At 32.7% G+C, this 72,089-nt stretch overlaps 2 protein-coding genes across 2 annotated transcripts; both read left to right on the top strand.

The window, feature by feature from the left end:
• Positions 1-1,412: 1,412 nt before the first annotated feature.
• Positions 1,413-44,480, top strand: LOC132731615 (uncharacterized). The gene is made up of 6 exons (XM_060717827.1): positions 1,413-1,569; positions 1,924-2,143; positions 35,334-37,131; positions 37,309-37,701; positions 43,386-43,500; positions 44,451-44,480. Exons 1-6 carry the CDS (start codon positions 1,423-1,425, stop codon positions 44,478-44,480), a joined length of 2,703 nt encoding a protein of 900 aa, XP_060573810.1. The 5' UTR covers positions 1,413-1,422.
• Positions 44,481-51,309: 6,829 nt separating this feature from the next.
• LOC132731616 (uncharacterized) lies at positions 51,310-65,739 on the top strand. Its single transcript, XM_060717828.1, has 6 exons — positions 51,310-51,418; positions 58,273-58,356; positions 61,304-61,434; positions 63,750-63,990; positions 64,582-64,848; positions 65,627-65,739. The coding sequence occupies exons 2-6, from the start codon at positions 58,329-58,331 to the stop codon at positions 65,659-65,661; spliced, it is 702 nt and encodes a 233-aa protein (XP_060573811.1). The 5' UTR covers positions 51,310-51,418; positions 58,273-58,328; the 3' UTR covers positions 65,662-65,739.
• Positions 65,740-72,089: the final 6,350 nt, after the last annotated feature.

Here is a 72,089-nt window from a genome sequence, read left to right on the forward strand (position 1 = left end):
TATCTCCCCAACAGCTGTAAATTAAAGATATGGATATGTCATAAGAATGCATTGGTCAGTTTCAAATATGGTCATGGTTTGATGATAGCTGATGTCACGGTTCAGAACTGTTCACTATTTAAGGGAGATGATGTGTAAGCGGCCGGATAGCTTAGTCGGTAGAGCCGCGGTACGGTATTCCGAGGGTCCTGGGTTCGAGTCCCGGTCAGGCTGCACATTTTTCTCACCCTGTGACATTTGGCGCCCAACGGGGGACCGTGACTGATATAGCTCAGAGTTTAATTTACATTGCTCTGTAACTCTGTGAAATTCGAGGACGAATTTCAATAAAGCAGGGGAGTATGTCACGGTTCAGAACTGTTAACTATTTAGGGGAGATGATGTGTAAGCGGCCGGATAGCTCAGTCGGTAGAGCCGCGGTACGGTATTCCGAGGGTCCCGGGTTCGAGTCCCGGTCAGGCTGCACATTTTTCTCACCCTGTGACACTGACAAAGTCATCCCTCTTGAACTTTGAAAAAAATCAGACATTTTAATTTTCCTTTCATTATCTTCCCAATGGTTGTACACATTAAACTCAAATTTGACATATAGATACGTCTTACGAATAAGCAGTTCAAGGTTGAATTAGGTCGTGGTTCAATGATTTTGGACAAAGTTATCTTTCTTGAATGTTGGAAAAATTTTGAATTTTCAGTTTCAGCACTCATACTTATGTGGACATGTATGTAGCCATTATTTTGGCTACAAATATGCATTCTATGCAATTTACAAAAGATTAACACTCAATAATATAAGTTTCAGTGTCTTGATCTTTGTATAAAAATGGTTTCTGTTAACATTGAAAAGTTTTAAGGGCTTTGAACTTAAACATGAAAAGAAATAATCTGTGCAAACAAATTTGGAACTAAATATTATAACATCTGAAATTTTGGCTGCATGCGGGGGCATCCGTGGCGTGAAGACACATTTCTAGTTTAAATATATTAAAACAGGATTTATTTCATCGAAATAAATATTTCATGAGCCATAAGTGATATATGATATTTTTCATACCACATTTTGTTCTCTCTTTTTAAACATTAAAATTTGATTGACCTTCCCTTACATATTGTGTATTGGCTAAATTTAGCCGAAAGTTGTTCGGCAAGACATCAGTGAAAATATTGAAAATATGTTTTGATGATTGGCGATGAAATAAAAAACAATGTTTTACAATGAAAATACGAAAAGTGACAATATGCATTTTCTTTCAACGATATTTCTCAATATTTTATTTATTATAAGTATAATATGTATTTGCATCGCTTAAGAAATCAACTATCTTTAATACACTAAACATGTTGTCAAGCAAACCATACTGTGTTAATTGTAGATTGTTTAATAAATGGTAAATTATAATTCTATATTTAAGAAAGCTGGAGATGGCAGAGTCTTGTGAAAATGAGATTTTCCGTAAAGCCATAGTGAAGAATTTTGTGGCAGTCAAGAAGTATTTGCATCCTGATCCTATTATTGATTGTGAAACAGGCTTTGAATTACTCACCGTTACAGACAGAAAGAATATCCAGGTACGATATGAAATATTTTAAAGGCCAGTACAGTTTAGACGACTTCAATGTCAGTATTTTATGAATGTGTTGCAATGGTGAATTTTTATGATAATTGTTAATTGTAAAGTAAAAGCTGAGGCATTCGAGAATTAATCTTAGTTAATGCTTGGACCTCACATTGATGGTATTCTTAAAAATTATATTATCATTTCTGCATAAGCTATTTCAAAAAGTGATTTAAAACAAAATAGTTATTCTTACTGTAGAAACACAAATTAAACGCTTACCGAACGTATTGGAATTGTTATCAACATTAAATTTATATAAAAATAAAACAACTGTGAATCTTATTGATAAAATACATTGTTACAGGGTAAAGACCCAACTGATAAGAATCAGACGATATTGAGAAAAGTAAAATCCAAAGGTGCTAATGGTTACACAGATTTTAAAGAGCGTCTGAGAAAGACCTGGCAGACTGACTTATTAAAGCTTATAGTTTGTGCGGAAAATGGACAGGACACGACAGAGATATTGAGTCGGCTTGAGAAAACCGCAGTGTTAAGTCCAGAGTATATCAAACACAGAGGTGGTAAGTCAATTGTTTTACGCGCATAGTGTTCAGATGTGAGCTTTTGTGACTGCAAGCATGTCGGTTGTTAGTTGTCTATTCGTTATTGTCGTGGATATATGTGTTTAAACAACATCTCTACCTAAAATTATCGATTAATATCAACTTTTACAGATATGATTAAAAGAAGGTTTCACCAATAGTTTGGCTTGTCGTTAATTGCCTGTTAACATGTATTCTGAGAGAGATATATACATAACTTAGCTGGAAATGTCGGTCGCTAATGATTTCCTGGTAGTAAACTCAAAATCATCACTGCCATCATAATAGTTATTATCTATTTAAAAAGTTTTTAATACACAAACTACATAGATCATTACGATTATTCGAATACCTTGATTAATATCAGTTAATATAAATCTGGATTATCATAAAAACAACAATAACAAAAATGGCAGATTTCGCACTTCAGGCAAGATCAAGTAAATTTGAAAAGGACGTTGAGAGGTTTTCTGACCCGGACTCCTAGCCAAAAGTCTTGCTTAATTATGTCACGAACACTCTATACCATGGTGTATGAAATGTTACACAAAGGATGGAGTTATCATAATACTTGATACCTCGTGTAACAGTACCCCCGTAGGGGCCTTTGCGACACACATAACTCGAAAGGACAAAACCACGGAAAAAAAACGATGGTAAAAAGTTGATATAACGACACCACGGTGGTACATGCACGACTTAATTTCGTGTTTTCACCATCGTTCTGTCGACCTTTCATCATCGTTGTTTCGTTGTTTCATGTAGCCAAAAATTAACATTGAAACCGGTGGCAAAGTGGGTTCTGTATTGTTATTAAAATGATTTCGTTTAAAACGTTACTCACAATCTGTAAATATGAGTATATATATAAAACTCAAATTTTGCTAAGGATCACCTTTTTGACATTGCATATTTCAGTCCTATTATCATCATTTCGCTAACGATACACCTGAACGGGGACCTCGTAATTGTGTACTTAAGTTATCGATTTGTCATGTACACCTTGCATGATAAGCAAGTGGAAAAGCATACCCATAGAAATGTGTTGTTTTATGGCCATGTGCTTTCACATAACGTATACAAGCAGCAACACTTCTCTCGTTTTATTGTAAAACTGTGTTCAAACTATGGCAAATCAACAGGTTAGACGTCTTCTTAGTGAAGATGAGATAAACAGGGGTATTGGAATGTTGGAGGATGGCCGTTCACAAAGGCACGTTGCCCATGTCAAAGAAAGCGTTGTTTCAAGGGTGTGGAACCGATTCCAAATGACTGGAAATGTCTTGCAGGGCCACGCCGGAGGTCGGGAACGTTCAACGCCTCAAGCCCTGGACCGACTTATTGTCCTTCAGGCCAGACGCCAACGTTTCTCGAACGCATTCCTCTGACACAACGCCATATTCAAGAGCGTTTTCAATGGGCGCAGACTCATGTCACATGGACAGTAAATGATTGGACACCTTTCCTCTTCACTGATGAGTCAATGTTTTGACTTCGCGGACAGACGGCTAGGGTTTAAAGAAGTCCAAATGAACGCTAAGCTGCAGCATGCGTTGCAGAACACGACCGTTTGTGTGTGTGGGGGTTGGGGGGCTCAGTCATGATGTGGGCGGGAATAAGCGCCCAGAGAAAGACGGACCTACACATCAGTGAAAACGGCACACTGATGGCAGTAAGGTACGTCAATGAAATCTTAGACGTCCATGTATGCACGTACGCTGTCACAGTCGGCCCAGATTTCATTCTTATGGATAAGAACGCCCTTGCACACAGATCCCACATCACAAACCGATATCTTGAGGAGGCAACTATAGTCCGCATTGACTGGCCAGCGAGGTCCCCGGATTTAATTCCAATTGAGCATGCCTGGGATATGCTGCAGACAGCCATTTCTCCACGCCACGTCAAAACAACAACAGTTCAGAAGCTAAGACATGCAATCTTAACGAAATGGTCCCAGACTCCTCATCACAAGGTCTGCAGGCTCATCAGCAGCATGCGGCGGCAATGCCAGGCCGTAATTAAGGTAGAACGCAACACTTTACGAACTTTCAAGTACCGTCTTGGAAATTGGCATGCAGAAAGTTGACCATATTTCTGATTACATTCCGTTGTTTTATTCAAATACTTTCGGCCATTTTTTGTACACACGACATCAAAGTTGACCATCAATGCCCGTTTTGAACATGACGTTGTTGCGTATCCTTGGCAACTGTTACGGGTATCACAACGCCATTGGCGGTAAACATACCTAAAAATCTACAGCATTCGACGGAAATTATCTTTTCCTTTAAGCTGATATAAAATTTATCGATTTACGCCGTAAAATGTTTTGTCAATTTTGTGTAAAAGTTTACGTTCAGTTTAGCCGCATTTTTTTGCTTTAAAGCGGCTTATCTAAAAATTCCTGTAATATTTGTTTTATTTTTATCTTTAAATGTCCTTTAAAATGTATACTTAGTCGAAATGACTAAAAATATTGGTCACCGATTCAATTTATTCTGTACATGTGATTTTATTGTCCCCACCCCTTGAGTAATTTTGTAACTAAATTCGACGTATGCAGATACGTTTGAGACTTTTAAATGCGCAATTATGTTCAGCTTATCAGGAGAATTGTTCTAGAGTTTTACTTATACATATAAAATAACAACCACAATGCTCCGTTGCAAATGCTTAAAATTCAAAATGAGACATTACGATGAAAAAGCATATTTATATTTAAAATCTTAGCCTGGGATTAAGGCGTTGATATTTTGCTTATTCATAACATACGCGCTATTTCATACGATCACGTCAATATTTCTGATTGATATATAGTCGATTTTCCTGACCGAAACAAAGACTTGAACCCAGCCTAGTAAAAACTGAATACAGGTACGTTTCAATACAACATTTAACATGTTAATTGAGCAAAAAGAAACTATCAGCAGTGTAACAACAACTGTCAAGTTAACTATCATGGACTTAGTCGAAGTGCAATTTCATTGAATTTATTGCCTTTTGTGACATTTATGTTAGCTGATGAAAATTGTACGAAAATCAAACAAACGTTTTTCCTTGTTTTTAAGCATGATTAATTACCTCATAAAGTATTGAAAAAAAGACGCATGTAAAGAAAATGACATCAGGCTTTCAACGGCAGCGCAAACAGCTAAGAGTTATTATTGCGGTCTTATTTTTTGATATTGTAATACAATAAATTAATGAACGTGAATCGTGAAATATGCCATGAGGAACAAAAAGCAACTATATATTTCTATGTCAATTTAGAAATTTGCGGAAATTCAATCATAAATTAATACATAGGCTACAAGAAGTTCTGCAGAGCTGCTATACATTTTGTAATTCCTACACTATGAGTGATATACTGGCAGTCATAAGTATTTATTTCACCTATTATAACACAGGATTTCACTTGTAAGCAAGCACTATTGCAGCAATTTGACAGAGTCTATGCTAAATAACTGCGCGAAATATTGACAAATTAAAATATACGGTTCATACATACGGTAAAATATGTGATAAACCTAGGCCCGCGGAATCATAATCGGTATTAAACAACCTACGCCAACCATTTCCTGACTTGCAAGATGTTTGCTACTATGTGATCTCCAGAATGTTGATTTTCGTCTAGCACACACTTCCTGCAACAGGCACACATCAAGGAACACTTCCATTGTCATTATTTTCATGAAAAATAATTCCTAACTAATATACATGTATTTAATTCCTTTTAATCAATTTTCACATTTATTACAAATACACAAAAGTTGCGCACTGTAGAAAAAGTGACCCTTAGCAAATTTTGAGTAGTACAAAAATAACATAGAAATTTGTTTATTTTTTGTAAACGCAAGTTATATACCTTAAACTATTATATGCACTAACAAAGCAAGTGTTTTTATTTGATTGTTTAACTTAATGATAATTGCTAAACATGATTAGGTGTATCATATAACAAGGATATTAATTGTATTTTTACAATGTTTATTTGTCTTGTTTTTAATTTACTCTTCGTTCATTTCCTATTTATATAATAAACAACATACAAACCAGAAGACTAAGACTTTAGGTATGTTTTAATGAGCTATTTGAAGCCCAACCCATTGCAACTATTATTGCGATTCTGACACTATATCAACCTACCTGATCAATCTCCCACGCAGTGATCTCCCTTTACAGGATTAGATCTTAGCCAGTCAAGATTTTTGACGATGCGATGTTTTTTTTCAATTTTGATATTTCTTTTAAAAAGTTATTACAGTCTTGCCTATTGGTTAAGACCGTAAGTGCTAGATGTGAACTAAAACAAACACTTATTTCGGAAATATAATGTTAAACTTTTCATGTCCAAAACAATAACCGCTTTCGATAGAGAAGTCATTCAAGTAATTAATAATTTCGATTCTTCACTTAACGAAATTCATTATTTTCAATCATATCGACTGACACAAGATATACTAACTGTTGTACAGCGTCCACCGGATATAGCCCCTCAGAACTCCGAAAACAAAAATAAAAAGGCTTACCTCGACTTCACCCAAGGTAATTTTTCAACTTATTTCTCCATCATAACCTCATCAATTTTTCCAATCTAAACAATCTTTTGAAGCTAAATATGTCAGGGTTTAGAGCAGTATTTTCTCCCTTAAGCATATTGAATACTTTTTGTAAAGTTGACGATAAATTGTACCGTTTTCGTTGACATTTGCGGACGATGTTGATATTTTACCTGTAAATCAAGGCCAAAAGGCATTTGTTGTATCAAAATACGTATTCAATATAACAAAAAGACTTCCTTCGACTTGTATTTGAGTGGTCATCCATCAGCTCGAGCTGCTTTTAGCACAATTTGCGAAAACCGTCTTTCCTTGTCTACAGAGTCTAGCTAGAAAAACAAATTTTAGTGTATGGGGTGAAGAACTTTAATGCCCAGGGTTAAGTAGAATGTTACTGTGTCTAGCAGTCATATTTTTTAATTTTTGTAGTCTTTTATGAGCTGCCAGTCTTTCTGATTCAAGGATTGACACAAGATATTGATTGTTTACTTCAATAATTATTTAAATTCATACTATAGCATAATAATGTGTAATTCCAGGTAGCCACTTGCTTCCTTACAAGACACAGACATTGTTTGGATCAAAACAAATATAGTAAATTCATATATTATTTTATAATATGTTTTTGTTCTATTTTATATTGTTGAGGTGGCTAGCAAATAACTTTAGATTAGACCCACTATCACCTGCTTACATATTTAGCGCATGATTGTAATGCATATAATTGCCTCATCGGCCTCCCGTGCATTATCTCAATTAAAATATAAAAATGATTGCATATTATTTGGTACTATTCAATCAATTACTGAACTCAAATCAAATAAGTCACCTAACATTTAAGGGCATGGCTGGGGACATATCCGGGGTCCGTACTCTCAGAGCCTGAAAGGGCGGATTGGCCTTCATTAAGCATATAAAGGAATAAGACAGGTCGATAACTGATCAGGCACTTGAAAAATTAGCACGTGTCTTCCATAAAACCATTTTAGACACATTGAATAAGCAATGTGTCGACATAGAATTGAGACACTTGAGAGTTGCGTTAAACGATTTTAATTTGACAGACCATTCAGAGACATAGCTAATAAGAATAAGTCCCAAAAATACAATAAAAACAGTGGGTAGGATTGATAGTGTGTTCAAGTCGTATGGTCGGATGAAGTGTGTTTTAGGCATATGCATGATGCACCGTCTTCAGTTTGCATCTAATCAAATTCATAGTTCAAAATTATTGCTTTGATAATTTTCCTTGAAACTTATTTGCTATATTTAATCTGAACTTGTTTTTGGCCTTTGAAGCTAAGCCCCCGGGCCCTTTTTTATGGGCCTACAAGTTTAAAAAAAGCTGACAACGCCCCTGCCATTTAAATTTATATTCAACGTTTTCGATAAAAGTATTTCGCGATGTTGCGTTAAAAGTATTTCACGATGTTGTGTGACCTTACGCTATAGTTAAATGAGGTCAGCTATTATCTGACAGAGAAGGGCCCATGATAATGTTGCAAAAACATTTGGTCCAACCCTTTTGTATATTGTGTAATAATGTTGATGTAAAACGCTTGATGAATTATATTATATATGCAAAAAATTTCATTAAACTTATTAAACTAATCTCTACTTCACAATGCATAGCTTGAACATGATTTGATATTGTTTAAGACAAATTATAGAATTCTAATGTAAAGTTCTACTAATCTATAATGATTCAGTCTGAGTTCTACATGTTTCATCAAAGTCACGCATAAAATGTGATCTAGTGCAGGACGGAAACGGTGTACTATCATTGATATTCATTCTTCGTATGATGTTTCTTATTTTATTTATCATTTTTACTGTTTCACTTAACAAACCTTTCTCCCGGAATCGATCGTTATTTATGCATCAAGGTACGCGTATGCTCTGGTTCTTTATCTAGTTTATTTTTGCAGACAATATAGCATTCGTTTACCTACAACACACTGTACACTTGGTAAAAGTTTTCCATCTACACCCGTGCATATCTGTGCTAGACTCTGTTCAGAAAAGCAATGTCGTTTTTCGCAAATTTTGCTAAAAGCAGTTCAATTTGATTGATGACCACTCACATACAAGTAAAAGGAAGTCTATAGTCAATTTTGATACAATAAATGCCTTTTGGGCCTGATTTACAGGTAAATATGAACATCGTCCGCAAATGTCAACAGAATCGGTACAATTTATTGCCAATTTAACAAAAAAAGTATTCAATATGCAGAAAAAAGCAAATACTGCTCTTAACCCTGACATATTAAGTTTCACAAAATTGTTTAGTTTGGAGAATTCGATGAAGTTTTGATAGAGAAACAGGTTGAAACATTACCTTGCATTGATGGATTCAGGCTCGGGCTTCAGGGCTGCAGCCACCCCCACCCAGCTCGGTCTAGAGATACGTTTATATTATTGTTAGTTTCAAACTTTATAAGATGTAGTGTACTCCCTTATCAAAACATTTAATCTCCTGCCTGGGGTGTGTGTGTATTTGAGTTTATTTATACTCACAACCGGTTGCCCATTTGGGCGAGTCCTCCATAGGAGTTTTAGTCATTTAGATTCTAGAGGATAGTGCAATTTACAGATACAAAAGATGCCCCGATTCCAGAAGCTTCTCCTGGTTCTTTAGTGTGCCAAGTGTTAAAGCACTCATACACAGGACCTCGATTTAAAGATTCATCCGGATTACTGATTAGAAATTTTAGTTGGCCAGCCCGGGAATCGAACCCACAATGTCGAGATTACAAGTCTCGCGCTCTAACCGGTTGAGCTATGCGGACTGACCCTGCCTTTGGATCTTTATCTATCAACATGCTTGAATGACTTCAATGTTGATTGGTTTATTACTTTCCTAAGGTATAATGAAGCAGTCAGTGACAAATATATGTGTTACATTGTACACCATATTTTACTATCTTTGTTTTTCCATTTTTTTTGCGAAAGCCCTATAATTAAGAAATTGAAAATTAGTTTTTGTAAAATAAAAAGATGGCGTGGGTTCGATCCCCAGGAGATGCTTTGGTAGTTTAGCGCTGAGGAAGGTAGTCTAGTACTGGTGTAACTCTCTAGGAACGATGGTTAGGAAACTACCCGCCTATATGACTGGAATACTGTTGGAAAAGGCGTAAAATGAAACAAACAATACAAAATTTACTGATTTGAAATATTGCTCAAAAACATCAATTGAAATATCTTTACTCTTAATCCCTGCACAATCCTTTAATATTTTCCAATATAATTTTGCATTTTTGTATTTGGCTTCTTCTAGTCTGTATGTTTCTTTTTTATCATAAACATATGTCGCTTACCTTAGTCAGTGATTTTTTTACCTCTGCATCCTGAGTACAAAGCTCATTGAATTTGCTGTGGATGCAAAGTTTCAAATAATGTGCATCTTTTGGATGCATACTTCTTCTGAGTAGGGAGTCCTGTCCGACAGGAATTTGGTAATAAATACCAAACTGTGTTCAAGTTATGTCAATCATATCTTAGGTCTGCAAATCTTCTACATATAAGAAATAATAATGTGATATACTATAGATAAGCATAAAAATATTAAGGAAAATTAAGTTTTGATTAACCTCAAACTAAATTAATTGAAATAAACTTATTAAAATTATTTGACAACTTTGAATAATTTCAGTATCAGAAGCATTGTAATTAATGTAGAAATCAAATACATTTTTTCTTCATTCCATTGTAAAAATACCTTTCATATCACTAAAGCAATATTAAGCCTTGTAACTTGGATTTGTCGGCTAAATTTTGGGACTCATAGATTTATAGCCAAGCAAGTCCTAGGACCCACACTGATGAGTTTGTAAAAAAGAATCACTGCTTAGTGTAGATTTATAGGGCGATCTTGCAGTAACCATATTTTTTCTATTAACATCTGATTTCTCAAACCTGTATTGGTTTAAAGACTGATAAAATTATCTTCTTTTCGTATCACGCTCTATATTATACCACTTTTTATACATATCTTTAACGCTCTATATTATACCACTTTTTATACATATCTTTATTTTCAATTTCTCCAGAATGAGTAGCTTCACCCGAAGTACATTTAAATAAAGGGGAAACAACTTCTTCAACAAAATCTGAAAAATTGCTAACTCATGAATCAATATCGGTACTACATGTAGAATGTTTGCATTATAATTTTCTAATTTAGTTACTATTTCACTTTGTGAAAATCTGTTACCCTTGTAAGTATTCAATTTATATCTTACATTTACATGTTCATCATGTACATTACAATGAGCATTGTGTATTTCTAAAACAGGTTCATCAAACAAAAAAGTAAACAATTTACATACTAAAACAAGTTTTTTTTGAAAATATAACATAATTAACGACACTGCGTCCTCTTTTGCTAACACAGGTATAACAACCTTTATTTTTATCTTCACCTACCCTACCGTTAAAATACGTAAACCAGTCTGCTTTGTAGGAGCAAATTTGTCTCGGAGCACATTTTTATCACGAGGTGTGACCGATGTGCTCGTAAACATTCGTATTTGCAAAAAAATGGAAATGAGACGGATGTGTTCGACACACAATAGAAACGACACTCGAAGCACATTTGTCCCACAGTCTTCCATAAAATTCTAAAAAGGTAATACAATTATGCCCGTCCGTATCCTTGCAACCAGTCATTGTTCTGTGTGGTCTGTATTTATAATACCGTTTTAGGTCACTTCCCCTCTGTCTATTTTTGTCTACCTCTGCATAGGAGTCCTATATTAACTAAAAGAATATCCCTATTCTACGTGTCACAATGCTGTATCCAGAACCCAAACACATATGCAGCGAGATTTTTATCGTTATCAATTGTGACACGTTTCTTTCCGATGCTGAAAGTTTTATAAAATCTTATTTGATCTTATCAAAATACGCTTGGAAAAAAATCAAGCATGGCAGATATTTGTTTAAATTATTTATAAGTGTATTGCTACATTTAATGTTCATTTCCTATTATTACCTTTTGTGCGAGAAGTGCCGCAGTGCCGTCGTTGCAAGTGTCACATTTTTCCACTTCTGAAAAATCATAGTCAGTATCTCTCGAAATATCTGTTTTGTGACTTGATAAGTGTTCTCCCAAAAATAATCCGAGTAGAGGGAATTCAGATCCTATGCATAACAAAAAAAAATAAATAAAAAAATTGGCATGAGACAGGGTACGAACTCGATTTGTTTGATTGTGAGGCCACAACATAATCCACTGAGCTATACTCTCAGCAATATTTTAGCGTGCTAATTAATCAATAAAAGACAATATTAAATCTAAAAAACTTTTTTATTCCATGATGACGTAACATATTTTGGACATAATATATTATTTTATTGCTTACATGTTCTAAATGAATTATAGAAACATATTGTAAATGAATTATGAAAAAGAGTATTAATTTAACTTGCGACTGATTAGATTATTCTTAAATTAACCTAAATTTAGATCTGCCTATAAAATATGAGATCGATTGGTAAAACCCTACAATAGACTTTGATTTAATTAAGATCAAAACAACGTAAATTTATTCTATATAAAGGCACCGATGTATGTTGCCGATTAATTTATTCTTCTGTATTTCAAAGCATACTTAAAGTACAGTACTGTAGTGTAGATTTTATACAGTACAGTACTGTAAACGTCAGTGTTAAATTACCAACAGTAAATATTTATCAATTCGATGCTCTGATAAATAAACATGCATGATATATTTTTGTTGTTGTTTTTCATAAATTATACATTATAGACACTTACTTCTAACTCCTCCTCCATCATATAAACTTTCCTCTGAATTCTAACGAAAGTACACTTAAAAAACAATAACACACGATAAAAAACATTTCCGTGTTTACATGTGTATACGCAATAAGAGTGACGTCATTTAAATCGCTGTAGTGCACATTCATTGTAGTGTCATTAAGACCGGTTTTCTCGCGTCGTGCGTCAAATGATTTAGGAATTATTCTAAGCAACAAGAAGGTGGAATCTACGATGGCATGAAAGGGACTTTATTTATTCTTTGCGCATGCATAAGCTTTTACGTGGCCACTCGATACTTTTACGTGCGAACACGATAGCTATTACTATCAAAAGGAATAGTTATTTCATGCGCAAGCGATAACTATTGCATGCGCACGCGGATAGGTATTTTGCATTTGGACCCTGGACTGGCTTCCACGCATGAATAGTTCGACGCTCCGAGTGAGTGTCACACCTACAGCTGTTAGGGGCAAATAGTTTTTTTTTAATCACCCGGTCAAGGAGTCCCTTAAGTGATCTAAGGAAGAAAATGAGATGACCATCCCACACGTATTTTGTTTTCATCACAAACATAAAAAATCGCCATATTTAGAGAATTTGCTGCTTTCAGATCCGCCATTGAAAAGCACTTACGACGTGCTTGAGTTCCTAAAAGAATCCGGGTAATGCAATATAATTATGGAATACCGGACAGCGCAGAATCGGGCGAGACGCGACATTCCGACTAGACCAGAAGCGAGGCACGATACTGTAACACGAGATCCCGCAATGTTGAAGTATCCCGTACCACGAAATTTCACGGCTCACTCCATGTTTTGCCGGAATGTCGCTTTTCCTGTCTCTAGCGCATCGCTTTGTACATGTGCTTCTCAAAATTCCTGCCATCTGGGCTTGTTGACAGGTTATTTTTACACTGCATGGCTTTAGACGTCAACATTTAAGCTATTTTCTGTTTAAATTTCATCATGGAAGGTTTTTGAAATTTCGATTTGGTTAAGTGAGTTTCAATTTTAGTTATTGGTGTTCTTCATTCACGTCTTAACAGACAGTATAATTCTTAAAGGGTTTTGCAGTAACAAATATGACGCTAAAATTTTCTTTAATTTTCTTTCATCATTTTATATCAGTTTCATCATTACTCTTTAAAATGAGATAAGGATTTGTTTTATATAGAATACAAAGGGAATACTATTTAGCGGTATATTGCCTCTTTCGCGTCGACGTGTGGAGATTCGAAGCGAGACACGAGATTCCAGCGAGATGCGAAACGAGTCACGATAATTTATTGTATCGTTCAAATATCGCACGATTACAGTGATCCGTAACATTTTCACGCCCGGCAAACTGTCGCTCCACTTCAAAATTGTGGTGTACGGTAAAACGAGCGAACGGCATTTCCGAGATGGAGCGGAAGGCCGATTTAAACGCCTAATTGTAAGTATTGTTAATGTTTTTGTCTTGTTATTCATTTAAGTTGTATTTTTTCGAAAAAAGGAAAATGTAGTTCCGTGTAGGATTGATTTAGGCTTCCAATGATCTAAGCTGTTACAAAAAGAAAATTAAATTAAGCCCGGGAGAACTTTTCTCCCTGACGAAGCAAACGACGATTTGTAGAATATTGAACTTCCCAACCATAGAAATGCCATACCCTTCGGATTTCTTGAAAAAGTGTATTAGAAAATTATCAACCCGTAATAAGAACTTGTCCTTCGTGCAAAACAAATTACACCCGAAGGATTTCTTAAATTTGTAAATCGATATTTTTCGAAAGTAATGGAGCGAAAGAGCAAGAGATGGAGCAAAAGGTTCGATGTTGAGCGCAAGGCGATATTTTGACGTATTGAGAGGAGCGTAGTCTATGATTTTTTATATATAAAAGCTATAGAAGTTAAAATAAACATGATCAAGTGTTAAGACCGAGATAAATATACATTTTAAAGACAACTAATAAAGTGTAATATCCTTTCAACGACTATAGCGTAGTAAATGTAATCGTGAAGGTGTCACCTATGGCTGCCGTGTAGATTCCATTATTTATGTTCGAAATTTGGATGAGGCCCGACAATTGAATCATACACATGTATGCATGGCATAATACAGGATGCCACTTTTTCGAGGTCAATCATGATTTTTCGCACGGTTATGTACATTTAAAAAAGTGTGTCCGTGCAAATACGACAAAATCGAATATTTTCAGTTCTACCGAGAACAAATGTTTCCGAGCAGGTACGTGTAACGCGATTGTTCCCGCCAAAATGTTATTTTTTTTCGAAAAGTAAGATATTCAAGGTGCAGAACAGAAACAATATTATGCAATGAATGGAACACATTACATTAAATGAATCACTACCGACTTCAGTTCACAATGACTTTCTGTATTTAATAGCTCTAACGTACCTGTTCAGAGCAAACACAAATAAGCCACGTTTTCATGAATTTGTAAGGTGGGGAATCGTGTCAGTCGTTATAAGGATGTAACACGTGTTCCAGTTATGTTTCAAAATACTTCCTCCCTTATTTAGCATTGTTGTTTAGTTTTTGCAGAGTTTGATTATAAAAGTAAAAAAAAAATATTTACACTTTGAGAGGAAAATAATTAACTAAACAACAATGCTAAATAAGGGAGGAAGTATCTTTAAACATAACAGGAACACGTGTTACATCGATATAACGACTGACACTTGTCAACCATTTTCATAGCGTTTCCCCACCTTACAAATTCATGAAAACGTGGCTTATGTGTGTTTGCTCTGATCAACGTGGCTTATTTGTGTTTGCTCTGAGCAGGTACGTTAGAGCTATTAATTACAGAAAGTCATTGTGAACTGAACTCGGTAGTAGTGATTCATTTAATTTAATGTGTTCCATGCATTGCATAATATTGTTTCTGTTCTGCACCTTGAATATCTTACTTTTCGAAAAACATAACATTTTGGCGGGAACAATCGCGTTACACGTACCTGCTCGGAAACATTTGTTCGCGGTAGAACTGAAAATATTCGATTTTGTCGAATTTGCACGGACACACGTTTTTAAATGTACATTACCATGTGAAAAATCATGATTGACCTCGAATAAGTGGCATCCTGTATTATGCCATGCATACATGTGTATGATTCAATGGTCGGGCCTCATCCAAATTTCGAACATAAACAATGGAATCTACACGGCAGCCATAGGTGACACCTTCGCAATTACATTTATTACGCTATAGTCGTTGAAAGGATATCACACTTTATTAGTTGTCTTTAAAAGGTATATATATCTCGGTCTCAACACTTGATCATGTTTATTTTAACTTCTATAGCTTTTTTATATAAAAAATCACAGACTACGCTAATCTCAATACATAAAATTAATATCGCCTTGCGCTCAACATCGAACCTTTTGCTCCATCTCTTGCTCTTTCGCTCCACTACTTTAGAAAAATATCGATTTACAAATTTTAGAAATCCTTCAGGAGTAATTTATTTTGCACGAAGGTCAAGTTCTTATTACGGGTTGATAATTTACTAATACACTTTTTCAAGAAATCCGAAGGGTATGGCATTTTTATGGTTGGGAAGTTCAATACTCTACAAATCGTCGTTCGCTTCGTCAGGGAGAAAAGTTCTCCCGGGCTTAATATACTTTTCTTTTTGTAACAGCTTAGATCATTGGAAGCCTAAATCAATCCTACACGGAACTACATTTTCCTTTTTTTCGAAAAAATACAACTTAAATGAATAACAAGACAAAAACATTTACAATACTTACAATTAGGCGTTTAAATCGGCCTTCCGCTCTATCTCGGAAATGCCGTTCGCTCGTTTTACCGTACACCACAATTTTGAAGTGGAGCGACAGTTTGCCGGGCGTGATTTTTGTCTCCCTGAAACCGTTATGCACGATCGTACAATGGTGATTTCAAGCGCGAAGGTATGATGTTGAAAATACGAAAGCATGATGGTGAAACAACCATCGCATGATGGTGAAATCACAATAATGCTATGACACGATGATGAAAATAAAATTGCGTTTTCAACATCATGCAATTGCAGGTTCATCATTGTACCATCGCATTTTCACCATCGTACTATCACATTTTCATAATCGTGTCAGACATTGGGTAGACATTTGAGGTCCCATTTGTCACACGAATAAGTTTTTTTGGGGTAGACATATGAGGTCCCATTTGTCACACGAATAAGTTTTTTGGGTAGACATATGTGGTCCCATTTGTCACACGAATAAGTTTATTGGGTAGACATGTGAGGTCCCATTTTTCACACGAATAAGTTTTTTTGGGTAGACATATGAGGTCCCATTTGTCACACGAATAAGTTTTTTTTGGTAGACATATGAGGTCCCATTTGTCACACGAATAAGTTTTTTTGGGTAGACATTTGAGGTCCCATTTGTCACACGAATAAGTTTTTTTGGGTAGACATTTGAGGTCCCATTTTTCACACAATTAAGTTTATTGGGTAGACATATGAGGTCCCATTTTTCACACGAATAAGTTTTTTTGGGTAGACATATGAGGTCCCATTTGTCACACGAATAAGTTTTTTTTGGGTAGACATTTGAGGTCCCATTTTTCACACGAATAAGTTTTTTTGGGGTAGACATTTGAGGTCCAATTTTTTACACGAATAAGATTTTTTTGGGAAGACATATGAGGTCCCATTTCTCACACGAATAAGTTTTTTTTTGGTAGACATATGAGGTCCCATTTGTCACACGAATAAGTTTTTTTGGGGTAGACATTTGAGGTCCCATTTGTCACACGAATAAGTTGGGTTTTTTTTGGTAGACATTTGAGGTTCCATTTGTCACACGAATAAGTTTTTTGGGTAGACATATGTGGTCCCATTTGTCACACGAATAAGTTTTTTGGGTAGACATTTAAGGTCCCATTTGTCACACGAATAAGTTTTTTTTGGTAGACATTTGTGGTCCCATTTGTAACACGAATAAGTTTTTTTGGTACACATTTGAGGTCCCATTTGTCACACGAATAAGTTTTTTTGGTAGACATTTGAAGTCCCATTTGTCACACGAATAAGTTTTTGGGTAGACATTTGAGGTCCCATTTGTCACACGAATAAGTGTTTCGGGTAGACATATGAGGTCCCATTTCTCACACGAATAAGTTTTTTTGGGGTAGACATTTGAGGTCCAATTTGTCAAACGAATAAGATTTTTTTGGGTAGACATATGAGGTCCCATTTCTCACACTAATAAGTTTTTTTTTGGTAGACATATGAGGTCCCATTTGTCACACGAATAAGTTTTTTTTGGGTAGACATTTGAGGTCCCATTTGTCACACGAATAAGTTGGGTTTTTTTTTTGGTAGACATTTGAGGTTCCATTTGTCACACGAATAAGTTTTTTGGGTAGACATATGTGGTCCCATTTGTCACACGAATAAGTTTTTTTTGGTAGACATTTGTGGTCCCATTTGTAACACGAATAAGTTTTTTTGGTACACATTTGAGGTCCCATTTGTCACACGAATAAGTTTTTTTGGTAGACATTTGAGGTCCAATTTGTAACATGAATAAGTTTTTTGGGTAGACATTTGAGGTCCCATTTGTAACACTAGCAAGTTTTTGGGTAGACATTTGAGGTCACATTTGTAACACGAATAAGTTTTTTTGGTAGACATTTGAAGTCCCATTTGTCACACGAATAAGTTTTTGGGTAGACATTTGAGGTCCCATTTGTCACACGAATAAGTGTTTTGGGTAGACATTTGAGGTCCCATTTGTCACACGAATAAGATTTTTTCGGGTAGACATATGAGGTCCCATTTCTCACACGAATAAGTTTTTTTGGGGTAGACATATGAGGTCCCATTTGTCACACGAATAAGTTTTTTTTTGGTAGACATTTGAGGTCCCATTTGTCACACGAATAAGTTGGGTTTTTTTTGGTAGACATTTGAGGTTCCATTTGTCACACGAATAAGTTTTTTGGTAGACATTTGTGGTCCCATTTGTCACACGAATAAGTTTTTTGGGTAGACATTTAAGGTCCCATTTGTCACACGAATAAGTTTTTTTTGTAGACATTTGTGGTCCCATTTGTAACACGAATAAGTTTTTTGGTACACATTTGAGGTCCCATTTGTCACACGAATAAGTTTTTTTGGTAGACATTTGAGGTCCCATTTGTAACATGAATAAGTTTTTTGGGTAGACATTTGAGGTCCCATTTGTAACACTTACAAGTTTTTGTGTAGACATTTGAGGTCACATTTGTAACACGAATAAGTTTTTTTGGTAGACATTTGAAGTCCCATTTGTCACACGAATAAGTTTTTGGGTAGACATTTGAGGTCCCATTTGTAACACGAATAAGTTTTTTTGGGTTGACATTTTAGGTCCCATTTGTCACACGAATAAAAAATTTTGGGGTCGACATTTGAGGTCCCATTTGTCACACGAATAAGTGTTTTGGGTAGACATTTGAGGTCCCATTTGTCACACGAATAAGTTTTTTGGTAGACATATGAGGTCCCATTTGTCACACGAATAAAATGTTTTGGGGTAGACATTTGAGGTCCCATTTGTCACACGAATAAGTTTTTTTGGTAGACATTTGAGGTCCCATTTGTCTCTCGTAGGACAAATTCGACCGCATCGGCCTTTCGTAAGACAATTGTGCTCCGAGACAAATGTGTTCCTACAATGCTTACATAAATCCAATAACAATAAACCGTTACTATTTAAAGTATCCTTATCTTGGGAAGAACGATTAATATTTTTATCAATAGAATAATCATCTGGTAAAACGCCAAGATAAGGAAAATTATCATCAGCTTCACAATCAGGGTTATTTGAAGTACGCAAGTTTAAATCCCCGCATAAAACATAATTTAAACCATTTCCTTATTATAACGGTATATAACTTGTGTCGTTATGTTAATTATTACGGTAAGTATTTTTTGATATGACAATGGCTATATTTGGGTTCATTACAATACCAAAATTAAAATCGATTTTGTTAAATTTAATTTAAAATATTTATTTTTTTACTTTGATAACAGTGATGTTTACAAATATAAATCAAGGGAAATAACGGCTATGGTTCCTTACATGTTATCTTTGCATGGTATAGTTTGCCGTTGAAAGAAATATAGCACTTCATGAAAAGTGCACATATGATGTTGTATATTTGTATGTATGTTCTTTTTTTATTTGTTTTCCTTTTGTTTTATTTTCGATGAAGCTTCAAAAATGATATTTTCAAGGATAGGGAAAACAGAGACATAAGAGGGTTGTTCAATCACTAAGCTTTTCACTCAGAGGTATAAATATGTTCATATAAGAAAGTAAAGGTATTGTTTATTATAGTGCCACCCCTACTGTAAGGGCCAGTCATTTTTGACTTATGAGACACTTTTTGCTTGCATACCATGTACCTCCCAACTCCTACCACTATGCCAGGCGCCAGGCGGATAGAAATCGGTAACCATTCATTTGACCACCTTGCGGCTCACGGAGCGGCCATTTCGGAACAAATTCCATGAGAAACATTCATTCATTAATTAACGCACCCCGTAGGACTCGAACCTACGACCTCCCTATCCATAGGCGGACGCCTTAATCACTAATTGAAATCAGTGTTGCATTGACACAAGACAAGAGGACATAACTAGTACGACGAAATTTAATAATTTTTTAATGAGTTATCTCGCTTAATGTGAACGAGCCATTTACGTTACAAATGAAATTCATGATATAAAATGAATTTATTGACCTGTCAATTATGAATAAATCATAGTACTCAACTCGATTCAAAGTTAGTCCGACCCGCATCAAAAGAAGTGTCATAAATCGGCTGTTCTCTCTCGGACCCCTACGATTCACGCTAAATAATTGCATAATACACAAATATCGCACCAGAGAGGGTCACAAGTTGTGGTAACATACTCTAACAACATTTTATGACCCAGTGACATCTGACCAATTACAAAGCTGCTGATTAATATCAGTTTATAGCCGAAATTTCTTCAATTCTTAACGTGATTTACGATCTGTCTGGTATTTGTCGCACATGTCACGTGACTATCGGTAAAATTTGAGGCACTCAGTGGGGGGAAATGGAACGCATTTGCGCACCGCTAGCGGGGTATTAATGAAATTGTTTCCTTTTTGAAGTTTATTATTATTATCATCAGCATTATTATTGTATTATACCAGTGTCACTCTGCCTGTGTATTCGTGTATGAAATTCCGTTAAAATATAAAATAAAATAACAAAAAAACTGAGCTTCTGACAGTCTATTAAAGTCCATGGTAAATGTACAAATAAGAACGGGATATTATATATTTTTCCACCAAATTGATGATGCTTCACATATTTTAATAGAAATAAAAGGTATTTCTCGATCATTATGATCTGGCCTTCTTGACTTCTATTTTGAATATCATCTATGCACGGTATAGAGATCCAGTTTCTACCGGGATAGACAATAAATTTCATACTTTGTCCCAGATTTATTAGTACTGTGTCCGATTTACTGGCGAACAATTTATTTTCACTGAGAATATATTTTAACATCTTTTTTTTATAGAGAAATAATCATCCTTAGACAATCTAAAATGGTTTAGAAATTTGTCAGGGACACCTTACCACAAGTCATATATAGGCGTTCACATAAAAATGTTGTCTGTTTTTGTTGTTGTTTTATTTCACATTGTTAGAAAACGAGGTTGAATGTAAAGTAAGCCCTTGAATCTGTACAAAAGTCTATCAACTCAATGTAATATATATCAGATTAACGGGACAGACAAATTATTTTCACACATTATGGATATTTTAGCAACTACATTTTTAATCGACCCCGTGGTCGTGCGATTTTCCGCTATGCTTAATTATTTATGTTCAAAACATTGTTACGTACATTGGCCGACACTTTCTTAATTTATAAAAAAGGCTAAATGTATAGATATTCATAAAAGATGTACGGTAGTTGTACGATACATGCATTACGAGAAGTATGGACCCGTATGGACCTGTAATTCACGGATATATGGAACTAACGATTTCCCTCATTGATGCTTCAACAGGGGGCGGAGCGTTATCGATTATCGACAGGTTAGGCGAATAGCAGATACAAATAGTATAGGTACCGTTTTAAAACGTTTAAAAACACATTTTTTGGACTAACTGCTTCCAAAATTAAATCACGAATGTGTTCAGAAAAGGTTAATAAATCTTCTTAGCAAAAAAATCTCATTTTAGGTATTTTCAGTGATAATTGACTCCGTTGTCACCTTAAATATTGGGTTTGTCCGTTTATTGTACGAGAATTAATAAGGAGTATATAACTAACATTTGTAGATCTCCCACAGGCTTAATTCATGTTCTCTTATTATCTGCAATAGCTCAGTCGGTTAAGTGATTACCTAATGTATGAGAGGTCCAAGGTTGGATCCCTTCTTTTTAGGCTTATTCTTTCTTTATATTTAAGTTTATTTTTGTGAAAATTGTCAAGCGTTTGCAAAATTGTCTACACGGATATAAAAAACCTATTAAACATTGTATTGTCACATTTTGTATTGTATTTTACGGCAATGAAATGACAATTTATTGATTTTAATCCGAATGAATTTTGAATATTAATTCTTAAAAAAGTATAGTATTTACCAAAACTTGCAAAACATATCAAAAACAGAAAGAACAATCATAACTTCAAAAATGTTGAAAATAGTTATGAACAAGAAAAAAATGTACATACGCTGTCTCGATCTTACAACACGTAAGGCATTTAGATATTATAAACCAGTAGTTTACCTTATTTCGCTATAACGGCCAGTGTAACAAGATTAATTTAATCACTTTCTCACGGAATTTACCGAACATTTATCAGAACAGAACAGAACAGATACTTTATTAAGATTTGTACATTGTACATCATCTATAATACAATAATATTTACAAGCATAACGTCAATATAATGGTAATAGCAAGTATGACATTTTCAAAATTCTTAATCTTAATTTATCTAGTTACAAGAAAATGAAATAATAAATATGTATACTACAAATTAAAAAAGTAAAGACATACAAACAGGAGAATGAGCAATAATGATGTTTAACGCTCAACATTTAACAATGTGTTTCTCAAAGCAAGTGCTTCTTTATCAAATTTGGATAACTGAATTAATTCATATTTACTATTTGAGTTCAATAATTGTAAAAATTTATAAACTGATGGATTTCTGTTATATTTAATTTTCAAATATTTTTTTCTTAACTCTGCATAACAACGACATATACAAACAAAATGAAATTCATCTTCAATGTCTGAGGCATTTCAACATAAACAATACCTTTCCTCTCTAACAATTCTATTTCTAGAATATCTGCCAGTTTGTATTCTCAAAGACAAAGTACTCATTCTTAATCTACAGAAATAAAATCTAAAACATCTTGGCAAGATATACAAATAAAGTTCATACTTAAAACTACATTTAACATTTTGTACATATACAATACAGAACTATTATCTAAGGTAGCATACCATTCCTGTTTAAAAGAATCAATAACGCGACTTCTAAATTCAAATAAAATATTTTTTTTGTCAATAATATTAACATTATCAAAAAACATATGAAAATCCATAATCATTCAAAAGCTTTTTTACATTTGAAACCCAGTTTTTATGACCATTGTTGCTATCATACAAAGCTTGATTATATACTGTCTTAAGGATTATGTTATCAGTTTCTACAATTTTTAACCAGTATTTTATTATCCTTACAAACCTATGAATATATAAGGGATATATTCCCAGCTCGCCGTATACACTAGCATTACAGGTGTTAGGTTGAACTCTTAATAACCTTTTACAAAATTTTAAATGTATTCTTTCTAGCTCTTTAGACTTAGTATATCCCCAGATTTCACATGAATAATTTAATATCGATGAAACAAATGAGTCAAATAACTGACATAATGTTCTGGGAGAAAGGTCAAATTCTTTCAATTTACAAAGAAGTACATTCATTGCCTTCAAAGCTTTACCACTCAGATATTCCTGATTTAATGTAAAATTGCCCGTTTAATTAAAAACTGTCCCAAGATAATTAAAATCATTAACTACTTCAATATTTCGGCCATTATAGTTCCATTGCTCAGTTGGTAAAATACGACCTCTTTTTCTAAATACCATTATTTTAGTTTTTGTTGTATTTACTTTAAGGCCACAATTGCTACAATATAAATACAAAAGATCTAATAGTTCCTGTATTTCCTCAGGGCTTTTGCCTATAATTGCCATATCATCTGCAAAAAGTAAAAGTATTAAAACAATATCATCGAGTATTAAACCTGAGTCGGGTTTGTTTTGAAGATACAATTCGATGTCTTCTACAAAAATTGAAAATAGTAGAGGGGTCATTACCTCCCATTGACGAAGACCAACAGCAGATTGGAAATATTCAGAATAACTTGAACAAAGTTTAACACAAGACTTAATTTTCTGGTACATATCACGAACAATTCTCAATAATTTACCCTGTATTCCAAAATTATACATTTTTAACCATAAACAATTTCTATCAATGGAATCAAAACACTTCATCATATCAACAAATATAACATATAATCTTTTATTTTCATTTTAATATTTTTCAACTAATGACATAAGTACAAATATAGCATCTACAGAAGACCTTCCTTTACGGAATCCGAATTGAGCATCCGAAATAGTGTTATGTTCGTTACAAAATTTCTCAATTCGATTATTAATAACAGTAGTAAAAAATTTTGACATACAACTAACAAGAGTAATACCTCTGTAATTATTTACGTCATTCGTGACAACCTTTTTTTATGTAAAGGGATATTAATACCCTCTGTCCATTTCTCGGGGAAATAACCCGAATCTAAAATACCATTAAATAAATCACAAATAAGAGCTGATAAAATATCTATACTTTCAATAAAATACTCGTTTAATAAGCAGTCGCTACCATACGCTTTGTTACGCTTTAGTGATTTTACAGCAGTTAAAATTTCACAAACTGTAATTGGTTGGTCTGATTCTGGAAAAATTTCATTTGACTTCATAAAATCATTATTATGACAAAAATGATTAGCCTCCTCATTGCAACAAGCAAATAAGTCTTTACTTATATTAGAAAAATATTCTTTAAATTGTTCAATTGTATTATTTTTTTCCAAAAATTGTTCGATTTTCTTTTTAAAATATTTCAAAAAATCTCTAGGTTTACCTTTCTTTAAATTTTCTATCTCAGACATTTTTCTTTCGGTAATGTAAGCTTTTCTTTTTCTAACAATACTTTTTATAAAATGGACTTATTTTCACACAACCTTTATTCTAAAATAATCTGTCTTTGAGATATTAAACAACCTTAAAGATTCTAAATACTTATTACGTGCATTCCTACATTCTACATCAAACCAATCAGCAATGCTTAATACAACTTTCTTCTTCAAAACAATGAACATTTTTAAACTGACATGTTTTTGAAAATAATGGGTCACTAACATTTCGCAATACATCTGTAAAACTATTAAGTGCATTATTGACAGACTGTCGACTGTTATTGTCTAAATCATTAACAGTATTATTAAATAATGGTAAATTAGCAATGACTCCTGATCTAAACTGTTGTTTATATACATCATTCCATTTGTATTTCATTTCTGTAAATATAATATCTTTATCAGGTGTATTGTTGCATGATATTTTCAATTGTAAGGGGGCATGATCGCTCCATTCATTGAATGACAATATACTAAAATTATTGATCAGTGAAAAATTGCGTTCATTACATAATAAATAGTCTATAACAGATGCCCCGTTATGTGAAATAAAGGTATGATGATTAGTGTCCCCGATACGACCGTTAACTATTCGTGAACATGATGATTTACAAAGATCTAATAATCTTATACCATGGCTGTTATGTTTACAGTCTATTGAGGCCCTGCATGAACTATTATCGGGGTCATAATCTATATCATCAAGAACATTATTCAAAGTATCATGTATAATAAATACTAATATATTCTGTGCACTGACCGTATAATCAGTATGAACTAATCAAACAATATTATATTTTGACAATGTAAACAGCAATTGAGTTACAAGTTAGTTCTATTTCAGATTGTTTCATTCATACGGGCCTGAATATTAATCAGTCAGAAACCGAAATTATAGTGTTCAGAAGCGGCGGTCCGTTTCAAACGTATAAACTTTTGTTATAACTATACACAAGGTTAGCTTTTAAAAAAGCTTCTAGCGACTCGCTTCGTAATTTCTTTCCAGGGGCGTGTTTAAATGTAAAAATGACAGTTCTGTTAGCTGAAAAGACTTCAGCGAACATCAAAATAAAAGTGATATATAAAGTTAAGGAAGCCAGTTCTCTCAGTTTAACAAAGAAGAATATGAGTATATATGAAGATGTAAACAGATAGAATGAAGTCCCTATGTCTATGCACATTTACTATATGGCCTGTTGACCTTGACCAGAAAAAAAATAGATAAGTAGAATTCATAAAAATGTCTCTTTATACGAAGTTAAGTTGTAATAATGTTATTTAGTATTCGGAATAAGTGACAGATACAAGTCCTAAAGTAAACACAAGTTGTCTATCAATTCAGCCAGAAAAGCCGGGATCCAAATTAAAAAAAATAGGATCCCGGAAATTGACCAGTTCAAGAATATAGTTTTCCAGAAAAGCCGGAATCATATTAAAAAATTAAGAGATCCAAGGAATTGGACAGTTTTCAAGAATATTGTTTTCAGAAAAGCTGGGATCGTATATAGGGATCCCGGGATTTTGACCAATTCAAGAATATAGTCTTTGATTTTTCCAATTAATTAGGCATATAATTATAAGTATTGTGATTTTGTTAATAAATAGCTCTAAATATATCTATATCCTAAGTTAAATCAATTTAACTTTCATTACATACAATAAAAAAACTTAACGTTTAATGGCCTTTCATTACGACAATAATCAACACAAATATAGTTTATTAGTTTTTTCCCTTATTATCGTATACGATCCCGGATCCCGGGCGTCCCGGATCCCGGCCAGTAAATACATACACTAAATACCGGAAAGGATAAAATGACCGGAAAAAAGGAAAAAGAAAAAAATGCACAGAACCAGATGTCGTTTATGTTAATTAACCAAACGAAAACTTACTACAGAGTAAACAGGACTGTTTATCAAAAGTCAGTGTAAATATGATTTACTGAAAAGAATCCATTAAAAAAAAACAACATTTTAATCATCAATATATCTTTGCGCTCAAAACAATACTTGCTGCTTTTTAAAAATGGCGTGAAAATTGAAGGTTTTTTGACGCTATATAAGATCAAATTTGATTGGCTAAATAATTTTGGATCCTAGCCCTGATAGATAAATTTTGTAGAAAGCTGGAAGCTAAGCTTCGGTTAAATTTTTGGATTGATTCGGAGTTTTAGGTTGTTTCTCAGTAAAATCCTATCGTAATACCGGCTCGCCGTGGCGAGCCGGCATAACACTTCTGACTCACTTACTTATATATCTATCTATAAATTATGAAGTACTGCATGTACTGTACAAAAATAATTTGATTAAAGCAAAACTGTCACGTAATCATTTTTTAACAAGTTGCGTAATAATTCAAAAACACAATTCAATTTAACTCAGTCTTTTTGTTTTTTGAAAGTCACGTTTTGCGCTCTTTCGTCGAGCTGCCATTTGCTGTAATGTTTAAACTTATTATTTTCATGCCTAAGATCTTATCTTGGCAAAAATTTCTTATCATTTAAATCCTACAGAAACATTTAGACTGATGTATACATATATAATGCCTGGAGTTGTCCTTCTCAATCACAATACAATCTGAAATTAACATGGAATCAGAGTATTCTTGAGCTAATTGTTTCACTTCATACCTTTTAAATGGAAGAGCTGATTTCCTTATAAAATCATAATAATTTGTATTTTGTATAACTTACATATAACTTTCCCTTTTCTTTGTTCTCCTTTTTACACCCAAGCTAAAAGTTGTGAAAGTTTTTTTTGTTGGTGTAATCTGATTGGTTATTTATCTCGTGGCAACGACTAAACTATCTCGTGGCCACGACTTAGTATCTCGTGGCCACGACATAGTATATCGTGGCCACGACTTAGCTATCTCGTGGCCACGACTTAGCTATCTCGTGGCCACGGCTTAGTAACTCGTGGTCACGATATAGTAACTCTTGGCCACGACCTAGCTATCTCGTGGCCACGACTTAGTAAGGCGTGGCCACGACATAGTATCTCGTGGACACCACTTAGCTATCTTGTGACCACGATTTAGTAACTCGTGACCACGACTTAGTTACTGCCACGAGATAAATAAAAACACACACATGACACCTTTGTGCCACCGTACAAAATAATGTTGGAAAACCTGAAAGCCAGGATGAAAAAAAGAAGCTAAAGAACGTAGTGAAAGGCTTATGGCAGGCATTTAGAACTGAAAAAAAAAACAAAAACATTTCAATAGCTTTAATTTTTTTTTAAAGTAGCATCCGTTTTTTTTTTATGTCAATGAATTTGTTTTGCAATACACAATGTTTCCCTTTTTTAATCATCTTATGACATTTTTAAGGCCGCCAATTATGCCTCAGAAATTCTATCAATTTTATTTCTCAAAATTTCAACCTTTTGCAAAGGGTATAATTATATTGCATTATCATTTTATATTGAAGTCAAAATACTACATTGTTTACATTTTTATACCATCACTACACATTACTGCACGTTCAGTGTAACTTTAAATAGTTTTTAATTATTTTTTTAAAGAATTAAAATAGAAAGGAGCGTAACGTCCTTTTAACAAGACTGTTGTTGGTATTTGCAAATATATAATTCTAAATCCTTTTAATTTCTTGAATCAAAATCAATGATCTTGTACATAATTCCCCCCCCCCCAAAAAAAAAAAAGAAAAATAACAAAAACAAACAAAACTACCCTATTGGATTATTGGATTGCGATGCTGGAATGGAATACCTAACGACTGAAGTGGTAAATTATTATTCAGCTGTTATTAAAGTTACAGTAATGTAACACCATACTCGTTTAACATAAATCATGCTAAACATTGTTTTGCTACGTGGATTTTGATTATTGTTTTTTTTTAATTAAGATACCCAGACGTCAACGCTAAATTTATGCCATGGTTATTCATGACGCCATGAAGATTTTTTTTCTGTCATTTTCCTTTGAAATACCTTCAAAAAAAATATATAGATTGGGAATTCTATGTCAATCCCAAAATTCAAACAGTGTGATATAACTTGTATCTAACTGTTATACACATAATATATACCTATATTTAGAAGCATACGACAAATTATCCAGACTAATCGATGGTAACATTGACAAACACATGAACTGTTTACAGTCATTTTCAGGGATAAAAAGAAATTCAAGAACTTTCCAATTTGAAATCATATCAATTCATTTCTTTTTGGCATAAGTACTGGTATCGCGCGGAGCTAAATACACTCTAAATAGTTTATACTAGTTGTATCACACTGGGTACACCCTTTTGAAAAACAAATTAATGGGATCATCTCTATTCCTAAGTATCTGTTCTTCAACATTTATTTTCTAAAATACTGTCAGTTCGCGTATTTGATGCACTTAAATGTATATGGGACGAAATAAATTCAAAATCAATATTAAAAACTAAGTGATATTATTTTATTGAGGACACCTCAAGGTAGCCCCCTCCTAATCTCACAGATTCTGAACTTTCATGAGTTCACATGACACTTACTTTATAACCTGAATACGGTGAGGACTGTCTTTTAAAACCGTTAGGCAATTATAATTATGGGATTTACTCATTGAGTGTGAGTGTAAGTATCGAATCTTAATACGGGCCTCTATCAGCAAGTTACTTACAGTAGTCTAAATAGCTTTGTAATAAAGCGAATGAGAGTTATTGGAAGGTTTCAGTGTAACATCGACACAAGACAAGGGGACGTAACTAGCACGATGAAACTAAATGAATATATTAATGAGTTATCTCGATTTCTGCGAACAAAACATCGAAGCATTTTCGTGACAAATGAAATTCATGATAATATGTTGTTGTATGCATTATTATCTTTTGGCCACAACTTATTATCATGCGGTCTCAAGTTATTATCTATTATATCATGCTTTTCGGTGGTTTATAGAAATATATCACTGATATAAAACTGATTATTTCATTGTTTTAAACAGTGAAATTATCAATTTGTTTCAGTGAAATACCAGCGTGCACAGTACTGGGAACCATCTTAATGACGTGATGTCGTAAATGACGTCACGTTGTATTATTATTTGGCGAGATTTTCATTTAGTATTAGGTTAAATGTCTTTTCTAAACGTTTCTTTGCATATAATTAAAAGAAAATTTGTTTAGTTTAGTGTAAGATCGAAATATATTTGACCTTGTGAACACCAAAAGTTCATATTTCAGTCGTAGCTGCGCCACTCGTGAAACATACCTTTTGGTGCTCACTCGGTGGAATATATTCCGATCTTAAACTGAACTAAACAAATATCCACTATATATTCAAAAATGCAGAAACATTAGGGAAGGCTGTCCTTGTGGTAAAAATGTCTCCAACATATAAACCATGGTATCAGAGCTAATGCTGTTCCTTCTTTTATTGGACACAAGTAGGCCTACCGGGTTGTTGACCCGAAAGTGGTTTTCTGCTCCTATTCAAATTGACGTCACAGTGCATTAAGTGTGTAAGTCCATAAACAAGTGCCAGCAAGCTTTGGGCTATTCATGAAAGAATATTTGAACACACTAAGAAAAAGTATCTCCGACAAATAAATGTGAAACAATGATCACATTACAGTATTCATCATTTCTATAAAGTTCATTATATGCTCATGTTATAGTTTTATTACATATACATAATGATTTTAAAGGGTAAGTAACAGTTACGACCTTATAAAGCGCATAGCTCGGACCATAATAAAAAGAGCGCAAATCGGTTGTAATAAAAAAACATCTTAAATAATACAATTATATAAAATCATAAAAATTAATTATTTCTAAAAAAAATCTTAACTCCCTTTGTCCTATAATATGCCGAGGTAAAAAAGCCGATTACTGAAAAACTCGATCTCCTCTCTTTTATATATGTATACAGGCTTGATAATTACTGAATTGCTTATGGTATGCGACTTTGCATCTTTCTTAAATGAAAGACAGTATCGAGTTTCCAAAGTATTTTCTCTTGTGGTATTTCCTTGTTGTTCCTGTCTATGTATTTTTCATGTACAGCGCGTGTGGTTCAAGTCTTAAACAAGGCCGTCCAGGGGAAGGTGTGCTCACAAATGCCTAACCGGAAAAATGACCTAATCAGATTTTAAACAAATCCAAGCCAGTTGGTTGGTAATAACAGCAGCGCCGTTATGTACTAGTAAAAGAAATAAGAAATATGTTTACGAAATTATTACAAAAGATTATTGAACTAAGTTTAAAGTATTAAAGACAAAATATAGTTCGGGAATATTTTTTTTTGCATGAATATAGACATGAATGTGTGATTATCACGTGTTGCCCGTGTTTGACCGGTCCTCACAGCTTTGGGTTCGAATTTTGCAAATGACTGGATTCTTTCATGCATTTTGGCAGCATTCTATGGGACGTCTGTGTGTGGTTCTATTCAGGTATCCATTTGTACCTGAAACAAAAGGACACATTCCTTTAAAGGGACTCCACTGGGTTTTTGACATTCGTGCACTTCGTTTTTCCAGAATAATTATTCACATTCTTAGAAAATGACCGGAAATGAAAAGCGTTTTAACGCTTTTCACTCAAATCTGGCTAAGAAAAGCATAAAAATACAATTTTCAATCTATTTCAAAGTATATTTCTTAATCATCTTTGCATATATTTCTGTTTAAAGAGCCCCAGCTCATTTATGTAAGAAATTCAAATGTTATGTTTGAGGCTTTTAAATCTCAGTGGAGTACCTTTAACAGTATAGCTGGACAGTCAACATAATGACATTGAATAAAAAAAAACCGAAAAGAAGGGAGTAATATTGAAGATGGAGGCACATAAATGCACAATTATTGTTATAATTTGAATGTGTGTGGATAAGTATTTTTTCATTTTCAAAGACTGTTTAATAATAATAATAATAAAATATGTTATTTAATAAAAGTATTTGTACAATGCTTTAGTTTGTAAACCAATGTACGTAATAACTTATGCTGTGCATCTACCCCTTTGAATATAACTAATTTTAATGGCATGCAACATATAAATAATGCTTAGGAAGTAAATTTAAGCACTGTAAACTGACATGAAACGGCATAATGAAAACATCTTCAAGTGATGAAAATCCTGCACCTTGTGAAGGTTTCATCCAGCCCCCCTCCCTCCCCCACACCCGGACCCTACTACGGCTCTGTTTCAAGATATGTTTTGGGTTCCTAAACTGAGAATTTCAACATCAGCAAAATGAGATTGTGTGATGTGTGCGTGTGTGTGTGCGCGCGCGCTCACGTGGTGTGTGCGCGCATGCGTGTGAGTGTTCGTGAAATAAAATTGTCTGCCGCAACTGAAACAGATTTTGTCACAGATGCTTTGGGGTCAGATCCTGCCCCTAACGTGATACGCCCCTGTAAACACTCTACCAAAACTATTTTAATATTTAAACACGAATTGGACATCTATAACAACGATAAACATGGTTTTCAAACAATTTTTACATATATGAAAAAAATACCGGATACGATCAAGTCTCAAGACTTGGTATACCATGGAAAACCATTTTTATCCCAAGCGTCTGTGGATTTTGTGTGTAAAAAAACCCGGACCCTTTCCTCGAGAATGCACCATTTTCACCACTGTGTTCCTGCGCACCGTCTTACCTTAAAATTATGGATCCTTCCTTTGTTGGCACTGTCAAGAAAAAATCAATTTCTATTTATAGATATGTATGTTTGTTTCAGTAGTCTGCATAAATTCACCAGTGATGGCACATTTAAAATTGTTTTTCTTTTTTTGCTTTTTCTGCTTTACATTCAAATCATTTAATATCAGTGGTAACCACGGTAAGATTTTTGTTTATTGAAATTTGAATTGTTCACTTTAAATTGTTTCAAAAAAGTCTTTACAGTCTTTATTTTTCTACTGGAAGTGATAGCAGACGACAATTCATTTTTTCTTCAGTTTTAGTACATTTTTCAATATACTGCATTTGAATTCATTTAGCTTGTTTACGCTATTATATAGAGGGTATTTAAAGTTTTTCTATGAATACAGATTTTATTTTCATTGGGTGGTATGAAAATAAATATTTCATGAGTGGCGGTAGCCACGAGTAAAAATATAACTTTCATACCACAAGATTAAAAAATCTAGTTATAGAACAAAAACTTGAATTTTCTGTTGATTTTTGTGTTTTTTTTGTATACTTTTTTCTTTATTTTTTTTGACATTACAATTTTAAGACTCATCCTTAAAGTTGGTGTATTGGATGAATTTAAAAGAAAGTGAAAATACGGGAAATATGTTTCACTGCAGTGAAAATACATTTTTACAGTGAAAATACTGACAATGAAAATACGCATTTTTTTGGTCAATATTTAACAACATTTTATTTAATAGTATATAATAATTTAAAACATCTCTTATCTGTATTTGTATTTGAAAGGCGTTTTCTGAAAAGAAGTAAAAATCTAATTTTTGCTTTAGTAGAAGGTAGAAGGAAAGTAATTTGAATACGAGAGGGGGGTTACTTTGTACTTTGTAAAAGCTAGAGGTGGTGGTTTTTGGTAGTTTTCACTCCTGGTCACGACAGTAAGCCACACTGAATTCACCAGAGCACTATTCAACCACCACATCGTTCCTTGGTAGGCTGTCAAGCACTTTACCAGTACTAGTTGCCTTCACTTTCGCAAGGAATTGAAACTTCTGTAAGTGCCAGAGCCGAGGTACAGTGCGAATGACCGTAGAAGGATTTCATGATCAATCATAACGAAAGTGGCTGCGCCGTCCGGGAATCGAACCCGGGTCGCCCGATTTATTGTTCAACGCTCTAATCTATTGAACTAATCGGACGGCTTTAAAAAGCTAGAATTTCCGTATGCCAAATTTATAGCTAACTGACATACTGTCAGCCTCGGGGCCTTCAGTATCGTACAGATCTTACTTGTTAACGATAATGTGTTTCTTCTTGTCCCATATAATAATAAACAGCTGTGGTTTCGTCAAGAATGATAGATGATGTGTTTTAAAATATGGAAATATTCAATAACCAATTTTAATAACAACTCAATCAAAGAGTACAACATGTGTTTTACATCTAAAACAAATTGGTAGATATACTTTAATAGTTAGATTTTATTTACCTGTTGTCAAAAAGGAACACATTATTACACTAATTCAAATATTCGATCCAACTTCGGTTATATGCGTGTAGTTTAAGGTTAATAATATGGAATCTATAAATATTGTTTTGAAAAGTTACACTAGCTTAATAAGAATATATATTGTTATCACATCCGGTGAAGTGATTGCCTTTTATACGAGTCTTTAATAGTCAGAGGATAACTGTTGTCATATTTTTCTCTTTCTTTATTTTTGTAGTATTCTTTACAAACAAGCTAGTAGTTGTCCCTATTGCGTTAAGACGCTCAGTTTAAATATTTTACAGAAACAAATAAATTTAAACACATTTTATAGGGAACACCTTACGAGCGTTGCCGAAAATCTATTAAAGATCTATATTATGTGTGCATTTACTGTATAATCAGTACGCAGCTTACAATTTAATAAAATCAAACAATCTGAGGTTATTATGAATAATAGCCGAGGAATTCATGATGGAGAAATCAGGAGAAATTACTTCCTGTTTCGAGTAATAATTTGCCCCTTCTTATTTCCCCGTCCATGATAACGATTTGTTTACATATTTTTTAATGTAAAATTTATGATTTTAAAACTGTTAAAACAGGTGAAACATAAATCGTTCTTGGTGTCTGTTCATGCAATGAACTATAGGAGAAATCTGTTCTTATTCAGCTTGTCCACTCCCACCCCTTAAACTCTTAGGGTCCAGACCAGAATAAATAATAGTTTTGTATCAAAACTTAAATTATCAAATATGTGATCGACACATACAATTTTATTTGACCTGCATATAAAATATTTTAAATCAGTCTTTTTTTCACTAGCATTTAATAAACTAGTCAGTATGTCAAGTATATATTAGGTTTGACTATTAGATTATCAACTTTCCGAAAAAATAGATCACACTACTGAGACATTAACTTTAAAGTCCCAAAACTGTAACTTCCCCCACCTTCCTGCCCCCACCCTTCCCCAGAATTTGTGAAAATGTGTCCATTCCCAAACTATGGTGCCTCAGATATACAGTTGTTATGTGCATAATACGGATAATCATTGCCATTTTGATGTTATACATTTACATTATCAAATATATTTCGTATGTTTTTATTACATTCATGAAGAAGGAAAATGTTTATTTTCAAGCATACAATTTATTAAATATAACGATGGAAAAAATCGTTTTGTATATGAATTTATGCAATTATTAAAACAAATTTTAGCTGCAGTTATGCATTTTTAAAGTTAAACATATCATCTGAATATAGTGTTACATATATCTATATAAAGCATGTAATAAATATATATCTACTTCTTATTCGCCGTATGCATTATCTGATCCAAACCATGCAAAATTAAATTTATTAAACACCTCAGCATTTTATATCTTATATAGAAAGATTGTCACTGATTAACGTTTTTTTCTGCTCTCTTTTCAGAATTTCAAGGCGACCTGATTAAATTCTACAGAAAAAGGTGTAGTTCAATACCTCTCTCACCGCTTCTTGAAGAAATAGAGACACCTCTAATTGGGTTCTATGTGATGCCAGATATAGTCGCCGTAAAACAGAAGTCCCTAACTTGTCATGAAGAGGAAAGAACTCCGATCAAGTCTTTGAAAGACCTGTTTTCAACCGGAAGTGCTGATCAACAAGCAATTTATCTATCAGCTGATGCAGGCTTTGGAAAAACTGCTTTCTCAAAATATCTTGCAATCACGTGGTGCCAAGCTCATTGTCGTGATGAAAACTACCCTTGTTTTAAGGACGACGAGTTAAAGACGTTATTTGACTTTAAGTTCTTATTTTTGGTTTTATTAAGAGACTGTACCTCTGTTTGTAACATTGACGATATGATCGAACAACAAATTACCAAGAAACTTCGTTCCTCTGCATCACTAGATGAAGTTTTACGTAGAGAAAAATGTTTGATTATATTGGACGGTCTTGACGAATGGACACACCCTGATAATAGTTGTGGCGAAGTAACAGAAAAAATCCCACATCGGTACGTACCTGATAATTGTGTTATCCTTACGACAACCCGACCGTGGAAGCTCGGAGTTTCAAATCTCAAAACAAGTCAAATAAACAAAAAAGTAGAATTGGTTCAATTAAGTGCAGATTCTACGCGGCAACTAGAAGAAAATGCTATAAGGAAAATGACCGGTGTCCATAACGATATGTTATTGAAGAGTAAAACACAGGACTTTAATAAAGTGATACGTGACCGTCACCTAGAACACATGCAAGTGATTCCACTCCTCCTAATGTATATAGTTTGCCTATGGTGTAACAACATTCCAATAGGAAATTCAAAACATGAAATTTACACCAATATCATTGAATTTCTATTATCGAGAACTTCAAAGAAACACCCGGAAGTTCAACCATCTCGTGAATCGTCTGCCACTGAAATTCCAGAATACTTCAAAAGTCATGAATTTTGTACACATTTTTACAGTCTTATAACATCATTAGCAGAACTAGCTTACCAAACATTATTTAAGGAAAATAGAGAAAACACGCTTGTATTTGATAGAACAGTTGCTGAAAAATATCTCAAAGCAGACGACATGAAATTAAGTCTTCTCTCAGGAATACTGTCAGAAAGTAGAAGTAAAACTTTAATCAAAGAAATTATCAAAGTATCATTTTCCCACAAAACAGTGCAAGAATTCTTTGCCGCCATATTTATAAGTTCTCAAAGTGAAACGCAGAAAACTGTTGCAGAAAAATGTAAAAATGTTCAAGACATTCTGGACATGTCAAAAATTTGTGAATTTATAAGTACAATGAATGCTGACCGGATGTGTGCAATATCAAATGATTTGATGTCTGTTATAAATGAAGACGAGAAAACACGCGACATTAGAACTAGGACAGATAGCAAATTTTACAATAATCCATTGTATAACATACAGAAAATGTTCATGTCGTGTTTACAAGAAATGCATGAAAGTGAAAATATTCAATTTTGTTTACAAGATTTCTTCATTGAAGGGGACAACGAGGTGCACAGTAAGCAGTTACAACGTTTATTAAAACAAAATAAAACCAACATAAAATCACTTTATATAAACATCAACATTACTTCCAGCAGTTTACGTGAAATTATAGATTTATTCTCTCTCACAGATCTCAGTCATATACAGAAACTTTACTATTGTGGTGACAGGAAGAAGGAGGCTAAAATAAGTCGGATATTGTTTCCCAGTTTACAGTACGTTACTTTGTGGTATGATAATTGGACAAATGATGAAGAAACTCTTAGTGAAAATATGGCGCGATGTCAAAACTTACAATATTTATGTATTATCAGCTTCACTATATCTCACAAAATACTGGAAACAATTTTCAATTTTATCTCCGGTCAAAAATCAATGAAAAAGTTAACATTGTACAAGATAAACAGTAAAGAACAATGCGGCCATGATTGTAAGAGATGGAACTTGGACTTGTCCCAACATTCAACTCTATCAAAGTTAGACTTGCGGGAGTTACCTGGGAGGCTACAATTAAATATATCAACACCGTCATTAGTTAATGTTACGTTGTGGGACATCAATCTAGATGAAAGTTCATTGTTACTGTCACGTGACATGATGAATATTGAACGTGTGGTGTTGGTGCGTATAGAAATGTCTGCAAGAAGTTTACAGAACTTTATTACCGTGCTGGAAAATCTGCCACAGGCAGTTACAGTAGAGATGACAGACATTGAACCGGAAACAGAATATGACCGTGTTAGAGAAAATATTCGGAGATCACCAACTTTTCATGTGATACAAGAAGAGCGCCAAGAAAAGTACTTGTTGCTGCCATTTGAGTTCAAAACAATAAAAACAAGCAAAGAATAGACAAGGAAAAACATTGTGAAATAAATTGAAGACATTACTTAAATGATTTTAATTAATAAAAACAATTTAATTATGGACACTTAGAAACAAAATGGCGGCTCTTCAAACTTTAACTAGGACACATGTACTTTCGTTTTCAATTAATAATTTAAGTGACAATTGTTTATAAATAAAAACATTTAATTAATAGAAATATTCAAGGAATTTTTTACGGAATTAATGGATATAAAAGTTGGATTAGGATATGGAAATATTTCAAAGGTGAGTGATGATTTTATATTGAATGTTTTTTGTTTTTTTAAATTTTTATTTTCATATGTAAGAATTAACAGTAAACAATAATCTTATAGATCTATTTACTTTTACTTAAAAATATATTTGATATAAATAAATCAACTTTTTAATTAATATTTTTACCATGAATATTTTTGTTCCCGAAATAGATTTTTTTTAATCAAAATAAAGTACTTTTTAAACATAGGCTATATATACATAGGTGAACACAGGTTATTAATTAACCCTGTATTATCTCCTATACATTTTATTAATTTAAAAAAATTAAGATTGTTTTTCTTTTATGTTTTTTTGGGAAATATTGTTCTAGTTAGATTTTTGTCTTTTTGTAACATTTATTGCATTAAGACTCTTTAAATTATTGATTAATTAAGTGTCCCCTTTACTAACATTAGATGCTGACCTGTCAACCAGTTCCCTTTAAACCATAAATTAAAGGTTTAAATTTGATATTCGGCATGAGTGAAGCTACCAAGTTTATACCCGAGTATAGACTTGGGGGTCTTAATTGACCAGGTATGGGGGTGGGGCATTAGCATTTCCATACTGTATAATGTATACTGAGTATATAAAAATTATCTGATTCTCTAAACGCGTAAAGTCTAAAGCTAAGTCCTAGTGGCAAGGGGGGGGGGCAATTTTTTTTCATGATTAAAAAGTCATCTTTCTTAAATCAATCAAGACTAAGGCTAAGGTACTTTGCATTAAACATAGTCTAGTTCTGGCTTCCAAAACTTTATAAGCCGCTTTTTAATATTTCTTGTTTTTCATCTGATGCGGCAACGGTACGCTGAAGACCTTGAAAAGCTAAACATAGTCTAGTTTACCTCTACCAAGTATGTTTAAATAATAGTCCTGGGGACAATGTTTGCCCAACAGGGGGAGAGTATGTAGTGCAGGGACTACCTTGGACTGAAAATTTAGGGAGAAGTGACTTCTCCCTTCAGGAAAAATAATGAGAAATTTAGGGAGAAGTAATCATCGTGATACGGACAAAAGCCCCCCCCCCATGAATTTTCCACATAGGACAAAAGCCCCCCCCCCCCATAAAAAGTAAAGGTAGGACATTAAAGCCCCCCCCCCATCAAATTTACATATAGTGTAAATGAAATAATAAAAATGAAAAGAATTTGTTTTAATGATTATTAATAATGTATATATTGAAGTGATAACAAAGTAATACTATGATAACAGATGAAATAATGCATGCATGTGATACTGAATTCATAGCTTTTCATATACACAACAAGTGTCAGAAGAGTAGTCACTTTAATCATTAGCACTATGTCACCTACATTTCTACATTTGATGTCCATACCTATTTTTGAACACATAAAAACACAACTTTACTACAAACATGTAACTTTAAAAATATTACAAACATGAAGATATAGAGGACATGTATGAAATAAAGCGCACTTTATTGATAAATTGTTCTCTAGTAATCAAGCTCGTAATTAGAATACCCTAACAATAGCTGGGAATTACTAGTATCAGTTTTGATCTTTAATCAATTTCAAAAGACTTCTATGTAAAAGTTGTAAATAAGGGTTTCATTTTGAACAAAATAAACAATTTTATTGAAAAAACATACATGTACAAATATATGTTTTCTATTTGTTAATTAGATATATATAACAAAATAACCAAATTAATTGAAAAAAGGCAGATATTAATTCATTTACTCTAAATGTAAATGTGATGGACCATGGGGGGATTTTGTCCTACCTTTTATTTTTAGGGGGGGGGGGGCTTTTGTCCTATGTGGAAAATTCATGGGGGGGGGCTTTTGTCCACCTTGTCATTTTTAGATGGGGGGGGGGGCTTTTGTCCGGGCGGGGGGGGGCTTTTGTCCTACACTCTTGATCATCAAATCGAGTTTATATCATTGGATTTTTTTTCTAATTTTATTTCACACAATACATAATAACATGTACACCTTTATATGTACATGCATATAAAATATACATGTATATGGCATGGAAAATAAACAAATGTGTATTGAGGATATTTAATGAAGTACTAGTTGCATTTGATTTACATCAACACAACATTTTTTTATTATTTTTTTAGGTTCAACAGTTTCTGACTCTAACTTTTAAATGCAATTTATTAATTAAAATGAAAAGTTCTTTAATTCATAATAATTATCCAAATTCTATCAATTTACATCAGTTTTAATGATGAATATTACTATCATAAATGTAATGGTGATAACAAACGTATATGGGATATTGTAAATCAAACAGGACATATAGGGGAAATAGTAAATCAAACAGGACATATAGGGGAAATAGTAAATCAAACAGGATATATAGGAGAACTAGTAAATCAAACAGAACGTTTAGGGAATATTGTGAAGCAAACAAAACGTACAGGGGATATTGTAAATAAGACACAATTATACGTTTGAGGTAACTTGATTATCAATTAGCTTGCTTTTTATCATCTGCTTCATCCATATCAGGGTCTTTTAGCGATGTGGATTTCCAAGTGTGAATTCCAAATGTCGCTATGACCACGCTTCAGAGGTGTGCTAATTACGTCAGATTACACAATTAAATCTGCCTCCAGCAGTTTTATCGAGTGGAGAAATATACATGTCAGACATTTCATAGAGATTTTAGGGGGGATACTAATCGACGGTCTCCGCAAAATCGACGGTCTTTGACCGTCTCCAAAGACCGTCGAAGACAGTCTATTGTAAGAGACCGTCGATTAGTAGGTTATCACACAAATCGACGGTCTCGCGATGAATTGATAAGAATGATTTAGAAATAATTAATAATAGGTCAATTAACATTTTTCTTTTACGACGATACTTTATTTATGTCAATATTTAAGGGTATTAATGGGGAAAGAAATGATTAGATAAAAAAGGGAAAAATATAAAAAATATGGGGAAATAAGATATTGTTATGCAGCAAATTAGATAAACAAATTAACAATGAAATATATTGAAATATAAAAATGTTATTGAATTTATTAATAAATATCAAGGTCTTATATTTTTATTTAGATCTATATAATTATTTTTAGTAGTAGTTAGTAGTAGTAGTAGTAGTAGTAGTAGTAGTAGTAGTAGTAGTAGTATAAATATAAATTTGTGAGTTTATGCATATTTGCATATATTCTAAAGACCGTCGAAGACCGTCAATGGGAAGAGACCGTCGATTTGTAGTTTATAGATAAAGACGGTCTCATGGTATATTTTTATGTCTACAAAGGCCGTCGATTGTAGTAGACGGTTGATTAGCAGGTTACTATACAAATCGACTGTCTCGTGATTATACATTAATTAGATGGTTATTACATAGTTATTAATTAATTTAGCCGGTCAATAAGCAAATTCTCTAAGATAATGATTTATTGATTTCAGTATTTTTTAAAATTTGTAAAATAACAAATACGATTTAAAAATGAATAAGAAAAAAACATAATTAACATGCCATTATTTTATTTTATTATTTTTTTTATTTATTTTTTTTAAGACAATGAAATATATTGGAATATAAAAATGCTATTAAATTTATTAGAAAATATCAATGTCTAATATTTTTATTTATATCATAAGGAATAGTAGTAATTAGTAGCAGTAATATAATTTCGATGTTTTAGCTTAAAAAATACATACATAAATTTGTGAGTTTATGCACATTTGTATATATTCTAAAGACCGTCGAAGACCGTCAATGGTATGAGACCGTCGTTTTGTAGTTTATAGACCGTTGATTGTAGGAGACCGTCGATTAGTAGGTTACTATACGAATCGACGGTCTCGTGTTAATCTATGTTGCCAGCCAATAAGCATTTTTTCTAAGACGATAGTTTTTTTGTGTCAAACTTTTTTGATGATTTGTAAAAAAAGAAAGTAAGATATTCCTAAAAAAAGGATATAATACAATTAATATGATTTTTTGATGACTGTCAATTAATCGATAGATCATTGTTATTTTTCCAGATTTCTCCTTTTTGTATTTATGAGTGGTTTTTATTTGTATTTTTTTTAATATCAACTTCATCGATAATATTATCATTTGTATAAGTAATAATAGTATAGTCAGAATAATTTAAACAGAAAAAATATTAATTTGTAAGTGTGCACACAATTGTCTAAGACCGTCGAAGACCGTCAACAGGGAGAGACCGTCAATTATAGTCTACAGTAGTTTGATAAATATTGACGGCCTCGTGGAGGCTTACTACACAAATCGACGGTCTCGTGATTATACATGAATTTAATGGATATTATATAGTTATTAATTAATTTAGCCGGTCAGTAAGCAAAACTATCTTTTTTTTCTCTCTTTTTTTTCTTTTCATTTTTTTTAAATTTTTTTTTTATTTTCTTGTTTAAGGTCTCAGATTTTATGTTACATGAACTCCTTCTATATTATTAGTAGTAGTAGTAGTATAATCTCGATATTTTTAATTTAAAAATCTATAAAAATGTGTTAGTTTACGCACAATTGTATATATTCTAAAGACCCCTGAAAACCGTCAATTGAGAGAGACCGTCGATTAGTAGTATTATAAATATAGACGGTCTCGTGGTATGGTTATGTCTCCAAAGACCGTTGATTGTAGGAGACCGTCGATTAGTATGTAATTATACGAATCGACGGTCTCGTGTTATTAATTTATGTAGCCAGCCAATAAGCATTTTCTCTAAGACGATAGTTTATTTGTTTCAATTTTTTTGGTGATTTGTAAAAAAAAGCAAATACGATATTCCTTTAAAAAAGGATATAATATAATTAATATGATTTTTTTAATGACTGTCAATTAATTGATAGATCATTGTTATTTTTCCAGATTTCACCTTTTTGTATTTATGAGTGTTTTTTAATTGTATTTTTTTAATATTAACTTCATCGATAATATTATCATTTGTATAAGTAATAATAGTATAGTCAGAATAATTTAAACAGAAAAAATGTTAATTTGTAAGTTTGCACACAATTGTCTAAGACCGTCGAAGACCGTCAACAGGGAGACCGTCGATTATAGTCTACAGTAGTTTGATAAATATCGACGGCCTCGTGGAGACCGTCGATTAGTAGGTTACTACACAAATCGACGGTCTCGTGATTATACACGAATTTAATGGATATTATATAGTTATTAATTAAGTTAGCCGGTCAATAAGCAAAACTATCTTTTTTTCTCTCTTTATTCTTTTCCGTTTTCTTTTTTTTTTCTTGTTTAAGGTCTAAGATTTTATGTTACATGAACTCTCTCTATATTATTATTATAAGTAGTAGTATAATGTCGATTTTTTTAATTTAAAAATCTATAAAAATGTGTTAGTTTACGCACAATTGTATATATTCTAAAGACTGTCAAAGACCGTCAATGGAGAGAGACCGTGGATTAGTAGTTTCATAAATATCGACGGTCTCGTGGTATGGTTATGTCTCCAAAGACCGTTGATTGTAGGAGACCGTCTTTTAGTAGGTTACTATACGAATCGACGGTTTCGTGTTATTAATTTATGTTATTAAGTATCAAAATATTAATACCGTCGTTAAAATTGCCTATGCATGGTGAATTGATTTTCCCACATATTAAACAAGCAAGACTGCTCTATGTAGTCTTAATAGTAAATACCACACATTGACTTGATTGCAGTAACAAACTTTGTACTAATGTTTTCATTCAATAACTTTCTCCATAATAAAACCCAATGTCACGTTACTTTAGTCATTATTCTAGAATGTTATTTCAAATTAACAAAAATTTATATTATATAGTGTTGAGGATAAACTGTTTTAAACATAATTAAATACACATGTTTACATAGCAGACATATCATCAGAAAAAAAATCTACACATAAACAGATGTAATGTGCATTGGAGTTTTAAGGCTTCAAAATTCAACACCTACTTGATATCATGCGCTTACAGTCGGGGATTGGGGGGGGGGGGGCGGTAGCCAGACCTAGTTCTGTTTGACATATGACATTAAAAGAGGGAAATTGACCAACAACAAAAAGAACATTTAAAATGAACTATGGTTCAGTTTATAAGTAAATAACAGGATATGTTTTCAGTGGATAGAAAGATGTTTGATGATACCGAAAACGGTTTTAAACGTAAAAAAGTTTTGTTATATAGTTTAACAGATAAGAACCAATTCTGTCTTTTGAGAAGACAGATTTATTAAACATTGTTTCACACTTTAAGACAACTTCTTTTCTTTTACAAATCAACAAAAAATTAACAAGGTTTTATTACAGAAATTAAGGTCGTTACCCTTTATATAATTTAATGAAGTCTCCTCCTCGCATGTACAAATACAAAAATGTATAATACACAAAATCCATGTCCAATACAACCCAAATACAAACCACTTTATTTTAAATTGTCATAGATTACATAATATACATTTAACATGTTTCAGGCAATAACACGTGAAAGGAAAGCAACATAGATATTTAGTATGGGTAACATCTTGATCATAAATAGTCATAATAATCATAATTAATTATATGTATTTTTGTTTTAGTGTTTATGTATTCGAGGTGGAAAGCAGATTGTATTTATTTAAAAGTGGTAAAAAATAATCGTTTGAATCAGGGTCTTTCAAATAGAATTCTATTTGAAAAACCCTGTTTGAATCAATCTGTTGGAGCGGATTGTTAATTTGTAATAATGGCAAATAATCGAAAACTGATAAGAGATTTGTAACTTGAATATATTGTAGCCATCTATTTATTACACTAATTGTCGCAATCTCTGTGGGCGGAGTATTAGTTAATTATCGAGAATTAGCCAATCAATTATCATGTGTGCGTTACCAAATTATATTACCCGTAACATTTTATTGGTCATTTGAAAGCTTTTTAGTAATATAGTAATATTTTAATTAATCTATTGCAAGACTGCTAGTCCTGCTTAAATTAATATTTACATTTAACGATCATTAAATTATTTCCTGGCTTAGAAAGGGCAGAGTTTAATTTATGGCTTAAGTCAGGTTTGGTAATACTCTATTTAAACAGATCATAGGAATTCCTTTGGGTACTAATTGTGCACCCCTGGTCGCCGATTTGTTTTTGTACTGCCATGAAAGAGACTTTATGTTGAGTCTCTCTGAAGAGAAACAACAAGATGTTATAGCCGCATTTAATAATACTTCCAGATACCTTGATGATATTTTTAATTTAGATAATCCTTATTTTGATCAAATGGTGTCTGACATTTATCCGCATGAACTACAACTTAATAAAACGAACTCTTGAAATTTTAGTACATCATTTTTGGATCTTCATATTACTATCAATAACAATTCTATACACGAAAATTTATGATAAAAGAGATGACTTTGACTTTTGTATAGTTAATTATCCACATTTGGATGGAGACGTACCCCATGCAACATCCTACGGGGTTTATGTTTCTCAGTTAATTAGATTCGCTAGAGCTTGTAACAACGTAAAGGATTTCAACGAGCGGAATATTTTTATTACCAGCAAGCTTCTAAAACAGGGCTACCGCTATCATAAATTACGGAAATATTTTACTAAATTTTACAATCGTAACTTTGATTTAATTTCTAAATTTAATAGTGATTTAAAAACTCTTCTGCGACAAGGGATTAGCCAGCCTGGTTTTTATGGCGATGTGGTTTACAAACTTCGTAAGATTTTGGGTCATGGTAATTTTTCTGCTGTTTTTACTAAATCATTAAACGTTTTATTAAAAGAGGTTATGACCCTACTATTTTAAGACATACTGCATGTTTAGTGTTCAACCCTTTTACAGTTGGACACTACGCTTTCCTCTTTTGATTGCATCTGACGGACCAAGTGGGAGACTCTATGATGGATAGTTCGTAAAGCCCTTTGGGACTGAATTGTCTTAATGTTCGTCTTCTGCCTTGCTTCGTCGGGCCCTTGTAGGTGATTTTCTTGTTGCTCTGTCTTCCTTTAGGACATTGAGTACTTTTGTTATGGTCATTGGGTTTACTTTTATATGTTTCTACATGATCATTTTAGTGTTTTACTTATTTAACCTTTTGTAACCATGACAACTGTTAGAATTTCACTTTATTCATTTTATTTACACTGTCTCGTTTATAGGAACATGGTGGGGCTAAGAGCGAGGTTTGGTGCACCATTAACCGGTTTAAACTCCCCAGCAGTCATTATTATGCTGCTGACCGTTCCAAGGCGGCGCCCCACTGTGTTCCTCAGATGTATGTCTATGTTGTTTCATACTGTTTTGGTGACACTTTTGCTTGTGTCCCTTGTTGTTTTCTCGTCTGCGGTAAGTATCTTCCCCATTGCCTCTAGTTTTTATTTCTTTGATTAACCCCCCCCCCTTCCCCCGGTCTCCTGTCCCCTTCCCCTTTGAGGGCCTATTATTATTTTCTTTGAGTTCCTAATCAGTTACAAATTATTTATCATTTAATGATTAACGTGTCGTTGCCCTGTCCTTTTTATGTTTGGGGTCCACTTGGGCTCCTTGCCATTGGTTCTTGTTGCTGGGTCATATGGGGGTTGCGTTCATTGAACGCCGCCTTTCCTTGTTGAACTTGTTTTTCATATTTTAAGTTTATGTCACATGAAATAAGTAACGTTGAATGTTTACTTAATAAAATATATAAATATTCACAATTCAGCTGAAATTCAAAATATGCACTTTGCTTTTTTCATCGACAGTAAACTAGTGGAAGAACACATATCCAAACAACATCGCGTGAGTAATTACAATTCCGCACGATCAAACACATACGGAAATAGCCGAAGGTTGTGGTAATAATAAATATAACAAATATAAACTTACCACTTTTTAACAAATATATTAAATAATAATGCTTATAATACAAATGTCTGAGAGCGTATGGCCACTTTGAGGACTAATGTTTGAAATGTTCATGCTATGTATATGATTGAGGAAATAGCAGAGGTAACATATGTTACCAACTGCCCAACAAACATATGCATGGCGATTGGCAGGCACGCTGGTATGGCACAAAACCGTGTTAGCTTTTGCACACTATACTTCACAATGAAAAAAAATACTTCTTTAGAAAGGTCAAACATTAGTTTATCGTTTAAATAGTAGTTCTAGAGCATGCACAATGTTTGTAATCTGAAGAAAATAGCGCTAAATGTAAAATGTTATAAAAGTAGCAAAATGTAAAAAAGTTATATTTTGAATTCCATACAAAATACGAAATACTAAGACACTATAAATTCACTAACTGCCAAAAAAGAGCCGATGAAGACGACAGGTCAGGTAATTGGCGAAAGAGTAACATGTTGGAAACTATAAAAGTACGGCAAAAATGTCATGATTCTGGAAAATATAAATGAAAACATTTCTGGTGCATAATGGGCTTTTAAGCTTGTTTATTTTCAGCATTGATAATCAAATTACATTTGAATCAAATGTGTCACAAGAATTAGTACTTGCATCTTTATTTATAACATTCAACAATTATATCATTAAACCAAAAAAACATTTAATTGAATATGTACTGTATATTTGTGTATATGTTTATTACGAAAATCAAAATGTTCTTCTTCTTCTTTATTATTTTTATATGTAATATTGTAATAATGTGATATTTATGTATATGTTTATTACAATTCTTAAATAACTAATCTTTTGAAGTATTTAACTAATCCGGAGAGACAACATATGGATCATGTGTTATTTATAAAATACTTTTTTGTGCAAATTGACTAATAAACATAAGACCTTTCAGGAAATACATGTAGTATTGATATTTTTCCATGCAATATTTGATCTGTATACATAATTCTTTGCTATAAACATTATTCCATAATTGATTGCATAAATGTCTACAATGTTCATGTTGTATTTTCACTTATGTACTTTGCCAGAGAAAGGGTCGATCCTTTGATCCACTGATTTACGTGACTTGGTCAGTTAGAACATTAGACAAAATACGGTTCCGATGTTTTCGCAAAACTGTTATGCCACTAATGTTACTTATATATTTTGTATACATGTAAATAAAATTTTGATGCTTTTAGTGGATTTACTGAATAGTATTTTTCAATGTATTAGTGTATTATGGTATTTTAAAAATTTAAAAAAATATCTGCATTCATGTATTAATGACGCATTTTGCAAAGATCGTGTTATTTTTTTGTTGACTTCGATGAACATCTTAGTGTTTGAAATTATTTTTTGTCCGATAGTATTTTAAATGAATCATAACACATTTGCTTTGGTAAATCGACCAACTGTTAATCAGTCTAGTAAATCGACTGTTTATAAAAATAATTTAAAACACTAATCCGGTTAAAATTTATTAGTACATATTTACAAAATTAAATTGGTCGCGCGGCTGTGCCACACTAGACAAATTTAATTTTGTAAATACGTACTTATAAACTTTAACCTATACATAAACTGACAAAATATCATCATATCTAAAAATTCAAATAGAGATTATATGTAGAAAATTAATATGAAAATTATATGATTATGTTAGGATCCTTAGATTTTGAAATTGAGTAGCGAAACAAAAACAGAAAATTATGTTAGTGACAATGAAATCTTAAATCATTCTTCGGGTTTTATGTGCGAAATTCAGATTTTTTGTTTGTTTGTTTGATTTGGTTCCTTAAGCTAGCTGGATAGCTTCCTCACGTGAAAGAATCCGAAGTCCCTGTCGGGATTCGAACCCACAGCGGTGAGAGGCAAGTGGTAATTCATTTTTATAATATATAAATTTGTTCATGAATTGTTAAGACTGATTGAGAAAATTGCATGCCATTGCACAACGTTGTATTATATGTCATTATGTATTGTTTACATACGTGTATTTGATATGATTCACGACAAAACTTAACGTTATTCTTTTTAAAATAACCTTCACATACATCAGACATGATGTTATTGGTATTAGTTTCGTAGTAAGCAGATCTATTTGAATATTTATTCTTAATTTTTATTTGAACTTTTATAGAAATATTCAGGTATGATAGTTTCACCCATTTGTTTATTTATTTACTCATTAAATTTACATTTTTTACGGCTGCGTTTTTATTGACGCTAAAAATTATAAACGAAAAAATGTCATATGTTCTGGATATTCTGGGACCTTATAATATTTAATGTGATTATGAACAGATAGACCGGTAATGAAAATAAGTGGATTTGTTTTAACCTTTTTCCCTTTTCAAAGCATTGTGTTATAGCCAGGATAAATGTTTCGTACCTGCAACAGAACTTATTATTTCCATTTGTAGATAATTATTGACTTTTGTTTATAAACTAACTTACTCGATCTATCATTATATTTGATACCTGAATAAATATACCGATTTATAGCTTTAAATTGACAGCAAATTAAAATACTTTCAATTCATGCACCATTGTCTTAGAAAGGAAAATGGTGGACTTCGCAGGCATCTTGGCGTGAAACTGATAACGATCGCTGATTAGCTTAATTATCTCTGTGACCCCTGCCAGCTTGATTGACAGGCGGCGTAATGTTTATTTTCTTCACATTAGCTGGTTTTATTTTACATTGCATTTAAGTGCATTTTTTTGTTGTTTATATTTGCATTTTGTATATTACCAAAACCATTATTTTTGCCTTTTTTATTTGTTAATTTAACAGGTTTTATTATTTTAAACTCGTTTTTTTGCATTCATTAAAAAGTAGGCCATTTTATTAACAGCTATTTTAGTTTTAAAATTTTATTCCAGACAGATTTTTAAAACCAAAATTGTGCTATTAAGAAATCGATTCTCATAAATTTCTGAAATATTTTTTTTTGTAACTTGTCTAACTTTTCTGGTGCAAAGTTGCCAAATTTATTATAAAATATTCTCTCTTTTTTCATTATTCCATAAATTGATTTCATAAATGTTTATTATGTTCATGTTTATTTTTCACTTATGTACTTCGTACTTTGACATTTATTAGCTGGTTTAATTTTATTTACATTGCCTTTAATTGTGTGTTTTTGTTTGTTTATATTTGCGTTTTGTATATTTCGTAAACCATTATTTTTGCCTTTTCCATTTGTCAGTTCAACAGGTCATTTGTCAATTCAACAGATTTGATTATTTTAAACATCGTTTTTCTTTGCATTAAGGAAAAAATAGGCTTTTTATGTTTTAAAAATTTTATTTCCAGACAGAAGTTGACGATTTTTCCCCCATTCTAATAAATTTCTTTAATTATATTTTTGTTACTTTTCTAACTTTTCATGTGCAATTATTTTTGAAATAAATTATCTCACATTTTTTATTTTAATAAAGTTAGGTTGGGCCACGAGAGAGTTCCTCCTCGTGGTGTGGCCTGGATATTACATTTCGCAAACAGTCAAATCCGTTATTTATTTTATTTACATCTACCTTTGGCGAAATGTAATAACTGAACGCTCTCAACAAATTATATTTCCACGGAGAAAAACAAAAACATTTTTATGTTAACGATTATTTTATTTTTAGAACAAAAATGCTTATTGACCACATTTTACCTATTTCGCAATTCCAATTATGTAATAAATCTCGTATAATAACCTAATAATCGACGGTTCTACCGTCGACAGTCTTTTGTTGTGAATATTTTTACATATATTAAGTCAAAAATGTATTTATTTCATTAAGACAATTAACTGATCATTGTTGAATTACAACTGAACAAACACAACATCTAAATTCTATAAATATATTAATAACCATTGAAAATTTCAATTTTTTTATTATTACTCTATTTTTTTCATCAAAAAATATCCGTTAATCACTCTAAACGATTTCGAGACGTTTCGGCCCCAAGACGTATCGGCCCCAAACTACCCCAGACGTTTCGGCCCCAGACGTTTCGGCCCTTTACCAAATCGGCCCAGAATAAGTACTGTATTTTAAACCGATAAATTAATAGCATTTCAATAAATAAATGAATCAATTAATATATATATTTAATCATTTTGTATAAAAACTAGATTATAATAGTAGTAGGGTTCCAAAAGTAATCAATACAAACAGAACAGCTAGAACATTAACTTTATTTGAAAAAATATAATACACAAATTAACACCGATTTGGTTTGGGGCCGAAACGTCCTGTTTCCCTCTAAACTATTGACATAAATCACTGAAAAGTGTTATTGCCTATTGGTCATTCTGTCTAATTTCGTATATAATCTGGAGACCGTCGATTTGTGTTATAACCTACTAATCGACGGTCTCCTACAATTGACGGCCTTCGACGGTCTTTGGAGACCGGGGACCGTCGAAGACCGGAGACCGTCGATTAGTATCCCCCCGTAATGTACTGTACAGCGAAACACAAACTGATGTGTAAAAATTTTAACAATAAGTTTGACGCATTAATTAGTTATATGTATATATATAAATGCACCTACTTCTAAAGGTAATAATCTTTATTGATTTACCTCTGTAGTATCCACATACTGCCAGTTTTCAATCACAACCACTTTTCAATCATCCCTAGAATTTTTTTATATTTAACCTTATTTGTCATGTAACCAAACTGTAAGCACATCTTGTATTCACCTTGACTAAATTTATCAGGGGCAATGTCAATTATGGCGATAAAAAAGAAAATGCTAGCATTTTAGTTCAAAATAAGTAAAATGTGTGTTTTCCACTACTGGCCAGGAACCAGTTTCCGGACAATACCAGTTTCCGGACAAGTATTATAACGGCTTAATTTTGGCTTTATCGATGACGATCTGTATTATATGTCATGAAGATGCTTAAAGGTTTGATTGTTTGAGAAAATAAATTTCCTTCCAAGTTGCTACATCTTTAAAATTTCGTGAGGATATCTTACCTGTGTTTTAAAAACAGCCTTATATTCCTTTTGGGCATGTAATTTGTTCTGCGCATGTGCTATATTTTGTTTATTTCGGGATATAATTTGGGGTAGCAATTAATGCACAATGTACTTCATTCGAAGTTCATTGGGTGTAATTCCCCAGAAATAAATCTGTAACGTATCGGAAAACGGTGTTTAGCTATGTTTACTCCCCTTTCGCACTTCGTTCAATGCTGCCGTACACACAAAAATATCCGTTTCACTTTTCAGTCATTCCGAGACCCATCACGTGATCGTTATTTTTCCAATCATAAACATTTGTCAGTAAATCAGCTTTATTATATAAGAAAGCTAATTAATATGTGAGAAGAAATTTTTTGTTATATTAGAATAATTATCAGTTAAAAACAGATATGAATAGCAGCTTAATATATGTCCGGAAACTGGTTCTGCAAGAGTGGACAATTTACACTTTTGATGACCTAATTTAACCGTTCAGTTTGTACATTGCTTACGTCACCAGGCAATATTAATTGTGTTATCGGACGTAGTTAGAGCTCAGGTTTTTGGTATGTTAATTTTATTAATGCATGTTTATTATTAAAAAATAGACAATTAAAAAAACTCGAATTCTGTCCGGAAACTGGTTCCTGCCCAGTAATCCTTTATTTTCCAAGTTACAAATCACAATAATTTTCTAAAAATAATTGATTTACAGACTCAGTTTTTTGTCAGTCTGCAGAAATGGATATTTAGTTGGACAACTGTTTCAATATCATGAATTCATAATGTATACTGCACTTCAAAAGCTGTAATTTTAATATGTACATATTTTACCATACACTTCTTAATTGGAAGGTAATACATCAGTAAAGTAACAGTCACTTAACCAAGGAAAAACATTCTCTGTGATAACTTTTCAGTAAGCATTCACTAGAATGGTGTCATATAGACCTTAAGATCCTAAAAATTTCTCGAGAACATGCTTTTTCTGTTATGCAAATTAAAATGTACATCCATACCCCAATTGTGACAGCTTTACCACTGCAAATAGATATCAAGATTAAAAAATGGCATTATGATTAGGTTAAAATTGTTTATTACCATTTATCTGAAGTTGAGTTTGTCAAAATTTCTCCATAACACATAACTGATTATATTTTAACATTGTATGACAATTTTTATGTGGTACAGTTTATATTTTGTTAACTGATTGAAAAGTGGTTGTGAAATTTTGAAGAACAGGAAAATGGGTCAGTAATGATTTGTCCTCGATTCATAATAATAATTCAGGTAAAATTTTAAAAAGTTGGTGCATTTATTAGCTAAAATGATAATATTCGCAGAATTGAAAGAGAATTTCTTTTAAGATAATTTCACTGTCAGTTATTGTAGAAAAATCTGTTAGCTGATCGGAAAGAGGCAGTACGGGGATATATTTGTTAAAATTATTATACAGTTATGATCCAATACAGTCATAATTGGTGTTTGGACTTTACATATCCTGGACGTTTCGGTCCTGGAAGTTTCACCCTCAAAACCACAGGGACCCAGCAAAGTGTTGGGATAGTGTAAAAAGTAATTCTAAAAAAAAAATTATATATGTTGTATATATAATATATATATTATATATAAGGTATAATTTTTTTTCTAGATTTACTTTAATAGTTTATTACACTATCCCAACACTGTGCCGGGTCCCTTTGCTCAAAACCCTGGTCTTTTCGGCACCTTTTTTAAATTTGATAAGTATTTGAAATAAATACCATTATAGGTTATAATATTATATATAATATGACACATACTTGCAAACAATTACTTTCATGATATAAAGAAGATTTTTTTGTTATAAGTATAGCTCAGTTGGTTAAACCACTGACTATCACTCCTGAGGTCCCGGGTTCGATCCTGGGTTACACCCTTGGGATTTTTCAGAGACACTTTCAGTGTTTCCCACCTACATAGAGGTGTACTGGTAAGAAATCCAGGTAATCCTCGCATGTATCAGTGCTATACACTGGGCATGTAAAAGAACCAAGGGGTCTATTCAATAAGAGCTAGGGACTGGTTCCCGGATTCCCTTGTATCTTAAAAGCTGTTTCTTAAATGTATACAATGTATACCTGCCTGTAACACTCGTAAGAGGGGTTGGCAGTATCCAGAGATAGATAGATAGATATAGTGAAAATCACAGCGACCCAGCATAATAATAATAATTATTAATATCATATATAAGTTCTGAAAGAATAAATATGATATATAAGTTCTGAAAGAATTATCAGCTATAAGTCTACATGTCATGTATCCCTGTTTCTCGTATTATCGTGGTTTCTCGTATTATCGTGGAGTAATTAAAACGGATGGAAGCGACCCTCGGGACTTCCATCGATATCAGAAAACTTGTCTATTTAGTAGAGCTGCATTATCTCCAGTAAAAATAACGAAAGAAATGCAACAAAAGCAGATTAAAAACAAAATAACTGTGGAAATAATCGTAAAATCCAGAGAAAAAACATTAAATTTATTATTTTTTCCCCCAAAATCATCAGTTTTCTAGTTTTTTCCATGTTGCAGAAACCTGTAGCGGGTCTCTGACACAGGCGCTTCAAATGACGGTCTCACACTACTATGTGTAAAAATACAGCTCAAAATATTGGTTCCACAAATAGATAATATACAAAACATATGAACTCCAATTAAAAACCAATAATGAAACATTGTTTGACCTTATCATTTTTTATTTTTGACATCAAAACAACAAAAACACGTGCAGCTGCATTGGAAAACTGTAGTATTCATTGCTAAATGGTCATATAAATAATAAGTAAACATAAACTTAATATATTTTAGAGGGATTATGTAAACAACAACACTTAACTGAGTTCAAACTATTTTTAGAACAAACCAAATCAATTGGTAACAAACGGTGTCAATATGATCCTAAAAAGTTTGATTACGGCCTACCAAGATGTTATTAAAACACTAATAATTACATGGCCAAGCCATTTAACACTTAGGCCTAATTAAGAGTTGCACCAATGATTTGAACTGGTGTGTAGAATAAAATCATCACATACCGACCAGCCTTAAAGATCCTGTATGTTTTGTGATTGATATTGTTACTGTATGTATCATACACTTGCAAAATATTATATATGTATATAATTATGCAAATAAAACAATTTTCAAACATCCAAGAATATGTAAAATGTGTGCTGCAAATATTTGTGCACATTATATTTAATCAATAAGTTACATGCATTTATTTCTTATTGGAAAATTTGACTTGGAATTTATAGAAAATAAATTTCTAATTACCTCCCTTTATTTACGCAAAATGTTAAATTGGGTAATATCTTTATAAATAATGCTTATTTGAACTTACAAGATTGACAAATCTTAATTTGAGCATCATATTTATGAAATAAAACCATGAAAAAAATGTGTTACAGGATCTTTAACAACCAATCAAATTCCACGATAATATTAGAAAGCACCTGCTTCACATAGAGGGTGAAGGTCAGTATATATATATAAGCAGAAATATTTTTTGTTTTGCTTACGGTTCCGATCTTTCTTCCACTATATTTCTTAAAGAGGTATTTTTCTGGGTATCAGGCTAAAAAATAATATACCAAAATGTTTTATAAAAAATATCCAACCAATTTTAGTCCTTAGCCCCACGATAATACGAGAAAACAGGATATATATTTATTCATTTTTTTAGTTATCCAAAAATTAAATACCATAAAAAGATATTGATTAATTAAAATATGTTTTTATATAACAGATAATCATAAGAACAATTAGAAGTGTGAAAAATTTTTTAATAAAGCATTATAAACACTGGTTAATTAATTACTAAATTAGCACCTTTAGAAGTGTGTCACAGGGTGAGAAAAATGTGCAGCCTGACCGGGACTCGAACCCGGGACCCTCAGAATACTGTATGGCGGCTCTACCGATGAGCTATCCGGCCGCTTACACATTTTCTCCCCTATATAGTGAACAGTTCTGAACCGTGACATACTCCCCTGCTATATTGAAATTCGTCCTCAAATTTCACAGAGTTACAGAGCAATGTGAATTTAACTCTGATCCGTATTCAGTCACGGTGACCCTCTTTGGGTGCCAAATGTCACAGGGTGAGAAAAATTACCATTTGATGTAGGTTTAGACCTGTAATCTTTGTGCAAAATTTCAGATCATTTGCGCACTTTGTTTTTTCAGAATAATTATTCACATTGTAAATAAATGACCTAAAATGAAAAGGGTTTAAACGCTTTTCACTCAAATCGGACTAAGAAAAGCATATACATACGATTTTCAATTATTTCAAAGTATATTTCTTAACTATCTTTTGCATATATTTCTGTCTAAAGTGCCCCAACTCATTTATGTAAGAAATTCAAATGTTATGTTTTTGGGCTTTTAAACTTCAGTGGAGTCCCTTTAATCCATACAGTATACAATACTATATATAAAAAAGTAGCCGAAACGTCTAGGAGGTGTAAAGACCAAAGGTGAAACGTCCAGGAGGTGTAAAGTCCTGAAATCTCATAATTAATGTCTAACAGTCCAAAGGCAAAGGGGATTGTAACGGTGCCTGGACTCTATATTATTGGGGTTATTTGTAAACAAAACTAGGTCCAGACCAAAAAAAAAACAGGTGACAATCCTTATATATAAATGGGGTTATTTGTGACCAAAACTAGGTCCAGACCAAAAAAACAGGTGACAATCCTTACATATAGACCTAGTTTTGGTCACAAATAACCCCAATATAGAGTCTAGGCACCATTAGTTCAACCCCCTTTGTATCAGTCTATCTTCCATGAACTGCTGATTGATCAACGCACGAAAGTTTCACTTCTTTACAGTACTTGTGTCGACCTTATTTTTTCACCTAGTCCAACTGATTGTACTACGCGATGATATCTTCCCTAGTAGAAACGAGATTCTGACCCGGAATAAATATATCTCAGAATTTAACTTTGGTTAGATACTGCAGACCCATACTGAAAATAAAGTATAAATGATGTTAAACTGTTAAATACAGTACACAGTTTATCAAAAAGTTTGGATATTATTAAAATTATATTTCACGTCTTTATGAATAGTAGAATATTTAATGTATGATAAAGACATATTATTTTTGACAAACATTACCCTTAATATGTATGGATGTTCTTCTACAGGTTTTGTTTTAGTATAAACATTAGTATACATACATGTATATATATTATATATTGATATATAGTTTATATGTATAGTATTTATGTAAATATATAAAAAAATATAATAAAAGTAAATAAGAAATAAAATTGTTGTTGAAAAATCTTCAAGGGTCTTGTCTTTAAATGCTTGAAAAACTATAAATTATGACAATTGACATGCCATGTATACATTAGATTTTATAACCCTATGAATTTATTTCGCGGAAACCACAACCTGCATTGTCATAATATTATAAGTTTTTTGAACCAGTACTTTCCATGAAACCACTTTCACCCTTTGCATCTTGTCCTCTAACTGATACAGTCCAGTGATTTTTCTCACTTAATTGGGAAGAGGCCTTAGCCACTTGATTTTGGGAAAAATTATTGCTAAAATTGCTAATTTGGGAAGTAAAAAAGCAAGTTTAATTTCAGATTTTTTGGAAAAGTGCACAATTTTAAAGATAATTTCAATTTCAGGCCTTTTAAGTCTGTTTTTTTTAAGCAGGAAAATCACTGTACACATATATCATGATGTATATCATTTGATAAACAACTTGCTCCTCACTGCTGTAGTTTTGAATCTTGCCAGGCCCAGGGACTTTGCATTCTTTCATGTGAGGAAGCTATGCCGCTAGCTTACTCAACGTTGGTGGTTCTACTCAGGTGCCTATTTGTGCCTGAAATAATGTACTTTCTCCATCATTAAAGCTGGAAAGTTGCCATAATTTTAAACCCAACCAAATGAAAAAAGGCGCATATTTAACTGCTTATTTCATACATTTCATATAATATAATGTTTGAATTTGACATTGATCTAGCTAATAGAATGTTTCCAGATGTCAAATTTGCACTTGAAAAAGGAAACGTTTAGGAATCAGTGAACCACTTGGTAGATTTTGATAAAACTATACCGCAATTATCATTAAATAGTCCTTTTGGCTTTATAAAACTTGCTTAATTGTTTCAGTCTGTTGAGCAAGAAATATTGTGGTAATTAAATCTTGTCAATGTAGACAATATCCTCTGGTGAACAATTAAGTCCATCATAGCTCTCTTGTTTTAAAGTCTTATATCAATGCTGTTTTCCTTGTTTGCAAATAGGTATGTATTTCAGTTTGGTATGACAATAAAAGTAGATACCTGTACATTATCAATAGGGTGTTTTAATTCCCCTTATATTGTCTTCTCAAGCTTTGTGAGACTTATCCATTTTTTTTTCATTTACAGAATGATGTTTGAGTCGAAGATGGTTTTGTCCAAATGAAAGGCAAGGGAGAAAGAGGATGGCATCCAGAAGTTCTTTTGTAAAAGGTAGTACTGTTGAGATTATAGAACTGGGCAGTAGGTTCTCGTCATACGGCATATATCTAAAAAATAATAGTCTATGAGAAATATACATTAGTGCTGTCATTCTGGGGAAGCCCTCATTTATCATGTGTATTGCAAGAGTTTAACATCATAAGGATAAATATTTAACCCTTTCACTGCCATAGGGACGGCCAATGCCGTCCCTATTATTTTTGGCGTATTTGCCATATGGACGGCTTTTGCCGTTTCTATAATAATAATAATAATTATAATAATAATAATAATAATAATCATAATAAATATATAGATAATTATACCTACCTACCTATCCTCTTCATGCCAAGTGGCACATAAGGCTGAAACCAGTTTCCTCCATTTTGGTCTGTCCTTTGCAACCTTCTCTAATTCTTTCCAGGTTTTTCCCATCTTTTTAATTTCAGTGTCTATGTTTCTTCTCCATGTTTCTCTGGGTCTTCCTCTATTTCTTTTCCCTTCTGCTGGTGTCCACTTAAGGGCTATCTTTGTGATGGAGTTTTGCTCCTTCCTTATTACGTGGCCTAGCCATTTGAATTGTTTTTGCTTGATGGTGGCGATTATACATTTTTGGCCTGTTCTTTCAAAGAGATCACTGTTAGATATTCTCCTTGGCCAGTATATTTTACAAATTTTCCTTAGGCAAGTGGAGTGAAACCCTTTCAATCTCTGACTGTCTTTCTGTGTAAGCCTCCAACATTCTGAGCCATATAACAGAACTGACAAGATGTTGCTTTGGTACAGTCGTACTTTGGTTCTTTCTCTGATGCTGCTGGATCTCCATATTTTATTTAGTTGATAGAAGGCTGTTCTAGCTTTTTGTAGCCTGTTTGATATGTCCTTTTCTGTAGCGTTTGTCTTGCTTATAATGCTGCCAAGGTATGTAAAGTCATTTACTTCTTCTAAATCTTCGTTTCCTAGTTTTATTAAAGGTGGTGACGGATGAAGTTGCATTGTCTTGGTTTTCTTTTTGTTTATGTTTAATCCGATCTGCTTTGCATTTATGTAAAGGTCATTTGTTTTCTTCTGAAGGTGGTTCGATGTTGGGGACAGAAGAGCTATGTCATCTGCGAAATCAATATCTTCCAGCATTGATGTTAGTGTCCATCTTATTCCTCTACGTTTATTTCCTGTTGTTTTTCTCATGACCCAGTCTATTGCAACTAGGAAAAGCATCGGTGACATGATGCATCCTTGGCGTACTCCACTTGAAATGTTAAACCAGTTTGATATATTGTTGTTATGTATTACACTGCATGAGAAGTTGTTGTAAAAACATTTTATTATGTGGACAAGTTTTTCTGGACATCCATAGGCTGCAAGTATCTTCCATAGGCTCTCACGATGGATGCTATCAAAGGCCTTCTCAAAATCAATGTAATTTATATGCACTTTACTGTTCCACTCAATGCATTGCTCCATAATGTTTCTAAGGGTGAAAATGTGATCGATGCAACTCACTCCAGGTCTGAAGCCTGCCTGCTCTTTTCTGATGTTTTCGTCTATTGAACTGCTGAGTCTCATACATAAAATCTTACAGAAGATTTTACTTGGCACAGATAACAAGGTTATGCCCCGCCAGTTGTTGCAATTTGTCTTATCTCCTTTCTTTGGAAGCTTTATAATCAGGCCTTTGCACCAATCTTGGGGTAGCATTTCATTCCTCCAAATTTTGTTGAAAAGCTCTTCAAGTTTTTCAGCTATAAACTTAGGGTCTGATTTTAGCATTTCTGCAGTAATGTTGTCAATCCCAGGTGATTTGTTGTTTTTAAGACTTTTTATGGCTTTTATTATTTCATCCATTTTTGGAGGATCTATATCTATATCGAAAGTTTCACCAAATGTCTCATTTATTTCTGGTAGTGTTTCTGGAACTGGTCTGTTAAGAACTTCTTTAAAGTGTTCTGCCCATCTTTCAAGTTGTTTTTCTTCTAAAGCTATTTTGTTTCCATTTTTATCTTTTACAGTGGAGGTGTCACTATTAAACTTTCCTGCTAGTTCTTTTGATATTCGGAAAATTTCCCCCTGTTGTCCTTTTCTTGCTGCCTCTTCTGCCTCATTTGCCTTTGTTTCGAAATATTCTCTTTTGTCTTTTCTTAATTTCCTTTTGGTTTCTTTATTGCTCTCAGAGTAATCATTGGTGTATTTAACGATCAGCCTTTCAGACCTTGCATTTTGCTTCTTCTGCTTTAATTCTCTTCTTTTGTCAATAAGTCTCCAAGTATCAAGTTGTATCCATTCTTTGTCTGATCTTGTTTTCGTGCCAAGTATATCTTCACTGGTTTTTATGATGCTATCTCTCAGATGTTTCCACTGACTTTCCATATCGTTTTCTAGTCCTTCTCCTATATCTGCCAAATTTTGGAATCTATTTCTCAGTGTGATAGAAAACTTTTTCTGTATAGCAGGGTCTTTTAGTCTTGCTGTATTATATCTTTTCCTTGGTGTTTCTAGATAATTATACCATCGACAATAATTATTATTATACTAGCAGATTTGGAAACATATATAATTATTATAATACTAATAACAAATAATAATAATAATAATATTAATTAATAATATAGTAATTTCTTAGAAAACCTTCTGGCAAATAGGTGATCAATAAATAAATAACCCTCTGGCAGCGAAAGGGTTAAGCAGTCCATTGCTTTTGTCTACTGACAAAAAATAAAACGAAAAAGAGCTTCAAATTGTCAGATATTGTGGAAGAACATGTATTGCATTAACTTGTATTTTGTGACATTACTTGAATAAAGGCTGCTTCATAAAGGCAGATTTGTTTCACTTTGTGGTTTCATAAAGGATAACTAAGTAATGAAATGATATGCTTTTATTTAAGAAACTTAAGTCAAAGATTTGAAAAATGAAATATAATTTTATTCCAGTCAGAGTGATGTTTAGCATGTTCTTTCAGATGATAACTTCTATAAAAGAGTACTGAACCGAAGCGTTACAAGATTTATAGAGGATCTTGACACAACTTCAATATTAGATTTGCTTTTGGAAAGAGATTTTCTATCATACAGTCAAGTGAGAGATATTCAAGTTAGTAAATCTTATACTTATTTAAACAAATTAATTTTTTAACTTATCAAAAAAGTTGAAAGTCAGTATAGAAAGAGCTCAGTCTCAGACTTTCAAAAATTTTATCATGGGTACTTGCAATATATGAATTCCTCCCTTTTCCAGATAAGTTTTAGTCAGCATGTCTTTCTAAAATGTGTGTGTTTTAAAACTGATAAAGACTGACATTGTAGATAAAGACTGACATTGTGCTTGATAATATTATGATTTAAGAATGATGCCAACATAGAGGTTATATATTCAAATCGTACAAGGTCCATGACTGTATTTTTTTCGAATACCACCAGTACTGGTTATGCAAGGGCTTTATTTTTAGCTCAGCTATTTGAAGAATAGGAAGAGCTATTGTAACCACCCACATATCGAGTTGGTGTTTATGTTTTTGTCAGTTTATTTGGTAAGCTTTTGCATGCCAGTTGATATCTCCAAATGATTTTGGCTTATTTGAGGGCACAATACGAGATCACAGGTTAAAGCCAAGATGTCTATCCTGGATTTTGATAGAATAACGTAGATATTACTACATAATCCATGCTGTTGTTTAATAACTAAGAATAGTCAAGCATGCTGGGATACAAATAGCTCCTGTTATTATACCCCCAAAAACAAAGTTTGGGGGAGGGGGTATATAGGAGTCACCCGGTGGTAGGTAGGTTGGTCAATCGGTCGGTCTGTCCAGACGTTCGTTGCATTTTCCTTGTCCGGAGCATAACTTGAAGACTAATTGTTGAAATTCAATATAACTACATACAATGGTCAAGCACATTGAGAGGAAGTGCAGTGCACAAGAACCATAACTCTATCTTGACTAATTACAGAGTTATTGCCCTTTGTTACTTTTCCTTGTCAGGGGCATGACTTAAAAACTACTGGTTGGAATTCAAAACAACTTCATACAATTGTCAAACACAATAAGGGGAAGTGCATTGCACAAGAACCATAACTCTATCTAAAGTAATTACAGAGTTTTTGCCCTTTGTTACTTTTCCATTGCTTTCTTTTGTCCGGACCATAACTTGAAGACTAATTGTTGGAATTCATTATAACTTCATACAATGGTCAAGCACATTGAGAGGAAGTGCAGTGCACATGAACCATAACTCCATCTTCACTTATTACAGAGTTACTGCCCTTTGTTACTTTTCCTTGTCCAGGGCATAACTTGAAAACTACTGGTTGGAATTCAAAACAACTTCATACAATTGTCAAACACAACCAGGGGAAGTGCAATGCTTAAGAACCATAACTCTATCTAAAGTAATAACAGAGTTATTGCCCTTTGTTACTTTTCCATTGCTTTCTTTTGACCTAACCATAACTTGAAGACTGTTGGAATTCATTATAACTTTATACAATGGTCAAGCACATTGAGAGGAAGTGCAGTGCACAAGAACCATAACTCCATCTTGACTTATTACCGAGTTATTGCCCTTTGTAACATTTTCATTGCTTTAATTTCTCTGGAGTATAACTTGAAGACTAATGGTAGGAATGCAATATAACTTCATACAATGGTCAAGCACATTGAGAGGAAGTGCAGTGCACAAGAACCATAACTCCATCTTGACTAATTACAGAGTTATTGCCCTTTGTTACTTTTCCTTATCCAGAGCATAACTTGAAAACTACTGTTTGAAATTCAATACAACTTCATACAGTTGTGGATTAAAAGGAAGTGCAGTGCACAAGAGCCATAACTCCCTTTTGACAAAATACAGAGTTACTGCCCTTTGATACTTTTCCTTTTCCGGAGCATAACTTAAAACATACTGGTTGGAACTCAAAACAACTTCATACAATGGTCAAGCACAATAAGGGAAAGTGCAGTGCACAAGAACTATAACTCCATCTTTAGTATGTATAGAGTTATTGCCCTTTGTTCCTTTTCCTTGTCTTTCTGGACTTATTACAGAGTAATTCAATAAAACTTCATCAATGGCCAACCACATTGAAAGGAAATGCAGCATACAAGAACCACAACTATCTTTAATTGCCCACAACCATAACTCTATATTTCAATTCTTTTACAAGGTATTCTGTTACTAGTAACATCCTCATTTCCCAAGCAGTCTTGTGGGGGTATTAATCACATTTAGTGATAGTTCTAGAGTAATGATGGAAGAAGTTGTTTCACCCTGTTAGTTAAAAAACCGACACACACACACACACTTACAAAACTCATAAACTAATTATCAAATCAAATAATGTTGAACATCACTAAGATAAGATAAATATTTTATATGAATTACTGCAAGCAGTACATTGATCTATTTAAGGAGCTGCCTTTAACTTCAACAAGGGCAAGAGAAATATTATCTAAAGTTGCCTCAAGGGGTGAAAAGGGATACAGAATATTTAAAAAGTTACTGAGAGAGTCAAAGCAAGAACATTTAGCAGACTATTTGGGTAGGCAAGAGATAGATTTAGAGAAAAAATTGATGGCTGAGAAGAAAAATGAAGATAAAGGAAAGCAAGTTGAGTTGCAAGTTCCTGCTGCAACTGTAAAGGCTAATGCAGGTAAATCAAATCTAAATAAACCTGACTGTCTTTCATTTTGACTGGTCAGTTCTTATTCCAATTGAAATATATTTCACAGAATGAATACCAGATAAAATATTTTCACCAGTGGTTTAGCTACGATTGAAATTATAAGATTTTGTGTTCACAAGTGAGATCTTACATACAAAACAAGCAAACTTACATTAATTAATGCTTTTTGAGAGGTTTAAGGTCATTTTGACAGATTTTTCCAGGATAATGATATATTTGTGCTGTCTTTTTTGATGTCATCAAAATATTACATCATATTTTTTTTGTTAAAAATTAATCTATAAAACTTAATAAACTTTGTAATATTTTTAAAATAATATGTGCAGATACTACTGTGCTTTCCTATCGTAATAAAGCATATTTTACTCATGATGGAGTGTATTTGAATTTCCGTTCTGATTATCACAGTTTCCATTTTTTAAAGATATACTCTTTTCATACACATTTAGATATAGTCTGGTTACTGTGAAATTCATATTTTATAATTTCACTGTTCACTGTCCAGAAATGAATATTTCTGTTATATGTAAGAGAAAGATATTTATTTATATATTTCAGAAGAAGAGATAATCCCAGATGATAAAGAATTAATAGCCATTTCATCCCACATTGGAATGAATTGGGAGATGATTGGGCCTTTTCTTGGGGTGCCATCTACTACTGTTGATCAGATATGTATGGACAACTCGACAACAAGAATGAAAATATACAGGTTGCTTTATGTTTGGCGTGGAATGAATGGGTCTGAAGCTACGGTGAAAAATCTTTTGTTGAGTCTGAAAAATGTTCCAGATGCTGTAAATATCAATTGGAAAGGTCTTGAAAGTAAATATCTTTTTATTTTATTTATTTATTTTGGGTAAATAATTGTTATTATAATATAATTTTAAGTAATTGTTTCTGTAGCTTTGATATTCAGCGATTTTGTGAAGAAAAAAAGGGTTGTTGAGAAATCAATAATTACAGGTTTTCTACCCAGGAAATACAGTTGGATGGACAGACTGCCAAGAATTGTCCAAAAACACGTGAACATTGGCGTTAAAAGTTATCTAAGTAATTGGCCAATTTAATGGTCATCAGAGCTAAAATCAGAAAATTTTAAACCATTAATTTTCCTTTCACAGATCTATTATCGTTTAAGACAGTCTGTAGCTTCTATTAGGGATATTCTATCCAATTTGTTTACATAAAAATATAAATAGTGTATCACCTTCAGAATAGGTCAGCAGCAAAACCAGCAGGTTTATCCACTTTTTAATCCCCCATATAGGCCCTTCTGAGCCTACATTCCCCACATCTACCCCCCACTATTTTTTAAATAAAAGAACTTCTGCCAAAAAAGATAAAAGAAAAAATAACTATTAAACTTTACCTTTAAAAGCAGGGAACCCATAACATTTGCCTTACAGCATGAATATTGTTTCTTAGGAATACAGTTCCTTTACATTGATTTATTACAAACTTCTTTCAATAATACATCATGACCCGCTGCCAGGGTATTAGACAGCAATGGTTTCCATGTAGTTCTTTATACTAAATTTTGATAATCTTACATATTTGCTTGTTTGGTTGCACTTTGAAATTATGTTTGTGTCTTTTACAGAAACAGTCAACGAATTTGGCCAAAAAGAAAGGTAATGAATTACTATCATCTGTTTATTTTAAAAACTTTTATTTCACAGTGGAAATGTTTACTGTATCAAAACTAAAATGATATATATAATGTCAAATAATTGTCTAGCAGGATTATCATAAATTAACTGGTTTTTTTTTAACAGTTAAAATTCAAGGTAAGAATTTGTTTTTAGCTTGACTATTCGAAGAATATGAGAGCTATTGTAGTCGCCCCGGCGTCTGCGTTGGTTAAAGTTTTTTGTAAAGTCAAATATCTCAATTATTACTTGAGATATTCAATTGAAGCTTACAATACTTATTTATAGTAACAAGCTACATCAGATTGACAAGTTGGATAATTCTGCCTACAATATTGACAGAATTATGCCCCTTTTTAACTTAGAAATTTTGGTTAAAGTTTTTTGTAAAGTCAAATATCTCAATTATTGCTTGAGATATTCAATTGAAATTTAAAATACTTTTTTATAGTAACAATGAACATCAGTTTGCAAAATTGCATAACTCTGCCTGCAATATTTGCAGAATTATTTGCCCCTTTTTAACTTAGAAATTTTGGTTAAAGTTTTTTGTGAAGTCAAATATCTCAATTATTGCTTGAGATATTCAATTGAAACTTACAATACTTATTTAAAGTAACAAACTTCATCAGATTGACAAGTTGGATAACTCTGCCTACAATATTGACAGAATTATGCCCCTTTTTAACTTAGAAATTTTGGTTAAAGTTTATTGTAAAGTCAAATATCTCAATTATTGCTTGAGATATTCAATTGAAATTTAAAATACTTTTTTATAGTAACAATGCACATCAGTTTGCAAAATTGCATAACTCTGCCTGCAATATTTGCAGAATTATTTGCCCCTTTTTAACTTAGAAATTTTGGTTAAAGGTCTTCAAATATATTTACTTGAAACTTTACACATGCACTTAGGGTCATAATTGGAGGGTCATAATTGTATGTCACTGACCAAGTTCCATAACTCTATCTTGCATTAAGGCTGATTTTTCTCCCCTTTTTCAACTTAAAAATTTCATGGTAAAGTTTTGCTTGTAAGCTGTTATCTCAATAACTACTGAAGGGTTTGTGCCTTTTTTGGGACAATTTTATGCATTCATAATAATAAAGCAGTTATTTACTTGATAAAACATCTTAATAACAAGCCTTTGTACCTTTTCTGTCAAATTTATGTATTCATAGGTAATTAGTATAATTATACTCGATAATACACCCTCGTGACATTACCTTCCGAATAGTCAAGCCAATACTGTATAATTAGACTCTCTCTAAGGCCTATAACATGAATTTATAAAAAAAAAAAATAGCCCTTTTGTAAACTTGAAAAATTTTAACATTATCAAGACTCTTTAAAATACTATCAAGCACTTAGAATAGTCGAGCGTGCTGTCCTACCGACAGCTCTTGTTAGATAGTAAGGTCAATCATAAATCATATAATTAATTAACTCGACTTATGATTTTAAATGCAAATGACGTTATTTGCAAAGAAATAAGTCAGCTTAATGGATTTTCATTTTTCTGATACCAGAGTTACAACAGAATGATATCCTATATCTTACATATAATTTGTTTAAAGATAAGATTTAAAGATTTTGACAATATCGTATACCTTAGTTTTGTCTTGTGGGTATAGAGAATAAGCAATATATAATTATGCTCTTTACCCCAGTGACTTACTGTTGTTACGGTGAAATTCCTGTCACTAGGACTGCACAGAAGTTATCTCTGTAAAATTTATCTATATGAAAAACACAAAATATTGTTTCTTGGAAAGTTTCAAGGAATATGGTAGTGTAGCAGCAAAAGTATTTTGCATTCACCATTCTACGCTTATTTTGATTAAAATTCAAAGAGTGAGGATGAAATGTAATCAAATATACAGTCTTCCTTGGAAATTGTAATTGTAAATGCAGGGTCTGCAAAATCTGATTTTAATTTACTTGTCTGTTTTATCTGAAACATTTTAAGCTTGACTTTTTTTAGGAAAAAGTTTATTTTTATGCCCAGTCAGCATATAAATATCGCTACATCTACCTGTCTGTCCATCCATCCATCTGTCTGTGTTTTCCCACCTGTCAATACTGTAACTTTGTCATGCATTGAAGGATTTAAAATAACTTGGCACAAATGTCTACCATATTTATGAACAGTTGATTTATTATTTGACTGAAAAACATGTTTGACAAAAAACGATATGTTGACTTATTTTTTTATAAGACCTTGACCTTTGAACGATCTTGACCGTCAAGGACAAATATAAAATTTGAATTATGTAAAAGAAAATTATTTTTCTTTAGTATTCTTTACTTCAATATTCTTCTTCAGGTGTGTTTTACATTAAAAAAAAAGGAGTGTTGCCCTGCTAGGCACTGGCTCTTGTTTACTTGTTCATATGATAGTTATATCATCTTTTATAAGATAACCATGGTCATTGTATTATAAAGTGAACTCTTTGAATATTTTATTTGTCCATACAGGCTGTTGAAAAACCTGAGCAAGAGGGACAATTGAATTTGGCTTCCCTGGTTATTTTGAAATACATAGTCATCATGTTTTCTAACTGTCCTCATGATTGTATGTAAAAAGATGTGTCAGTGTTTGTTCTGATTTGCATTATCTGTGCACTACTTTGAATGCATCAGATGTGATTGAAATGTTAGTTCAAGAGTTATTATAATTTGATCAATTTTCATTATGCAATTGTAATGTAATGTAGAAGTCATCAACCTACATGTTGCTTACTATTAAATGAAAAGTAATTGTAGCTCTTCTCAATGCTTTAACAACATACATGTACACAAAATACTTACTGAATCTTATTAATGATTAGGAAAGTTGATTGAGGGAAGCAAGAAATACATCAGAAGAAAAGCAGACATTCGCAGAAAGGGAAACTGAAATGCTTTTGAGGAAATTAGACATTGCTCCAACTTCAATAGAAACAGGCTCTAAGCCAAAAGGCTGTCTCTAACAGAAGAAACTGTGGGAGCAATTCCTGACAAAAAACCAAGCCAAATCCAAAGTATAATCCAAGCCTTGGACGCAATGCTAGGAAACTTGCGCACGACTCGCAGAACAGGAGGTTGATAGTACATGAATATGTTTCCTGATTTATCTGGGAAAAGTTTCCCCAGAAAGGACAATGCTTATAGAATCCAGGGGTTTTAAATGTTGGGGATAAAAAAAGGGCTAACCCAAGTGACAAAAGAGTCCTTAATCCAACTGTACAAAAGTTTTCCAACAAAATTCCTCCTATCAGAATCTCAGATTTATTCAAGTTACAAACATTTGGTGAAGTAAAGACAAAATCATCGTTATTGATGAAGTTGGCTCTGATGTTGATGGAGAGAGTCATCAGAAGGCAATCAGAACAATTGTGTGTCTATCAGCCAAGTCAGTTACCAACAGGAATAAAAAATGATTTGGGGGGGAAAATGATTTTAAAAACCAAAAAAAAAATGAAAAAATTGATGATTTTGGGTTATTGGGGGGAAAAAGGCTATTCAGTGGCAAATTTTTTAACGTCAGATTCAAAAAAAAACCAAAAAGATAAAGAAAATTTAAAAGCATTGGGAAACAACGAAAAGGGGCGGGCTGGTGGGACAGAATGAGGGCCCTAGACATTCTTTGGAAAAGAAAATTTCTTTAGAATTTCGGGCAACAGCAAAACCACTTTTTTCCCCAGCACGTCCCAAATGGGGGGGCAAAAACTTCTCATTTAGTTGTACCCAATGGGGCAAGGGAAACCCCCCTTATGCTTTTCCCCTTTACTACCATTTAAATGAAATTGGTCCAAAATTTTAAATCCCCCTTTTTTAGCGGAAAAAAGGTAATGTTTATACGACGCGTCCATTCCCGACAAATGTTGGGAGTTTGAAATTTAAATTTAAGACCAAATTTGTTTCCCGGAAAAAATGTACTAAATCGAATCATTGAAAAAGAATGAAAGGTGGGAAAATTTTTTTATTGTGATGAAAAACCAAAAGGAAATCAAGAATTTAAATGAACAAAATGGAAAAATTTTCTTTAACATTGAAAAGCCCGGTTTTCAAAGGAGGTTTTTGGGGAAAATTTATGATTAAGTATTTTTTTCTCAAAAACCTTTCCACAGATTTTGTTTGATTTGGGATTTATTTTTTATAGTGTCCTCCTTCCATTTCTTGTCCAATTGGGGGCTCACTGGGCGCAAATTTTTTTTTATTGGGAAAAATTTTTTAAAACTATTTTGTTTTAAAAAGGGAGCACATTTTGGGCAATGAATTTAGTGTGTTTAGGTCTGTTTGTCCCAAAACAAAATGGGATTAATTTGGACTTTTAAATTTTTTTTGGGGTATATCAATTTAAAAGGCAAGGTTTAATTTTTCTAAGGCAAATTAAACGCGCTTTAAAACATATTTGTATGAACGCAAAGATGTCAATCAAAATTTACCCCCACTAGTGAAAAAAATTGTTTTCATTAAAGGGTTTATTTAACTCCAAATGCTTTTATAGTGATTTTTAAGGGACTTTGAAACAAGTTGTGATATTTTTCCATTTTTTTTTGATTTCAAGGTTGCCCTTTTAAAAAAGTTCTCCCTTTTTTTGCAAGAGAAAAGGGTTTCCGGAAATTTTTTTTGCCCCTGGTTTTTTTTAAAAAAGGCGAAAAGGAAAATTTATGGACCCGATAGGAAAATAAAAATTTAAAAAGGGAAAAATGAACCCCACAACCTATGTTTCATAAAATTTTGTTTTTTTTCTAAAAGGTTTTATTTTCCAAATATATCTGGGGAATATGCTTTTGTGTAAATAGTATATAATATTTTTTTATGGAGCAACAAACTTCTACTTTTTACAAAAGTTCCGTAACCCTGGGCCCCCCAGGGCATTTAAATTTGGGTTGGTTTGATAATTAAAAGGGGTTTCCCGTCCTAATGAAAGGGTTTATAAAGGGCTTATTTCTGTTGAATAAATTTTAATTTTTTTAAATCAAGAATCTCGAAAAGGGCCAAAACTGAGAAAAACCTTTTTGGGTCTTTGGTTTTAACATTTTTTCACCTTTCAAAATTTTCAAGAGGTCAGTGTTAGTTTAAAAAATGAAATTTTATGGGAAAATTTTAAAAAAAAAAAATTTTTGCAGCATCCTTTTTTGTAGTTAATGATTTTCTAAAATAAACACGTACCCGTTCATTTTATAAAACCCGTTTGATAAAATTAAGCAACAAAAAGGTTTTTTAAAAGTCATGTTAAGGAACCCAAAAACTGTGTAGAACGTTTTCCAAAGGGGAAAGTCATTTATTGACTTTGCACAATTTTTAATTAATTTTTAATAATTTTTAATTTTATGATACTAAAGGGTTTGGGAAATGAACAAAATTTTTCATAACAAACAACACCTAATTTTGTATCAAATTAACCCTTAAATTTTCTTTTATCCGATCACGAAAGGACGGGCCAAATGTCTTTTATTTTAGGGAAATGTCGACCCAAAAAACTTTTTTTTTCTTTTTTTGTTGAAATTTTTACAAAATTTTGCCAAAGGCATTTGATAGGTTCAAAAGTTTAACTGGTTTTGAGCCGGGTCCCAGTTTAAAAAATACTATTAAAAAAGAATTTTTTTGGGGAAATGGGCGATGAGTTCAAAAGAAGTTTATTCGAGGGATCCGAGTTTAAGGCGAAAAAGTTTAGCAGTATCTTTAAATCTTTTGTCTTTTCTCTTACTTTAAACAAGTTCTAAAGCCTGAATGATTTTCAGTTTGCAAATGCAACTTAAAACATTAACTTTGATGTTAAATCATTACAAAATTTCAATTATGCAAGAGACAGTAAAATTTTTTTTTCCAGTAACTTTTTTTTTACTGTTTTACTGACTATTTTTTTAACTGGTTGAAAGTTAATGTTTTACAAAAGGCAAAAGGTGAGAATTGATTATTGGTACCTACAAATCGATTATCACTATTATCTATTTCAGGAAAACTGTTTGTCAGAGCAATGCATTATTGGGATTTTCCTCTGTTTTGGGATAACAGGGGAGAAATTCAAAGTATTTAAATTTTCTATTTGTTTTTATTTATTATACCCATACGACAAGAAAATAAAAAATTGTTGAAAAATTATTATTTGGCATCATTCCAGATGGGCAGTTGGCCAACATTATTAAGCCGGAAATTATGGGTTTTTTGGTGAAATAATAATAAATTACATTTGCATTGAGGAAATTTTACATATTCATTGACACAAAATTTTCCCAATATGGGACTAAGATTGTGTTACTGATGCAGGTTCTAGATTTAAACATCAAGGACATACAAAAAAGTTTATTTTTTCCCAGACCAACTTCTTACAAAAATTCTTTGGCCCCAAGGGGTCGGTCACTGGCAAAGGTCAAAAGTAGATTAGATTATTCAAATGAAATTTTAATATTTATTTTAAAGTT

Source organism: Ruditapes philippinarum, unplaced genomic scaffold, assembly GCF_026571515.1.
Source record: "Ruditapes philippinarum isolate M1 unplaced genomic scaffold, ASM2657151v2 ctg2430_1_1_1_1, whole genome shotgun sequence".
Taxonomy (NCBI): domain Eukaryota; kingdom Metazoa; phylum Mollusca; class Bivalvia; order Venerida; family Veneridae; genus Ruditapes; species Ruditapes philippinarum.

What these genes read in the sequence shown, in the direction of transcription:
- LOC132731616 (XM_060717828.1), top strand. Translation starts at nt 58,329, where the DNA reads ATGGCATCCAGAAGTTCTTTTGTAAAAG. An exon ending in AACTGTAAAGGCTAATGCAG is followed by an intron (nt 63,991 to 64,581) that starts GTAAATCAAATC and finishes TATATATTTCAG; the next exon opens with AAGAAGAGATAATCCCAGAT. An exon ending in CAATTGGAAAGGTCTTGAAA is followed by an intron (nt 64,849 to 65,626) that starts GTAAATATCTTT and finishes TGTCTTTTACAG; the next exon opens with AAACAGTCAACGAATTTGGC.
- LOC132731615 (XM_060717827.1), top strand. Translation starts at nt 1,423, where the DNA reads ATGGCAGAGTCTTGTGAAAATGAGATTTTCCGTAAAGCCATAGTGAAG. An exon ending in GTATATCAAACACAGAGGTG is followed by an intron (nt 2,144 to 35,333) that starts GTAAGTCAATTG and finishes CTCTCTTTTCAG; the next exon opens with AATTTCAAGGCGACCTGATT. An exon ending in TTGTAGGAGACCGTCTTTTA is followed by an intron (nt 43,501 to 44,450) that starts GTAGGTTACTAT and finishes AACATGTTTCAG; the next exon opens with GCAATAACACGTGAAAGGAA.